This window comes from Hippopotamus amphibius, chromosome 13 (assembly GCF_030028045.1).
Source record: "Hippopotamus amphibius kiboko isolate mHipAmp2 chromosome 13, mHipAmp2.hap2, whole genome shotgun sequence".
Taxonomy (NCBI): domain Eukaryota; kingdom Metazoa; phylum Chordata; class Mammalia; order Artiodactyla; family Hippopotamidae; genus Hippopotamus; species Hippopotamus amphibius.
The window spans coordinates 70,140,796-70,212,884 of record NC_080198.1 but is presented as its reverse complement, the minus strand read 5'-3'; the positions used below and the strand labels follow the sequence as shown (position 1 = coordinate 70,212,884).

General features: G+C 38.7%; 1 protein-coding gene across 1 annotated transcript; it reads right to left on the bottom strand.

The window, feature by feature from the left end:
- Nucleotides 1–13,341: 13,341 nt before the first annotated feature.
- LOC130834486 (rho GTPase-activating protein 20-like) lies at nt 13,342–59,539 on the bottom strand. Its single transcript, XM_057704630.1, has 14 exons — nt 58,955–59,539; nt 41,373–41,428; nt 40,406–40,573; nt 35,910–36,059; nt 33,454–33,495; nt 32,738–32,822; nt 28,880–28,957; nt 26,382–26,448; nt 23,654–23,854; nt 20,807–20,982; nt 19,257–19,418; nt 15,653–15,762; nt 14,920–15,109; nt 13,342–13,697 (listed from the first exon to the last, which is right to left on the bottom strand). Exons 1-14 carry the CDS (start codon nt 59,537–59,539, stop codon nt 13,428–13,430), a joined length of 2,340 nt encoding a protein of 779 aa, XP_057560613.1. The 3' UTR covers nt 13,342–13,427.
- Nucleotides 59,540–72,089: the final 12,550 nt, after the last annotated feature.

The window sequence follows — 72,089 nt, the reverse complement described above, 5'->3', positions numbered from 1 at the left end:
ACCTACTTTTACATTGGGAAGTTTGGCTGTAGCCTCGAACCAATGAAACCAGCCATGGCTGGCATCAAAAGATGCGCCCTCTGATTCTTCGCCGTGTTTCTTCTTCGAGTCTTCATAAAGCCTTTTAGCTTTCTCTTGAATCAGCATTAAGCTGAGCTGGACTCGATGCTGATGCTGAACCTGCATCCACACAGTGAGAAGTGTCTCCATCTCCTCCATCACTTTTCCACACTTCTTTGGTATTATTGTCGACATCATCAGCACAGCAGACGTCACATGTTCCATGATCTTGTCTTTGTTCTTTGGAATTGTGCCGCTAGTCGAACGATTCATGTTATAAAAATGAGCGACGTCTACCATCTTTTCATCTCACTCCACTCAATTTTTTTCACTTTTGTTTCCATCGTTATGTATTGGTGCTTCTTAGCAGTACCAGCTACATCACCATCACTTTTACTCTTGCTTCTGGACATCCTGGGCTTGAAATAAAGATACTGTACTACTATATATAGTACTGTATGGTAAGGTACACAAAAGTACAACCACTTGTAGAGGATGCCCGCACCTGACAATGTACGCCAGACACATGAACTAACGTACGTGATTAGACGTGTGAACGCATGTTTGCATCTTTGAAAGTTCGCAGTTGAAGGTTTGTATGTAGGGGACTTACTGTACCTAGCCTTTGGAGGAATTGGGACAAGGGGATATTGGTCTGGAGTGTAAGAGCCCAATAAAGGAAGTCATTGGGGATTGTTTGGTTTACATTTGAAAGATGCATGCAAGGGAGAGGTTTTTTTTGGTTTTTGTTTTTGGTTTCCTAAGAATTGGCTAACACTGGGAGGGGCAGTTCTTTCAAGCTAGCAAGGTGTCAGATGTCAAAGCATCAGAATGCAAAAAATAAAGACGTGATTAATACAGTCATATAATGATGCACGTGTGCAGTCCAGGAGTTGTGACCACCTAGTCTATAGCTCTGATCTACTAACTAGAGACCAGAAAATCCTAAGTTGTTATAAATAAAGTAGGCCCAAAACACTGAAAAACTGCCTAGGGAACCATTTATAAGGCATGAAATAGACCTAGCCTTGAAGCACTGGGACTGACTCTGATATTCCCAATATTCGTGCTGGTGAAGCTCTGTGCTACTGATAGAAAAGTCTTTCTTTAGGCTGGTAGCTTCAGGGGGCTAGATAGGGGGCAGCTGAAGAACATGAAATGAGAATGACAAGGGCAGGAAAAGAGCTTTAAAAATGTTTATTCAAGGGGAGCCATCAAACTAAAAATATAGGAGATATGAAGACAGTAAAAAAATAACCATTCAGAAGATGAATTCATTCCAGATAAAAATGAAAAAAAATGAGCAGTCTTAAAACGACTTTGTCTGTTTAAAATGCTGTCTTAGTCTGCTCAGGCTGCCATAATGTAATACCAAAGACTGGGTGGCTTAAACAACAGAAATGTATTTTCTCACAGTTCTGGAGGCTGGGAAGTCCAAGATCAAGGTGCTCGCAGGGTCTGCTTCTGGTGAGGGCTCTCTTCCTAGCTTGCAGAGGGCTCCCTTCTCACTTTGTCCTCATATGTCGAGAGGGAGGGGGTGTGGAATCTGATGTCTCCTCTTTCATAGGGACACCAGTTCCAGTGTATCAGATTACCACCCTTCTGACTTCATTTAACCTTAATCATCTTCTTAAAGGCTCTATCTCTAATACAGTCACATAGGGGATTAGGGTTTCAACATATACAGTTGGGGAGGGGACACAATTCAGTTCAAATATGCCTCTAGCCACTCCAAATTCATGTCTTTATCATGTGCAAAATACGTTCATTCTGTCCCAACAACCCCCAAAGCCTTAACTCATTCTAGCATCAACTCTTAAGTCTAAAGTTCACAGTCTAATCTAAATATCATCTAAATGAGATATGGATGAGACTCAAGGTACAGTTTGTCCTGAAACAAAAATTCCTCTCCAGCTGTGAACCTGTGATACCAGACAGTTTATGTGCTTGTGAACTACAGTGGTGGGACAGGCATAGACATTCCCCACTCCAGAAGAAAGAAATGGGAAAGAAGGATGGGGTGACAGGTCCTGGGCAAGTCCAAAACCTAGTAGGCAAAGTCCACTAGATTTTAAGGCTTGGGAATAATCCTCTTTGGCTCCATGCCCCACCTTCTGGACCCACTGGGGTGGCAGTCCTGTGGCTCTCTGCTGGGTGGGGGTCTCATCTCCAAGCCTTCAGTTGGAGGTTGGCTGGCCTGTTGAAACCAAGGTGATGGCCCTACCCTTCGAAGCTGAAGAGGCAGCGCCAATGATCTCTGAATGGCCTTTGGAGTAATGCTTCCCTTTTCTTAAAGAATAGTGTACATTTGCACCCAAATAGCTCTGTGGTCCTGTCTTGTAGAATCTAAGGTTGACAGCCTTCTTTCATTTCATCCTGTCTCAGTCTCCTTAACTGGCAGTGTTTCTGCTAGTAGAATCCCATCTCTATCCCTTGTTTTTGCTGAGGTAGCTGAATAAATTTGTGATTCTAATCCCTGCTAATCTTCCTTTCAAATGATTGTTTAGCCATACCCTCCGTGTTTTCTTCAGTACAAGCTTTCTCATTTTTTATAAAATGGGTAGACTGAGAATTTTTTAAGTCTTCAAGTTATGGTTCCTTTTTGCTTAACAATTCTTTCTTTAGTTCATCTCCCTCTTCTTGCATTTGACTGTAAGCAGTCAGGAGGAACCACACTGCTCCTTTAATGTTTTTGCTGAGCAAACTCCTCAGCTAAATACCCATTTTTTGAAATTTTATTTTATTTAAAGAAATTATTTTTAATTTATGTTTTATTTTTGTGTTGGATCTTTGTTGCTGTGAAAGGACTTTCTCTACTTGTAGCAAGCAGGGGCTACTCTTCATTGTGGTGCTGGGGCTCCTCAGTGCAGTGGCTTCTCTTGTTGCAGAGTATGGGCTCTAGGCATGCAGGCTTCAGTAGCTGCAGCACATGGGCTCAGTAGTTGTGGTGCATGGGCTTAGTTGCTCCACAGCATGTGAGATCTTCCTGTCCCAGGGCTCGAACCCATGTCCCCTGCATTGGCAGGTGGATTCTTAACCACTGCAGCACCAGGGAAGTCCCTAAATTTTATTTTTTAATTGAAGCATAGTTGCTATATAATATTATAGAAGTTACAGGTATATGATTTAGTGATTCACAATTTGTAAAGATTATATTCCATTTATAATTATAAAATATTTACCATATTTCCCGTGTTGTACAATATATTCTTGTAGCTTATTTTATACCTAATAGCTTGTACCTATTAATTCCCTCATGTCCTGTCCCTACTTGTAACCACTAGTTTGTTCTCTGTATCTGTGAGTTTCTTTTTTGTTTTATTCACTAGTCTCTTGTATTTTTTTAGATTCCACATGTAAGTGATACCATGTAGTATTTGTCTTTGTTGACTTATTTCACTTAGCATAATGCCCCCCAAGTCCATCCATGTTGCTGCAAATGGCAAAATTTCATTCTTTTTTATGGCTGAGTAGTATTCCATTGTATATATGTACATTCCGTTCATCTGTTGATGGACACTTAAGGTGCTTGCATGTCTTGACAATTGTGATTTATGCTGCTATGGACATTGGGGTGCATGTATCTTTTCAAATTCGTTTTTGGTCTTTTCAGATATATACTCAGAAATGAAATTGTTGGGTCATGTGGTAGTTCTGTTTTTGGAGGTTTTGAGAAACTTCCATACTGTTTTCCACAGTATGAATGGATGCACAGAGTGAGAAGTTAGAAGTTTTTAGCAAAGAGAAAATATAAAGAACAACCAGCCAGAGAGGAAGAATACAATAACTGAAATGAAAAATACACTAGAAGAAATCAACAGTAGACTAAATGATACAGAGGAATGGATCAGTGATCTGGAAGACAGAGTAGTGGAAATCCTGCCACTGAACTAAATACTCATTTTTACTGCTTGCAAGTTCTGTCTTCCACAAAACACTAGAAGACCAGATCAGCCAAATTTTTTGCCCTTTATAACATGGTTATTTTTTTCTTACAGTTTCCAGTAACATGTTCATTTCCATCTGAGACGTCACCAGAATGACCTTTACCGTCTATGTTTCTACTAACATTCTGTTCATGATTATTTATGTATTCTTGAAGAAGATACAGACTGTCTCTAGATTCTAGCAAGGGTTCAGAAAGAAAAGAGGAGAGTTTGAGAATACATAAATAATCATGAACAGAATGTAGTAGAAATATGGATGTTAAAGATCTTTCTGGTGAGGTTCAGAAGGCAATACTGCTTTCACAGCAATTCAGGCTTTTCCTAATATGCATCTCAAAAACTCTAGCCTCTACTCACTACCCAGTTGCAAAGCCCCTTCCACATTTTTAGTTATTTACTACAGAAGCATCCTACTTCTTGGTACCAGGATCAGAGAGGAAAAGGAAGGAATGACCTCTGTTTAAAAAGATAAAATCATATATGTGAATAGGAAAAAGATCCAATTAGTAACCCCAGAAACTATATCAGCATTTAAAAAGTCATAAAACTGAAAGTATAAACTCTGGAATGAACAAAGTTAAAGACTTAATAAACTGGAAGAGAGAACTAAGAATTATACCCAGGATGCAGCATAAAGAAAAAAATTGAAAAAGTTGTTGAGATATGGTGTTCTTCAAGAATCCTTGTTTCGTAAAGTTTTACTGGGATTCTAGCAAAATAGAGGAATATTATAGCAGCATATTCAAAGAGATAATGCCTGAGAAATTTTAATGTGTATAAATAAAAATCAATAGGGAAAACACTAGTCTACAGTTTACCAATCCAAGAAAAGTTAGGAAAGGAGGAGAAATGAAGCCGTGAGAAATTGCTGATGAACGTAAACCATGGAATAAAATGGTGAGTGTAACTCCAAATACATTATAGTGACAGTAAATGTAAATGGAGTACATGATTCTGATTAAATTAAAAATCAAATTAGTAGCTTGCATATAAAAAGATCAGTTATATGCTCTTTATAGGAGACACTGACACACACATACACACATTGCCACACCCATGCATACCTACTACCCTAAAACAGAACATTTAAAAAGAAAAAAAGAAAAAGAGATATGCCAGGCTATATGGACCAAAAAAGAGCTGGTATAACAGTGTCGCTCAAAATACAAGATGAAGCAAAAGCATTAACATGAATAAAGAATATGTATGAAAAGAGTATAAAAATTATAAATTTATGTATACTTAACGTAGACAAGCTGTAAAACACACACACACACACACAAAACCTACAGAAACTCAGAATTACAAAATAAAGTTGACAAACTCATTATCATAATGGCAGAATTTAACACCTCTCTTAGAAACTACTTATTTGGAGAATATATAACAGAGGATTTGAATAACACATATAGCATGATTTTGAACGTATATGTCTCTGTATCCAAAAGAGAACCCAACAGAGAATGCATTCAACATTTTAAATGTATAAAATTTACTGTATACTTTCAGTCATAAAGAATCACAGTGATTCACATATCATCTGATCACTATGTAATTAAATTAGAAATGAAGTATTATAAATAGTAATGGAAACCCTGAAAAAATAAAAAGCCTAAACAATGAATGGATTAAAAAAATTCACAAAGAAATTATAAAATGTATTAACTGATGATTAAAAAAACTAAATTACTAAAAATAAAAATAAAAAATTTATGAGATGTAGCTAAAGCAGTACCTAGAAGTTATGAATAGTCTTAAATGTATTTATTATAAGTAAATGAGCTAGCATTTAATCTAAGAAGCTAGATGAAGAAATCAAAAGAAGAGTAAGAAGGTTGAAGCAATGAAATTATAAAAACACATTAATCTAGGAAAAACATTAATGGAGATAATTTTAAAAATCTATTCCTTTGAAAGCTAGTAAACTAGTCAAGGCTCTAGAAAGTTTGAGCAAGATAGATATATTGGGTTGGCCCAAAAGTAACATCTCATGGGAAAACCCGAATGAACTTTTTGGCCAGTCCAATACGTACGCAGATTAATGCGTGATTCTTATCATGGAATACTACTATACAGCAACTAGACTGAGTGAATCGGGCCTGCATGTATCAGTATACAGAAATCACAAAAACATATGTTAAGGAAAAGAATAAAGTTGCTGAATGATAAAAATTTCTGTTTTATTTATTCACTGGATAAAGTTTTATGTTATATATAAAAATGTATGTGTGTGTGTGTGTGTGTGTGTGTGTGTGTGTGCGCGCGCGCGCGCGCGTGCATTAGTGTGTTGCGGGTATTTATGTAACAAAATTACCTATTAACATTCTATTTCTTAAAAAAATGGAAACATACGGCAAAATGTTAGCATTTAAAAATCTTTTAAGCAATAAAATAATATACATATGCTTGAAGTCTCTTTTTCACCTTTCCTATATCCCATTCTCTTCCTTTCATCCACAGAGGTATCCGTTATCCTGAAGTCAGTATCGTTTTGTTTTATTTTACTTTTCCAACTCGTTTTATACCTCTGCATTTCGGAAAAACTCCCACTGTCACAAAGTAGTTTCTCTTTTCCCATTTTAGGAAACTATAACTCCTCCTTTGACAATTTTGTTTTCTAGTAGTTTCTTTTACATGACAAAGGAATGATTTCATTCTTTGGAAAGACTTAGCCAACCAAATGAATACTGACATTTAGACCCAAGGCCAAAAAGAAATCAGTGTCTTCCTAGCACCAGTTATGCTGTGGACATGTAAAGCATAAAAGTGGAAAATACAGTCACCATTCACTACAAATCTTTAGAGTACCTACTAGCTCATTTGGCTAGCATGGGAGGAATGATGGAGAAATATGAAAGGCATTGCCCAATCCTTTCTGAAAAAAGATGGCTTTTTGTACAAATATATACTCCATCCCCCCAATTCTTACATGTTGCTTTTGTGGAATAAAAGTTGAATATATGTATTATACATATTATATATATTTTTTCCATTCAATATATCATAGTAATTAATTACCATAAAGAAGATTAGTTTTCTCATAAAGGTAGCCTATGAATAGCTTTGTTTCTGAGATAAAATAAGATTTTCATCCTCAGTATCTTTGCTGTACTTTTGAAAATGTTTCATCTTAATTACATCATTAAATGCAGGTTGATTGATGATTATACAGATCTTACCAGCTGGTAAAGACCAATATCAGAAAGTCTTAATTGCCTTTTGTACATTCTGGATCAGACAACAGGGTCCTTTTATAGTTTATCAGTTCCTAAATTTTCTAAAATTTAATAAATTGACTTTCTCAATGATACATTATACTTGAGCATCCTGAGGGGGAAAAACATTTATTGACCATTTCCACATGGCAAGAATCTCCTCTATGAGTTACAATTGACAAATTAGTTATTTTCAGCTTTTCTTTACCTCCTATTATTTCTTCTTTTCAAATTTGAGGGACTTTTGTATATCTTTATTGGCTCAAAAACTCACAGTTGCACTGCCCAACTATGTTTTTTGCCCCTTTTATTATGGAATTGTTGCTATTTAAAAGAAATTTCACACAAGCATGTAATTATTCCCAAATACATCACACCAATATCCCATTTGTTGCAAGATGAATAAAACTAGTATATCCCAGAACCTGTGAATAGTAGACTGTGAAGATATGACTATATCTAAAACACTTTAGTCAAACTGATGTCTTATTGCCACCCACTGAAATTCCATTTGTGCTGTGTTCTACCTCTTCAGGTTTAAAATTTGCAGTCATTACCAATCTATGTAAAATTTCTATATTCTTAGAAAAGCTCACAAATTCAGACATTTTTTTAGTACACATTTAGCCAGGCGTTAAAAGTAATATAAAACTAACACAAGGTATAACCATTTACCACAGGAATTTGGATTTGTTGAGCTATGTATAAACATACCAGCATAATTCCTGATGTTGCAAAGCAGCATATGAGCCAATGTCTAATGAAATCAAATGCTCGTGCATTATTAAAAAAAAAACAATTAATTTGAGCTGGAATGGTCAAGGACAGCTTTGTGAAATTTCTAGGAGAGTAGAACCCAAGTGGCTACCTAGTTTGTGGATATGTAGAGACCAAGGGTAGTTGATAATTGTACGTAGAAACATGAGTGTATCTTGTTCGGGAAACAGTGGAGTGTCTGACCTAGCTAAAGAAAAGGTTCTACACTGGGAAATAGTGAAGAGAAAACTGATTACTGGAGCAGGTTGCATTGTGGAGGATCTTCTATGACCTAAGAAGATAAATGTAGAGCAAAGTTTATTAATATATTCATTTATTTATTCATTCATTAATAGGGTTCCTCCCAAAGGATCTCCCAGGTCAAATAAATGTGGAAAATACTGTGTTTTCTGTACTGTGGGTCTTCTCTAAGACATTAATATGTTAATGGGCATTTTGATTTCTGAAAAGAAAATACAGCATTTCCCAAACCTACGTGATCATGGAACCCCTTCTAGGAAAACAATGTGTGGATCAAGTATTCAACATGTATTGGTACTAATCTCAGTCTACAAACTGATGTATGTAAGATATGTACTGTTCTATACTTTGAAATAACTCATTTGATTTCTAGTTTAATCTTTTGTTCCCAGATTGGCAGAAATTCAAGATCTGTTTTCTCCATGAGTGTGTCCATGTGCTGGAGTCTTCTAGTGCCAAGGAGTTAGGAGGTTATGGAGCGGGGAGACGACATGTAACTTATCCTCTGTGTCATCTGTGTATGCTGGGCATCTGCTGAGATGTCCTAATTCCTATCTGGTCCCAGGGAATTGGTCTGTACAACTGTTGCTGAGACGTGTCATTCAATTCCAGTGGCTTTGTTCCTTCCATACCATTCTCAGATTGATGGGAATAACTTCACTGATGTGTTCCATGTTGAGGTACAAGAGATTCTGCATGAATGTACAACACCCCATCTTTCTTAGACATGTCATTTAGTTGTTCTGTGAGGGCTTCCTGATTCCTCTTGGTTTCTGTTCAGGAAATGGGTCACATGTTCCGTACATCGAATGGTTTTGGGCTTTTCCCATGAGGTTTCCACCTAAATCTTTACTCTGTGCCATGAATTGTTTTGTTTTGTTTGAAATAAATTTTCAAAACTGATAAGCAACAAAGAGCTCTTTTCCCCTCATATTCTTCTGTAACTTCTGTTCCCTGAGGAAATGTTCTAGCTGTCTCTTAAGACAGCTTAAGACGGGGAGAAGGGTAGAGGTAAGAAATATCTGAGGGAAAAAAATCAATTATTGTTTCAGAGATATTTTCTACCACACTTCCTAACACCCCTTGGGAAGTGCTGTTCTGAAGAACGGAGGGTGGAAAGTGGATGAATAAAGGGAGGTGTGTGGTAGTAATGCTGTCGAGTTATGATTTTCATGTCTGGTAGATTACAGGAATAGCCCTCAGTAAATAATGAATAACTCATTGTCTTTGTGGTCTTTTGTGGAGTCCTCTCCTACATTGACTCTTGAAAAGCCTCTCGTGCTGTTGGGAACTCTTCTTCCACCATGTGAAGAAGACTGGCTAGCTTGTTGAAGACAATGGGGGTCGACCCAGAGCCAACAGCAACCAGCAGACATGTAAGTCAGCTCCAGGTGAGCTGCCAGCTGACTGCAGGGTGCGTAAGTGATCTTAGTTGAGACCCAGACTGCCAGATGAGCCACCACCAGTGTTAATATGAATCATAAGCAAATAAAATGGTTGTCTAACCCACTTTTATTAATATAAAAATGTACAGTAAAATACAAAAAAAACATAATATGGCAGGAATAGAAGATAGAGGAGATATTTTGTGGGAAGATTTTCTCAAATATGCATCCATGGGATCAAGACAAAGAAAACTCAAATGGGATGAGCTGCGACCTTGTAAGGTCTTAACTTTCATTCAGTGATCTACAGTGTTTTCTTGGTTTAAGGTGCCTCATGTATATCCTTCTGCCAGGAAATTCATTTATTTCTGGACAGGATCTGAGGATTTAATCCAGACTGAACAAACTCATGCACATGTTTCGTGAAAAGAGTTCTCAAAGAGATATTTCTTTTAAGCTCTTTATTGGAATATACTTGCTTTACCTTGTTGTGCCAGTTTTTGCTGTACAACAAAGTGAATCAACTGTATTTATACACATGCTCCCATATCCCCTCCCTCCCGTGACTCCTTCCCAACCCTTCCTATCCCAGCCCTCTAAGTCGTCACCCATCATCCAGTTGATCTCCCTGTGCTATGCAGCAGCTTTCCCCTAGCTATCTATTTTACATTTGGTAGTGTATATATGTCAATGCTACTCTCTCACTTCGTCCCAACTTCCCCTTCACCCCCCACCCCGTGTCCTCAAATCCGTTCTCTACATCTGCATCTTTATTCTTTCCCGGTCACTGGGTTCATCAGTACCATTTTTTTAGATTCCATATATATGAGTTAGCACACAGTATTTGTTTTTCTCTTTCTGGCTTACTTCGCTCTGTATGACAGACTCTAGGTCCATCCACCTCACTACAAATAAATCAGTTTCATTCCTTTTTAGGGCTGAGTAATATTTCATTGTATATGTGTGCCACATCTTCTTTATCCATTCATCTGTTGGTGGGCATTTAGGTTGCTTCCATGTCCTGACTATTGTAAATAGTGCTGCAGTGAACACTGTGGTACATGTTTCTTTTTGGATTATGGTTTTCTCTGGGTATATGCCCAAGAGTGGGATTGCTGGCTCATATGGTAGTTCTATTTTTAGTTTTTTAAGGAACCTCCATACTGTTCTCCATAGTGGCTGTACCAACTTACATTCCCACCAACAGTGCAGGAGGGTTCCCTTTTCTCTGTATCCTCTCCATCATTTGCTGTTTTTAGATTTTGTGATGATGGCCATTCTGACCGGTGTGAGGTGATACCTCATTGTGGTTTTGACTTGCATCCCTCTGATGATGAGTGATGTTGAGCATCTTTTCATGTGTTCGTTAGCCATCTGCATGTCTTCTTTGGAGAAATATCTATTTAGGTTCCCTGCCCATTTTTGGATTGGGTTATTTGCTTTTTTTGATATTGAGCTGCATGAGCTGCTTGTATATTTTGGAGATTAATCCTTTGTCCGTTGCTTTGTTGGCAAATATTTTCTCCCATTCTGAGCGCTGTCTTCTTGTCTTGTGTTTGTTTTTAGTTTTTGTTTTTTTGGCGCATGGCCTTAGTTGCTCTGCAGCGTGTGGTATCTTCCTGGGGCAGGGATTGAACCCGTGTCCCCTGTGTTGGCAGGCGGATTCTTAACCACTGCGCCACCTAAGAAATCCCTTCTTGTCTTGTTTATGGTTTCTTTTGCTGTGCAAATGGTACCTAAGTTTCATTAGGTCCAATTTGTTTATTTTTTATTTTATTTCCATTATTCTAGGAGGTGGATCAAAAAGGATCTTGCTTTGATGTATGTCATAGAGTGTTCTGCCTGTGTTTTCCTCTAAGAGTTTTATAGTGTCTGGCCTTACATTTAGGTCGTTAATCCATTTTGAGTTTATTTTTGTGTATGGTGTTAGGAAGTGTTCTAATTTCATTCTTTTACATGTAGCTGTCCAATTTTCCCAGCTCCACTTATTGAAGAGGCTGTCTTTTCTCCATTGTATATTCTTGCCTCCTTTGGTGCTCATATGTGCGTGGGTTTATCTGTGGGCTCTCTATTCTGTTCATTGATCTATGTTTCTATTTTTGTGCCAGTACCATACTGTCTTGATCACTGTAGCCTTTAGTACCGTTTGAAGTCAGGGAGCCTGATTCCTCTGGCTCCATCTTTCCTTCTCAAGATTGCTTTGACTATTTGGGGCCAAGACTGAACCAGGAAGAAATAGAATATATGAACAGACCAATGACAAGCACTGAAATTGAGATGGTGATTAAAAATCTCCCAAGAAACAAAAGTCCAGGGCCAGATGGCTTCACAGGTGAATTCTATCAAACATTTAGAGAAGAGCTAACACCTATGCTTCTCAAACTCTTCCAGAGTATAGTAGAAGGAGGAACACTCCCAAACTCATTCTACGAGGCCACCATCGCCCTGATACCAACACCAGAAAAAGATGTCACCCAAAAAAGAAAATTTCAGGCCAATATCACTGATGAATATAGATGTAAAAATCCTCAAAAAAATACGAGCAAACAGAATCCAAGAGCACATTAAAAAGATCATATACCATGAATGCAAGTATTCCATGAATACCCTGGAATGCAAGGATTCTTCACGATACGCAAATCAATCAATGTGATACATATTGACAAGCTGAGGGATAAAAACCATATGATCATCTCAATAGATGCAGAAAAAGCCTTTAATAAAATTCAAAAGAGGTATTATAGGAAATACACAAAAAGGAAGGGTCAGGTGTGATTATGGGGAATTCTAATCTTCAGTAACTTTGCAAATTGTAGACAGGTCGCTAAAGAGAGGAAAAGGAAGGGTCAAGTGTGATTATGGAGATTATAACCTTCGGGGACTTAGAAAGTTGTAGACACGTCGCTGGGTGGACCCATGCTAGGCGGGGTCTTGGCATCATACTGCAGTTGCGCCTTTTTGTAAATCACTGTCTCTCTCACTGGCTTGGATTCAAGAGGTTGTTCTGTTGTCACTGATGAAATGAAAAACAAACAGTTATCTAAGTATAAGCATCTTCTCTGATATTAGGCTCATCTCAATGCCTGATTAAATGGCTTTTCCTAACGGTTTCCTCAAAGCAGTGAGGTAAATGTCATAAAACCAAGAAATGTGAAAAATATGAAGGAACGCATGACACATGTCCTCAGGTTCTGAATCTAAATGCTGCCGCATAAAATGGACTGCTATCCGTTAGCTGTGATTAGCTAGGCTCAGTTAGAACTAGCTCTGATCTCACGGAAACGTCTACTGGCCCCATTAATTGCTTTTTTACAAATTTATTTTACATCCATTGTTTCATTTAATCTTTTCAATAATCCTAAGATTTAGACATTATTTTTATTCACATTTTAGAGACGAAGAAACTGAAACTGAGCTAGAATAAGTGGCTGAAGTTAACGCAGCTGGTAAATAGAGGCACATGAGGTTATAGTCTGGAAAGGCTGTTTGACGTGAAGTCAAGTCCTTTTTCTCTCAGTGATGCTGGTTCTTTTCAACCTATTTCAAAGACACGGGGTACCTGTGGTACGTCAGGAACCACTGACCAGAAAAAGGAGAGAGAGGGGAATAAACCAAGCAGTGCTCTGGGCCTCTCACTCTGGTTTCAACCAGAGCACATGTGACACATATATCAGTCCCATTTAAAGTTTTGTTTGAAAAACCAAATGCTGCATTATACCGTGATGTCTCCTAATGCTGTGCTTGCAACTTCTTGCAGTTAGATCTGTCTCATCCTTTCTTTGCTCTCACAACAGTGTGAAACCTCACCTGACCTGGAGCACATGGAAATCGTTGCCCTTGGGATGTGCTTTAGGCTCCAGGACAGCACAGTCTAAGGATCTGCCGTGACCCCTGGCAGCCTTGCTGTCTTTCTCATCAAGGCCAGTTAAATTATTCACAGTACCTGCAGCCTTCTCACGGCTGTCAGTGATATCACTACTATCACAACTCATTGAGCTCTCTTCAAAGAGGGAAGTGATATCTTCTCCAAATATCTTGAGGCAGTTTTCAATGAGAAATTGTACAAAAGAAATCTGTTACACAAAAGGGCCAAAAACAAGGTATTATTTTACATATGGCATAGTGGTAAATCACACTTCATATATGAATCTTGGCTCTAACAAAAAAGCAAAATAATCCTGAGAGAAATTGACTTGATTAAAAAAAATATATATATATATATACACACACACATACATATTTATAAACCAGTTTTCTCTAAGAAATAACCAATACTTTCAAGAGGACTTTGGGCACAGATTTTAAAATTCCTTCAATCAGTGGGCTAAAGTTATAATTTGTGGGCTAGTTTAAATAGCGAACATTTTTGTAATGATGGTTACGTCTTTAATACTAGGATAATTTTCAAGTAACCCACATAGAATGTTTGGGGCCAAGGTGTATATTCTCTTATTAAATTTTATTTATTTTTATTTAAAAATTTTTCCAGTTTTATTGAGATATAATTTATATATAACATCTTATTAAAATTTATAAAGTATCCAATACAGAAAAACTTGTGTGGTTTACTTCAGTTAAGAAATATCTGAAATATGGGAAGCAGAGATTTCAGTGGTTTTTTGTGAAAGAAGGAAGCAGCTGGAGAGAAAACATGTCTGCTTGTCTAACTGCATTGCCTTGCCTCATGCTTGCTCTGGGTAAGCTTGGGGGAAGAGCTGTGATCCTATTAGGCATGTTGTGGCTCTGTTAGGATGTTCTGAAATCTTTTACTAGTTTCTTCATCCTGTAGTGGAGGTGAAATAGCAGCCAAGTATTTCTCTGAACGAGCCAGCGGGAGGCCAGCATGTGTGGAGCCACAGGTGCTCACGTTGCCCGAGCCACCTAGGATGTGCCAGCAGTGACCGGAGCCGCAAGGTGTTGGCATCACTATGTAATGATGAAACCATGGCTTGGAAACTTTGCCCAAGTTTACACATCCTTCAGTGATTAGGCTGAGAGTTGAACCTTGGCTCTCAGACTTCAAAGCCCAGATTCTTTTCTATCATATCATCCTACTCTCATCTTTCTATTGTTTGGGTCTCCTAGATGGAAAAGGAGAAGTGACTCAACTGCTCTCAGCTTCCCGCTTAATAGCCCACCTTCCCATATCCCACCAGAGAAGGACTCTGCCACTCCAGGGGAGTGTAATTAAAATGTGCACTTTAAAAAACTGGTCCATCAGAGTTAATACCACAAACTTCAGGTCGAAAGCGGGGACTCCTTCCCATAAGGCATAAAAATGAGAGATCTTATTACCTTTTTTCTGAAGTCGTTTTCTAATGCTGAGCTGCCAGAACGAGGTGGGCAAAGAATGCTTGGGGCTATACACACTGATAAATTGTGAGCTGTCATCTGATTGGATGAGGAATTCTGCTCAATGTTGCGTAACACTCCAAAAAGGTATTGCAAGAGAACTACATTAGCTCTTGGCAGCTGGCCTAAAAGACTAAAGGCAGAAGAATGCACTTCTAAATAAAACAAGTCATTTTGCTTAGGAAGTGGAAATACAAAGACAGAAAATAGAGGACTTCTTTGTATACTATGTACACATTCCACTCTCACAGAGTTGCAGGCGTGAATGCATACAAAAATGTTTCATTGAATTTAATTCCTGATCCAGATAAGAACTCCTCTGGTTACTTATGTGTTTGACAAAGTTAAAATCAAATACCCCTGGCAGATTGGTCCTTTAGCATCTCTTTTTAGACCAGTGGATTTCATCTCCAGCAGTTTCATGTATTTAGAAGGTATAAAAGGGTCAAGGATTCCATATTAATAAGATTAGGAGAAAAACACGAATTCAATATCAGCAGTAAGGCATGTGTCTATTTTTTATACTGGCTGCCATGGTTAGGATCAAGTGGAACCCTTTGACATTGGTCATTATTTTAGTGGACAAAGCTGTAAACTATAAGCTAAGATTTTCCTGAGAGTATGTTGGTTGCATTTTTGAGGTGTGAACAGGGTTGAGTAATTATTGCATCATTACCTCTGGGCTGCAGCTATTTTCTCCTCCTCGTTCCCCTGGTCAATAACACCAAGCCATTTATCATAGAGACTGGCCGAAAATATACTTCCTTGGATATTTCGAAGAAAATCCTTACGTGGATAAAAATATATATATATTAATCTTAAGTTAAATATGTTGGAGAAATTACAGAGAAAACATTTAGTTGCAAAATTGAGTTCAATGCCCATTTCCTTCACAACTACACAAACTGTGATCCACACAGAGCTTGGCTCTGATTCTCCATAGACTTGCACATCCAGAAGCATTGCTTGGATTTTCTGCAACTGAAATTAGAAGCATAAAAGTAGAGTCGGGGCTGTAGAGAGAGTGAAGCTAAAGCCCCTTCTAAGACCCTGGAACTTACTCTTTGTGTACACGTTAGCACAGTAGCACAAACTGACAAGGTCTGGTGATAGCTCATCCTAAATCGTATTAGTTTTTTGAAAAGAAATGCACATACCCATTTTGCTTGTTTACTTTAGACACAGTGCTTGCTCTTAATTCAAGCAAGAGAAGTTCTGAAACAAAAAAATAACCAAAAAACACACTCCCACATGCTCTTGCATCTTAAGAGAGAACTGGGCTTTCTGACTTGAGGTATGTGTGCTCCTTGGGAAAAAACTACTCTAATAATAGTTTCAGTCTTCCTTTTTTTTATAACTATATAAAAGTTTGTTCTGCAGACTTCTAAGCAGCAGGTGTTGAAATATATCCAAATCCCCAGTGGGTAACTACATGTTACCTCTTACACCTCCTTGAATGGAACACATCCTCCTAAAAAAAGGAAATTAAAAATTTAGATATATAGCAGCTTCAGGCCTCTGAGTATCAGGCTAGTGATATGCAAATGTAAGTTTGCCAAGTGGAGGCCTGGAAAATTTGACCCTTTAGAGGGCTGAGGAACAAGTCTTAATATCATAGAATTGGGCCCATTAAAATTTATGAAGTTGTAATCTTCTGTGCAAGACTGAGGGGAAATTATTGCATTGCCTTGCTAGTTTCAAAGGCACACCTTGCTTCCACTGATCTTAATATATAGCCCGGCTTCTCTTAGTAGTAGTTTGTCCAGGAAGTGCTTCTAGGCAACTATCATGATTATAATCCAGTAACTGTCCACTTGTTCTGATACTTATTGAGCTACTCTTTGTGCCAGACACTCTGCTGAGTACTGGGGATAGAGCAGTGAAGACAATGGACAAAGTCTCAGTTCTCTCAAACCTTCACTGTGTTATTGGTATACAATACCCACTCACGGTCTTTAAGTTCTTCACTGTTTCCTACGGAGTGACCCCAGTGTCTTTGGAGAGAAGCAGCACTCCAGCTTTGGCTGGTTCTGGGAGTCTGGGAGGGTGCAGCAGGGCCTTTGCCTCATGTGTACCAAACTGCATGCACTTGGAGTGTGTGTCTCCTCTCTTTCCTGGACCCTGTGCTGCAGAGTCCACTGGTGGGGCTGAGTGTCATTAAGCCAGAACATGACCCATGCAGAATATGCCAAGGGTATCTGCTGTTGGACCTCTGTTTACAGAAAGTTTAATGGCAAACTCGGTGCGGTACGCATGATACATTCATTTCTGATTGAGGCCAACTCTCTGGTTAGTTTGACACGTGGTATCATCAAGGTCAAGGCTGCAAAGTCTGATCCCACCAAGGTCCGTCAACTTTAGGAAGAGAAAACTTTGGGAATGTCTAAGAACCGTACCCATGAGTAGCCACCCTCTTGCTAGTCTGTGCTTATAACATGGAAATAGGTAAGAGCCTACTAACTCTTGCTAGAAAATCAAGTCAGTTCCATGTGTGTACCTTACAGAGGGCAACACTTAGCTTGCTGTTTGCCTACCTAGTGTGTATTATTATGGTGCGAGTGTAGTAGCAGTCAACTCTAAGTCATTTCTAAACTGTCGCACTTTATCATATAATTGAATTATGACCGAACAGTAATAGGGGACAGGGAAAGACCACATGTTACTGAGTTCCTAAGATAATTTTAATAACCTGTTTACTACATTAACATATTTTTGTTCAGAGCTACTAACAAGTAGAATGTAACTAGACACTTGTAATTCAGCTGTATCATTTCAAACTCAATCTATTTTTGTATGAATCTATTGAATTTTCAGAATTCCAAACTGATTTTGACTGCTGCACCCACTTTAAAAGTCAGATTTATAGGAAAAGGCACGTGGGTAGGAGCTGGTTACCATGTAACTATAACCGCAGGTGGTGGGTTAAACATAACAAGTATTAACAAAGGATGCCAAAGGTGGTACAAGGAGGAAAAAGGAGGAACTAAGGGTGGAGTCATCCCTACACTAACTTTAAAGTAAAAGGCATTGAGAGACAGGGGAAGGAAGATGAAATGGTCAGCGATTTCAGTGGCCTCACTGAGCATTTTTTGATTTATGGTAAGGCAAATGTTTACTTACTGTGGTAAACTTCTGTAACTGTTTCCAAAAGCTTAATATGAATTTTCTTTACTATGAACTTTGCCTTCATTAGTGGCGAGGAAGTCATTACAAGCAGGAAGCTTGTTTTGGTAAACACTCTGTGTGTATAAGTGTGTGTTTTGACATTTATTATTTTTATTCTTTTGCATAGAGTGTTCAGGAGTAAATGGGGGAGGGTGTTGTGTGATGAAAAAGGAAAGTATATCTAACATGTGGGGCTTTTAACACCCAAAGTAGCTTCCTCCAATTCTGACTTGGTGAAGTTTTCTTTTTTTTAAGAACTTTTATTGAGATATAGTTAACATACAATAAACTGCATATATTTAGAGTGTACAATTTGGTATTTTTTTTCTTAGTAATGTATATATGGCAATCCCAATCTCCCAGTTCATTCCCCCCAACCCTCCCCACTTGGTGTCCATATGTTTGTTCTCTACATCTGTGTCTCTATTTTTGCCTTGCAAACCGGTTGATTTCTACCATTTTTCTATATTCCGCATATATATGTTAATATACGATATTTGTTTTTCTCTTTCTGACTCATTTCAATCTGTGTACCACATCTTTTTTTTTTATATTCAAATTGTTGTTTTATTTTTTATTTATTTATTTTTTTATTATTTTTTTGGGCGTACACCAGGTTTAATCATCTGTTTTTATACACATATACCCGTATTCCCTCCCTTCCTTGACTCCCTGTACCACATCTTTTTTATCCATTCATCTGTTGATGGACATTTAGGTTGCTTCCATGTCCTGGCTATTGAAAATAGTGCTGCAGTGAACATTGGAGTGCATGTGTCTTTTTGAATTATGGTGCCCTCTGGGTATATGCCCAGTAGTGGGATTGCTGGGTCATATGGAACTCTAGTTTTAGTTTTCCAAGGAACCTCCCAACTGTTCTCCATAGTGGCTGTATCAATTTACATTCCCACCAACAGTTCAAGAGCATTCCCTTCTCTCCACACCCTCTCCACCATCTACTGTTTTTAGATTTTCTGATGATCCCCATTCTAACCGGTGAGGTGAGTGAAGTGTTTTTCTATTACGCCTGTTAGGGTTCTTGGGCAGTCATGATGCAGGACCAGTCATATAGCTTCAGAGTTACTCTGTGTGGATAATGCTAGAAATTTCCCTACCTTGAAGACGGATGCTGCCACAAGAACGGATTCCTCATCCAAGTTCACTTTGTCCCCAGAGTTTATCTTCTCCTTTAGGGCTCTGCATGATTTTATACCGCCTGGTTTACTGAAGATGCCTTCTGTGAGTGGCCCTTTTTGATTGATAAAGTAAAGTATATCCTATAGAGAAAAAAAAAAGAAAACTGTGCAGCATTTCATATCTACAAGCTCAGAGCACAAGCTTGCCCCCTTTTTGACAGAGCTGAGGTGTATGAGGGTACAGTGCTAGAGCTGCAAGGACTGGAGTCAATTTGAAATTTTTTTTCAGTGTCTCTAAATATATTTTCTACCCAACAATCCATTTTACATTCATACACTGAAACATTTGACACACTTGCTTAATCAGATTTTCCTTTTTAGTAAATTTACACTAAGTCAAACTTCTCTGCTTTGAGGCGTTAGTAGAATCATCCTCTCCTCCTCCACTGTTCCTTTCTCATTATTACCTAATATAGATGCTCCTTCCTAAGTGTAGAAATCTTTTTCCATACTCATTTCCCATTTGTTTTTTCTTTTTTCCGTGACTGTACACCCCATTTCTACTTCCGGTATTTCCTCCACTCTCTTAAAACAGGCTCAAAACCCTTCTCCTCCTTCTCTGATCACATTCCCTTCCCATCAGTCTTTCATTTCCTTTTGCTGTGTCTTCAGGTCCTGTACTTACAGGGTAGAGAGATAACAGATGTTGAAGTCAGGTAATCCAAGCACTCAACTCTGTTATGCTACTCATCTGCTGTGTGACTATGGGCACAGCACATACTTTATTGAGGCTTTTTTATTTTTCATTTATGAAGTGGGGATGGTAATTATCATAGTTAGCCCCAAATTTGCTGTGAAAGGTGCAAGGACTGGGGTAGGAGCTAGCATGTACCTATTAATAGCGTGATACATTTCTTCATAGATAGCGTAAGAATCCCTGCATCTAGGACAGTGCTTGGAGGGATAGTGGACCGTGAACAGATGTTAACACTGACAATTCAATACACTACTTTGAGATAACAGAGGCCAAACTCTGTGACTTTCATTGGACACATTCTGTCAGGATTAAATGATTCGTATTTGCCAGAGGATATCTTTATGCTTAAGCATGTGAATTACAAATGAAATCTCTGTGAGATGTTTTGAGTGGTAAGGTGGAGTAGACTCAGCTGAAGGAGACTTGAGACTTGTATGGAGTTCAAGGAAGGAGATGAGACTATGAGGATGAGGTGGGTTTTCAGAGATTCATATGCACAGAGCCCGTTACAGTTGATCTGACCAGGTGCAGGTGGGTCTTTGCTGAAACCAGTGGAATGGCCAAGAACATCTTTTCCATGTTGTATTTGCCTTATGACTCTGCGCTACCTAAATCAGATCCTATTCTTTGAAATAGTGTTAACAAAACTTCTCAGTCAGAGCCAGGGGCTGTCTAATGACGTCTCCATTTGAGGGTGGATTTGGATGAGAACACGTGATCTCTCAGAGCTCCCCTCCTCAGGAGGGCTGCAGAAGCCCAAAATGAGACCTACTCGGATTGGGGTGGGCAGGCTGCCATCATCGCACACATCCTCCAGAGAAACTCCGAAGAGCTGTTTTGGCTTTGTGGGTGGTGGGGCTGGGCCCTGGCTGTCCCGGCGAGTCCTGAAGCTCCGCCAGAAGGCCCAGTTTTTGGCAGAACTCTTCTTGACTGTCTTTTGGCCTGCATCTAAGGAAGAAGTGAGATTATTACGAATAGCAGTGTAGTTTATTTAACCTGATTTCCACGGTTTACATTTTACAGCATATTCATTGCAGTGGCCGGAAGAGAGAACAACTGAGTCATTTGTTGTACAGAATTTCCCACATTCTGAAATTGGCTACTTGCATCCTTGTGGTGTTCATGTGTTCTTCTTCAACGTATCCTGCAACCCAGTATTTAAACTTAGAGGCTTGATTAGACTCAGGACTGATTCTCCCAGTGACAGGATTCCCCAGACAGTGCTATCTACTGCCTCTTAACTGTGTCCTGAGGCACTTAACCTCTATTATACAAATTTCCTGATGTTAAGTGTTATCAGTGGATTCAGGTGTCAGATCTCATTTTAAAAGCTAAAAAGATTTGGTATTCAAATCAAGCAGAGTTTGGTAATCATTTACTGTTGTAGTAGGTTTCTTCCCACTCTTAGATTTCCTGTTTGGCTGAGTACCCAACCATGGTCAACTTTCTCCCGTCAAAAGGATCTGCCTGTCATGACACATCCTGCCTGACCCCACTTCTCAGCCAGCTTCTGGACCTCTCTTCTGGGTGGCCACAACCCTCTGGCAGCTCTATAGATGACTTTCTGAAGTCAGGGTCCTTGGGAAGTAGTCATTAAATGCTGGCTATATGGTAAGATGCCAGGTGGCCATCTTCCTGTAACACCCTACCCAGCTACCCAGGCCCCTGTCAAAGGAAAGCTGAAGACAGGCTTTTAAAGAAAAAGTGATCATCAATGAAAAGCTGAGTTCAACATTTCTACTGCCTAACTGTGAGTATTTTCTGGATATTTGCTTAAGTAACCTGTTTAACATTTACTTAAAAAACCTGCTGAAATAACCAACTAAAAAAGTCAACAGAGGTGCCAAGTTGTAGGAAAATAAACAGATGAGCAACATTTTACCAAATATCCTTAAACGCCCATCCACTTGGCTTTCCTGAGACATAGTGAGTGCATCACCATGTCCACTCATGTGGACGGAACACTTCTGGTTCTGGATGAGAGAACCAGAAGGCTCCTGTTCTGCCAGCTAGTTGGATAAGTTACTTTAAACTCTTTGAGCTTTGGTTTGCTCAAATTTAACATAAATGATGCTACCTACACTTCATTGAACTACATAATGTAATGTACTACTCAACACAAGACATGGCTCATAGCAGCCTTAGCAGAGGTAATTTCCCCCCCCTCAGAGAGCCTAAGGCAGCCTAGACATCAGTCTCCTCCCTGCAAAGCAGACCCCACCCCCATTCTTCAGTTGATTTTGCAGCCTGCAGATGTGCAGTCATGAACGAATGCCACCAGTCCACCTTAGGCTCTTCCTGCCCTGGCATGTATACCTCCATCATTTTAAAAGGAGAGAATGAAGAAAGCAAATACATTCTTAAATCCAGGAGGAGATTTTTCTACCTTAACATGTACAGAAGTTTAAGATACATGTTTAGATAGGTTGAGTTGTTTTATGCAACCTGGTTTCCCTATTCTTAACCTGACTGTATTATTTTTAAAGCTATCCAAATGTACTCATGTATTCCAACTGTATTCATTCACTGTTCAGCTTTAATAAGAATACTCCTAAGAAGAGTGCTCTATCCCTTGCTGTAAAGCTATATATCCAGCTACTCTATGAGCATAGACAGAAAGCAAAATAGACATTGAGTCCTATACTTTCTCAAAGATACTTTCAGGCTTAGTTGGACCTCTCATAATGTACATTAAAGTTCATGTTGCCTCTGTGACCAATCAAAATATATGCTATAGCCATGAAAAATATGGAGACTAGTAAACAAGCTAACCTTACAACCTCATCTTTCTTACACAGTCTTGGCAAGGTGTAGTTTAGTGTTTCCTGATGCTCAGATTAGGGTTTGAATATTAAAAAAAATATATAATTTTTGAAACTTTTTGCTTACAGAATAACAATCATAACAATAAAAATACTTTAAGTAGGAATTCTATTCTGGCCCCAGTACTTCCCAGATTAATTAAGAACATTTTATTCAGAGAAAGAAATATTAGTGAGACACTATTGGAATGGTAGGGGGAGAAAATTGCAAGAGGGAAGATTTTTAAAAACCCCAGCCATAAACGTTCAGTTCCAATCGCAACCTGGGTCTGAAGCAAACGTGGAAATGAGACTGCTGTGGGGGTAGAATTAAGAGTTCAATTCTAACCAGAACCCCCAGAGCCACTTCAGCCTAAGTCCAGAATAGATTTGAAGTCTTTTCTAAGCCATACAGTCATCTAACCACCTCCTGTGAAGGCACGAGATGCTAGACACAACATGGGGAACATGTGTTCCCAGGCCATAAGAAGCTCATACTCTAATAAGACACACAGATGCGTACAGATGTAATTATATGTAGGCAGTGCTCTGGGGATACAGAGAAGGGAGATGTGTACCTGGAGGAATTAAAAAACAAAACAAAACCAAAAAACCAAAAGCCAAAACCTTCCTGGAAGTGAGTTGGATCTTGATTTCAGACCTTTGGTGTTTCTCTGAGCTTGATTCTGTGGGTATTGGGGCCTGCCTATACGGTTCCCTTAACCCCACATGGAGAATCGGCTGTATGTCATGAGTTTGTTTACAGCAGGAGAGACAAGAGCCAAGGGAAGACACTTCCAGGAAAGGAAGGGGCTCACCTTTCCCCTGCTGATTCCTGGCTTGGTTCCTGGCTGTGTGCTTGGGTTTCAGGATAAACCGGCCTTGGATCTCTTGGGACTCCTGCTGCAGTGGGAAGGCCTCCTGGAGGGCAGAAGGAGAGGTGGAGTCCTCCGATCCCTGCTGCAGGAGCACAGTAGCTGGAAGATGGCTCATTTTAATTCCATATGGATATTCATGCCCTATGTGGAGAAAAATCTACATATAGATTCAGGCTGATATGATGGGTACAGTCAAACCTACCTTACCGTGAGCAAGTGCCCCACACTGGTGTGGCTGCTGTTCTTCTGGGGCTTCTGGGTAGAGAAGGCTGTACTTTCTGAGTAGGATGTGCACTGTCATGGGGGACACCCTGCAAAAAGCAGGTGCCCAAGCAAATGAGTTTAAATAGTAAAGAGAAGAATGTTTTGAGACACCTTGCTTGGTTTGGAATGTATATATCCATCCCTGCATTGCACAATGTTGACTTTTGTTGTGTTTCCATCTGAGAATATTGAAGGCCTTCTAGTTTCTGCCTTGACACTCACTAGATTGTACATCTCAGGCAAGCCTTACGTTCTTCCTTTGAAATGCTCACCCTCACATAGACTGATAAGGAGCAAAGTAAATATATGAATAAACATTGGTGCTTAATATTTTTAAAATGATTGGACTATATACGTTAAGAATTGCTCTGATCACTGTTCTCTCACACATGTCAGTTTAACACACAGATTTTTCATTTCCTTTTGTCAGTTCAACAGCCAGAGCTATTCCAGAGCAGCGGGGTGGTTTGCCCTTATGTTTCCCTCCCATTGCTGCCTTCCCTCCGTGGGGGGGGGTCCTGCGAGGCAGTGATCAGAGGCAAGGCTGCGCGGTGGTGGAAACCCGGAAGCAAAGTGCAAACCAGTGTTTACAGAGTGGAAAACCACACCAGAAATCCTCAGGAGTTGCCTGCCAAGGGATTTGTTTTGCTCTTTCATGCTTTACATTGCTTCCTCTCCATAGAATGCCCAAAGACCCTGTGTTGTGATGTGGATTTCATTTTTTAAGAATAGAAGGAAAGTTCCTTTTCTTTTGTTTCTGATTTATTATTGAATGTAACTTGGGGAGCTCTTGCTTTTGCTTTTCATCTAACATAAGTGCAATGTCAGCGTTCTGTTCAGAGCAAGAATCACAGTGACTTCCATCCTTTAAAGCAAAAGAAGCTTCCATGACAGCAATAAAATACAACCAAATCACCAGGATAACCAGGAGCTAATCCGTAACTGTGAGTTGAGAGCAGGTTAGGAAATGCATTCAGGGTGACTGCTGAGGTAGCATCACGAAGGCCAGGCTCTTAGGAGTCCTTAGAGCCAGCCACGGTGCGTGAAGCTGTTCTAAGCCTAAAGATTGTCATTTACATGGTTTTGTTTAAATGAATGCATTTCATTAAAATAAATATATTTAAGTATTCGATTTTTTTCACCTTATTGCTGGTGGACTTTTACAAAAATGTCAACATTAAACAAGCAAAACACATGAAATAGGTGAGGGGAGTTTGTCCTCAGCTTGGTGCTTGGTGACTCCATGTATTTCTGAGACTGGGAATATACATATCATAGAAAAAGCTCAGTTGATTAGATTTTCTAGATCACTTGAAAACGTTCTTCAGGTCACTTGAAAGAGTAAAAGCCTCACAGGATTATTGAAGAGATTAAAAAAAGAAAAAAGAGGGAATGCTCTAAGATTTCTAGCAGAAATCATTGTCACCGTTACTGTATTGCAAGTTCTGCTACAGGTTTTGTCCTTTCCTTTGTTTTATTCCCTCCTTTTTTCACTGACCACACTGAACAGACTTGCTGATCTAAGAAAAGCAAGTCTTTCCTAGCTTTAGAAAAGCTAGATTATTTTTAGCTATTATTATATTATTATTATTTCTAACTATTATATAATAACTATTGTAGGAAAGATGGAATCTATGTATCAAAAACCTCAAGAGCAATGCTGGTAAACAGCTTGAGAAACAGCAAAGTACAGGTGGTTTAGTCAGTGAAGACTTGAAGAATCTGACTGTGATTATCTCATTCTCTTTATGATGCTGAGAAAAGTTTTGGGCACAGAGCAGATTATTAAATAAATGTACTCGGGTACAGAGGCATGGCTGGATTTTAGAAGAGTCTCACAAAATAGAGACTGCTTAGTAGTTAGGAAATGGATCAGAGGACTTCAAGACTGGAATATGAAAAGTATAGGGAAGGTGGGAAGGAGTTGCAGGAGGGAGAGGCTATGGGGATATATGTATAACAGCTGATTCACTTTGTTGTACAGCAAAAACTGGCACAACAGTGTGAAGCAATTATATTCCAATAAAGAGCTTAAGAAAAGAAAAGTAATGTATGAGAAAAAGAAATTCCAGTTTGTGTTGCTTTCATACCTAAGTAAGTAAGTACGTAGGGAGGTAAATCAATGTTTTCAAGACAAGTCTGTTTGTCAAGTGAAAAAAGTAAAGAAGAAAAATTCCCATTTCTCTCCCCAGCTAGACCGTAAGTTGCTGAATGAAGAGATGTTATTAGTGCTCAGGATAGAGTAAGTGCTTGGAATTCGTTAATAAATGTATGAATAAATATTGCATGAGATTTTCATTTTTCAGGGTATTTAAGTTCAAGACTGATCAGCTATTACTTTGAGACTTTAGAGTTACAGTTTTGAACCCAATCAACCCCATCTTGGGTTTTCCCTGACACTTACCGATGAGTGGGTATGAGGCCTCTTTCTTACCAGAACTGGCCCACAGCTGGTAATCTTTCTCAGAGCCCTTGGAGACAAAAAGAACTGTGTGTCACAGCAAATCTTCCCAGTAGGTACTTGAAGAACCCATTTCCTTAGCACTTTTATACTTCCAAAGAGAAAGAATTTGGGCCAGTATAAATGCTATGTGGTGCATGGGGGTGGCTACAATTTTTGAGTTAACAATGCTGATTTCAGGATCTCCTGTCTCTTTTGCAGCCTCCAGTGGACCTTCTGAGATTCTTGTCCTTTTTGGTAAAGGGTGGGGATCTATGGGACCACAGTGCAATTAGCCCCTCACTTTGTGGGCGGCCCATGGCATAAAAAAAATCGCAGTAATGCCCCTTCGCTGTGGAGGAGAAGTCTAATCTCAGGAGTCCTGCTTTCTGCTGTCTCTAGATTCCTTGGAGAATGTTGGCTTTTGGCTTCGAATATCCCAGCCCAGACAAGCATGTTGTCCAGAGAGCCACACACTCTGCCATGACCATTCCTGAGCAAAGTACAACTTGAAAGGCATCATAAGCTCAGCAACCATGAGCAAAAGGAGACAGATGCCCAAGAGGCTTTGAGTAGATGGCAGAATCAAGTCAGCCCACTGGCTCTGATGCAGATGAGTGCCATTCAAGGGAGAGAAGGGACAAGGACTGTAGCCTAGAGAGTGTCAGATGCAGAAAACAATCACTGCCTAGGAATATTGGATATCCCATTTGAAACAAGCCTAAATTATAAAAAATGCTGAATTAAAGAGTCCTCCAGGAGAGGATAAAGCAAAAAAATGTTTGAAATAGAGTTGTTGGTGATAGGTACTATGCTTGCCCTTGACTTCTGATTAAAAACCATGGCCTTGCCATGAAGGAGGCAAGGTCCCAGGTAGTGGAAGCAGTCACACACACACACACACAGCTAAACCTGCTCAAAATTGTATTGCAAATAAGAAGTGAAAGCTAATAAAAAATCTTTTCTTTTAAGGTAAAGATTGAAAAAACTGTGTTGGAATCCCTTAAATCAGGCATACACATATAGGCAAATAACCCCAATTCTTCATTAAAATAGAAATTTTTTCTTGTCTAGTGAGATTGATCACTTTAAGCAAAGGAAAATTACAAAAATGAAATAAAATGAGCTCTAACATTAATCAGTCTCCCCAGCCTTATCCCTAAAACCACTCTCTTGTAAGATTTAATTCTTATTCAGGACATACGTATCAAATAGGTTAGAAATCAATGCAGAGGGGTACTTCACCCAGTGCATATAAATTCAATTTTATTTATAATGTATTATTAAATTCCATTTTTACAGAATCAACGCTTTCTTATATCACATTCTGGCTGCCCTGAGTTTTTAAGGGGCTTTATTATACCACTGAGTCAGACAAAACTTAAATACAAATATTTTAATTATGTCATTTCACAATAGCAAGACATTTTCGCATTTATGTATATATATATATATATATATAAATATATATTCATATTTGTATATATAAATTTTATATAAGGAGCCGTGCTTTACAAGTGCTTTTTTCAATTCTGTCCATCTGAATGTCCCTCTCCCTCTCTTTTCCCCTATGCACCCTCATCCCCATAGCCATCCCTTTCACCAAAAAATTCTTACAAGCCATAACAGTCCTATCAAAACATAAAGGAGAGGGAGTCGTGGGAGGGAGGGAATATGGGGATATGTGTATAAATACAGCTGGTTGACTTTGGTGTACCTCAAAAACTGGTACAAGAGTGTAAAGCAATTATATTCCAATAAAGAGCTTTAACAAATAAAATAATCAAAATATCAAAAAAAAAAAAAAAGGAACAGACACTTGAAAGCAAAACAAGATGAAAGTGATGTGTACACAGATGCCCCCAGATCCATGGTCTTACTCAGAACTTCTCTTCTTTACCAGTTCACAGGTGGCATTAGCCATCTAGTTCTCAGGACCTGCATCAAGGGGATGTAGTGTCTAGCCAGGTGGTCTTTATGTCAAATTTACAACAAAACATATCATTTAGGATTTCTGATGCTGAGATTGAGTCCTCAGGTGGCAATCAGGATAAACAGGGATGGGACTAGAGGAATCAGGAATGAAGATACAGAAAGAACAGTCCTAGAGAGGAGGAGATGTTTAGAATCTTATAAGATTTTATTGTCTATATATATAATATAGACAATAAAAAGCACGTTTTCATTAGCACTCTAAAATTATAGCCCGATTTCATTATGCTGTGACTTTCAACTCACACAAAATTTAAAATGAGAATACAAGAATAACATGCATAGGCTAATAATATAGCTTTGCTGCCTTCAACTTCTAAATTTAGGGGACAAAATATGACTTACATATCTGTAATAATCAGCTGTCTTATGATGGTAGGTACATTACACACACACACACACACACACATACACACGAATCTCAAAAATCAAAGTTGGTTTTTAACTAAAAATAACTTTCAGGTACTTACAGTTATTCCTAGCTTTGAAAGTGACATGTTGATAACATCATTCACTGTGTCTGAATTTGTTACTGTTATAGTTACAGACTGCAAGAAGCAAGAAAAATTGCTATAAATAAGTTTTAAACAGGTGAGTAAATAACTATTGTCAAATTATTTATCCATATTCTAAAGGCAAAGCTTGTTTTCAGGTAATGACAATGTAAAGCGCATGTAGAACACAAACCCCTAATTATAGTTGATTTCCATTTCTTTATATAACATGAAGCTAGCTAGGAGAAAGCATTTCAGTAAAACAGATATTTCTCTTAAAGGATTTGTGGCACACAAAATATAGAAGCTTAAGTAAGAAAGAGAAAGACAGAATTCTGAGAGGGCACATGGGCTGGTCTTCAGCACCTTAAGGCTGTGTCTATAATGGAGGAAGGATAGTTTAAAAAGAAGGATCTGGACCCTCTTCTCTCTTCCTGAGTTGTGTTTTTATAGTATGGTTTTATTGCTTTGCAATTACATAGTAAAGTAAATTAGTAAAATTAGAATAAGAGCTGGCTATAAAATATATTTCTAAAAAAACTACTATTTAGTGAGTACTTTCTCTGTGTCAGGTATCATGGTTACTAAGATTTTCATGATTGAAATCTGTTGAGGACTTCCCTGGTAGCACAGTGGTTAAGAATCCAACTGACAATGCAGGGGACGCAGGTTCGATCCCTGGTCAGGGAAGATCCCTCATTCCGAGGAGCAACCAAGCCCGTGTGCCACAACTACTGAGGCTGCGCTCTAGAGCCCGAGAGTGACAACTGCTCCGCCCGTGTGCCACAGCTACTGAAGCCTGCACGCCTAGAGCCTGTGCTCTGCAACAAGAGAAGCCACCGCAATGAGAAGCCCGCGCACTGCAATGAAGAGTAGTCGCCTCTCGCTGCAACTAGAGAAAGCCCTCGTGCACAGCAACAAAGACCCAATGCAGCCAAAAATAAATAAATAAATTAATTAATTAAAAAAAAGAAATCTGTTGAGTCAATTAAATAAAATCAATGAATCTAGGAAATGAGATTGTAAATTTTAAAGATTCCAGTTCCATTTCGAACTCTGCCCGTGAATAGGGTATTTATAATAGCTCTACCACACATCACATTAAGAAACTGCTCCAAAAAAATAGGAAGACACTTTATAGAAAATTAATATGAGGTAATAATGATTAAAATTTTGCAAACTTGGTGAAAGACATAAATTTACAAATTCAAGAAGTTCAGAAAATGCCAAACAGGCAGATTCGAAAAAGACCATGCTTTGAAACTTCATCGCCACGCTGCTAAAAACGAAAAATAAAGAAAAAATCTTGAAAGCAGCCAAAGAAAAATGACAAATCACATACAGGGGATTAATGTTTGAGCACAGAATACTCATCAGAAAACACAGAGACTAAAAGACAATGGAACATCTTTAAAGTGCTGAGAGGAAAACATTTGCAAACAAAATTCTATAGCCAGCAAAAATCGCCTTCAAGAGTTAAGGTGAGATAGACTTTTTAAAAAGTCTTTATTGACTTTATTACGATATTGCTTCTGTCTTATGTTTTTTGGTTTTTTTTGACCCTGAGGCACGTGGGATCTTATCTCCCTGACCAGGGACTGAACCTGCACCCCTTGCATTGGAAGGCAACGTCTTAACCACTTGGCTGCCAGGGAAGTCTCCCAAAGTAAAGACATTTTTAGATAAAAGAAACTAAGAAAATCTGTTAGCACCAGATCTGTACAAGAAAAGCTAAGGACAGTTTCCTCAGGATGAAATGAGGTAGTACCAGAGGGAAACTTGGATCTTCAGGAAAGAAAAACATCAGAAATGTTTATTTTGTGTAAATTATATATAAAGTTGATTTTTTAAAATTTCAAGGTGATTTTCTGTGAAAAATTCTGAGTGTATCCCGCTGCCACAAATCAAAGCTGGCAGAGATAAAGAGTGGGCTTTGCTACAGGAGAACTCTCTCGTCTCATCTCCCTCAACCATTGCATTTATCTGGTGCTCAGAAACAGATCAGAATATTTGCATGGCTTTTGCTGTTGGCCAGGAAATAACTGTCTTAAACTACCTCTTCTTCTGTCTGCAAATACTATTTTATGTGATCTAGAGCTACTGTAAACTAGAGCAGAACAGAATGTCATAAAAAGTACCCAGAATATCTTGTCACTGTAAATGTTTTGGCTACTGCAGTACACGTTCAGAAATTAAATGATATACAGATAACTGGGGCTAATGGTGTGACTTTTTTTTTTTCTCCAACAGCGGAAACAAAATCAGGTAGAAATATGCTGGTAATTTCAGAGTATCATCCCTTTCAGCTCAATTCGATCCTGACATTCTTCAGAATGAAAGACCTTTCAGAAGTCTTCTGCATTTGACATGACTAAAAGCAACACCATCCCCTTGATCCTGTACTGGAAAGGGGACAGCACTGAGGTCAGCTGACAAAATGGGAACATGAATGGTTGATTAAAGTATTACATCAATGTTAAATTTAGTAAAGGTCATAACTGTGTGGTGGTTATATGAGAGAAGATCCTCATTCTTAGGAGATACCTCAGTATTTAAGCATAAAGGGCCATGGTGTATGTATGACCCTCAAAAATAGTTAGACACATACACCTACAGAGAGAGAGAGAGAGAGGGAGGGAGAAATGATAAAGCAAATGGAACAAAGTGTTCATAAATAGATGAATCTAGGTCAAGGGTATATGGAGTATTCTTTGCACTGTTTTTATTTTTGTAGCTTTTCTGTAAGTTTGCAATTATTCCAAATAAAAACATCACAGGAAAGAAAGAAAACTGTGGAAACAATCCAAACCACAATGTATGTAAGTAGCAACAATTAGAAGAAAAAATGTTTAATTTCGATAGGAAATACCTGCTTATGAAAATTACTTTATTACAGTGAACCACTAAAGCCGTTATTAGAAGAATCCAGAGAAATATTATGGACACTTAACGGTCAGTATTCTTTCCATGCTTAAACAGTGTAGCTGTCGTGGATTCCTCTTGCTTCATATTGCCTAGGATTCACTTTTTATGAGGGAGAGTCAAAAATTATCCGCACTCCGGTTATATTAAAACTTCTGTTGGCTGTACTGTCTTATCAGCGCTTTCTGTTCAAGGCTACTGTCTCCCCAGTCACTGGTGTGGAGGTGTGAACGTGTTACATCAGTTCATTTGTAACTGCAGTGCAAGCAAAAATGGATGCCCCACTTGTGATCTGCACAAAAGAAGAGCAGCGTGCAGTGATTTGTTTTTTGTGCTCTGAGGGTGTACCCGGTGCCGATATTTATCGAAGACTTTGTGCGCAGTATGGAGAAAGTGTTTTGTTGTGACGAAGTGTGTATGAATGGATAGAGGAGTTCAAGGAAGGTCACACAAGTGTTAGCCATCAAGAAGGAGCCAGATTCACTTCTGATGAAGAAGTGAAGACAGCAGTGCATTTGAACATTTTTAATGAGGGAATATGAAAGCTTGTTGACAGATGGACAAAGTGTGTTGAAAAGCGAGGAGATTACATCGAAAAATGATGTATTTGTCTTCTCTGAAAGTTAAATTCTACAGCCAGAGTGCAGATAATTTCTGACTCACCCTTGTGTGTGTGTGTGTGTGTGTGTGTGTGTGTGTTTGTGAAGACACACATTTTTATAGGAAAATACATGTTCCCACATAGTACTTTCTAAATACTCCCTCTCTCTTTCCACTCTCTTTCATTCTCCCTCCCTCCCACCCATCCCATCTCTCTCTCTCTCTCTCTTTCTCTCTCCTGTATATCTCTATCAGTTTCATTTTGCTAAGTCAAGAACTTGGAATTTCATGTTTGATCTTAAAAACACTTACACAGGCACAGTTCTTGATGTCCTCAGTGAAGATTTTGAGGGGAATGCTTTTTGGCTGGTCCTTCTCTTTGGCTAACTTGATGTACCTAATAAAATTCAGTAATAACCCAAAACAGAGTAGACGAATTAGCTATTAGCTTATTTTCAAATCAATCTGTGTTGCTAATATTTTAAATAGTCTTTTTTATTCTCAAAGCATATAGATAGACTCAACAAAATCAAATTAGGGGTTGGAAGAAAATATGCAAAAATGTTTCAGGAAAATAAGATATGACCCAGAAAATAACAGGTCTCCTTTGTCATGTGAGATGTGGGCAGCGGATCCAGTCCTCAAAGCTTTCCTGCCTAGGTTGGCAGGCCCAGTGCCTTCCTGGGTTCAAGGGTAGGAAGTAGCAGTTGCTTTGAGAATCATTCAGTACAGTCAGTAACCTGCACTTATGGAAATTTAATATATGTTTTGAGAATAATGTTAGCTCCGGCCATAAGGATGGAGAAAAGGGAAAGATGAGAGTGATCATCAGAACTTCCTCAAAAATAAGCAGAACATACATGTAAATGAGAGAACAGTATTTGCAGTAGGAGCCATGATAAATCTACACAAGAGGGTAGTCTAACAATTCCTACCAAAGAGAGGGAGAAAAGTTTGGGGGCACTGCCTTGAAGAGATTTGTATTCTTCTATCATGGATTAAAGATTTAAGATACGTATACAAAATACCTTTGAAGGAAAGAGTGCCATTTTTCCTTTAGTTTGGAAGAACTGTAATATTAAAAAATGGGAGAAAAAATTACATGAAATACTTACACTAACATATTAAGACTTGTACTAACATATCAAGTGCCATTCCAGGTAAAAATATCAGCAGCCAGTTGGTAACCGATGTGTATGCATGTGTAAGTTGTACCTTCCTCATAACTGGGCTTTTGATGGATGGACTCTGCTCTTTTTCAAGCAGTATTACAGCGATCGCAAGTAGATCTTAAGAGAAATTGGTTTGGAATCTAAACACTTGATTGCAGCTGTGTGATGCAAGCTGTGTCATCACGGGCAAGTCGCTTAACCACTCTGAGCTTCAGTTTTCAGAACTGAAGAAGGGTTAATTATACCTCAGAGTGTTCTTGCAGCTGGAAGTGCGATTCAGGTATAAAGAACATTATTATTCAGATTACATCATACTTAGGAACTGGCATTTGGATGGAACTGTCTTGTCCCAGAAACAAGAGTATCTTTTTAGGGAAAAAACCCTACAGTATTTTATTCCTTTATGTGTATAGCGTATAGCAGATTGTAATACATTAAATTAGTTTCTAGAAAACACGTTTTTCAGTACTGTGATCCTCTGATCGAGATCAATCTACCTACTGCTAAGTTATTAAAGAGTAGTAGTTTGTCTGCTAAAGTTTGTGCAGCATTTACTATCCAAAGCTGAAAATGTTTTAAGTCTCATTCATGTGTGGACTTATCACTTACTAGCTTTTATTTATTGTAGTACATTTCACATAACATAAAATTGACCATGAGTGACCTTCAGTACATTAACAGTATCGTGCAACCCTCACCACTATCTGGTTCTGGAGCATTTTCGTCACCCAAAAGCAAACCCAGTGTCCATTAAGCAGTCACTCCCCATCCCCCCACCCTCAGGCCCTGTACCACATTTTGTTTATACATTCATCAGTTGATAAACACTTAGGCTTGTTTATTTGGCTATTGTGGATAATGCTTCTGTGAGCATGTGTGTATAGATTTTTGTGTGGATGTGTGTTTTCATTTCCTTTGGGTATATACCCAGAATATATATGTTCTCCAGGGGCTGCCACATTTTATCTTCCCGTCCGCAACGCTGCTCCTGCCCCCTCCATCACCATTTCAGGACGTGTTTTAATCAGGAAGTGGAAATGCCCACTTATCTCCGCAACCGACATATGTACATGACACAGCTTCTAATTACTCATGGCAGTCTGCGGGAGAGCAAAACAGCCAATGGCAAAAGCGCTAGGTGCCAGGCATTGTCATACATGCCGTATATGTTCTTACACAGATTTTTAGCCAGTATGACACGTGTGAACCTGCCTTTCGCATTCCCCCCTCACTAGAAAACAAGAATCTTGGACCCTCCCTTATCATAATCTTTGAATATTCCCAGTTGAAACTGCTTCCTTTCACTTGCAACATGGAAAAGATGTTAAGCCATAGGAGCTGATAATCTTTCGAGAAGTAAGTCATGGAAAGTAGACATGTAGAAAATGACACAAATCATGTTTCTTCCCAAAAAGCTTTGAAAACGTTCCTGAAGTCAACAGCTGCATTCTAGAATAGAGTATAAATTAACAACTTGGCAACATTTTCGTTGTCCTGTCTTTGTGATGGTGCCAGAGATTTTGGTGGAGTGGGGCGGGGGGGACAAGAAAGAGGAGTGTTGAGTGCCTGTGATGAACACTCAGTGTGCATAAGAATGAGACTTGAGGTGTGGTTGTTCCCAAAGGGCAGGCATAAGTGTTGCGTGACCCCTGGGAACCCAGCAGTGTCAACCTAGGATGTCCACATTCCCCATCCTCACTCCAGCCTAAGGATGCGTCTTGGAAAACTGACCTGTACTCCATGAAATCATACCTTTGTTTTAGACTGTCACCCCTCTGCAGACACCAAATAAGATAACCTGTACACAGCAATTTAGGCGACCTAGTATTTGATGAAATGATGAATGTTATGTGTCTAATTAAATCCTGTTTTTAAGGGAATTAATTTGGGAATATAAAGTCAGTTTTTCAAATGTAATTGTACTTGCTCAAGAAAGATATTCTAGTGATTTAAAGACACAGATACTCCCTTGAGATTAGGGGGCAGGAAGTTGGAGCGGGTTCCTAGGGTCTTGCTCTCATGCTCCTCCTTCCCGATACACGAACACCATGAACACATGAAGATGCAACTTCCCAAGCTCACATGGCCCATTGAAAAACCGCTGGTCAAAACCAAAGGAAGTTATTCCAGTAGTTCCCACTATTTATGATCAATATGCATGTATTTGCACATAAAAACCGTTTTTGGGGAAAGTACAAGGCATACAAGTGTCATGGGCTGTCAAAAGGTGATCACTGGCGTGATATACGATCAGATTTAAGTGTTTTCCTTTTTTAACCCTTACAAATACAGGACCAAGCTGTAGGTCTTACCTGAAGGTGGCCACAAAGTTCACCGTGGGCCAGCCTAGGACAAAGGACTTCCTGGCACCAGTGTTGGCTTCACCAACTTTGTCTGTACAGTTGGCAGTCCACATGGTGCTCAGTGGTATTTCATTTTTTACCTTCAAGTTCTTTTTATACCTGGAAAGAACCAAGCAACACTTCTGTTAGTCTGTTTCTTAAATGTAATGGGAGAAGCTGTGTTCATGCTAAGGATGCTAGTTCTCACTGCTCCAGGGCAAAGCATGTCTCCTTCATCTCTGTTACTCTGTGTGCACAGCATAGCGAGTAGTTTGATAGACCTTTTCAAAGTGTGTGCTGAGCAGAGGCTGGTCCAGGAAGGCCCTGAAAGCACTTCCTCGATGGCAGGAAATAGGCATTTTCTGAATGTTGAGTGTTGAGTATGGACCATCGTTTATATTTTAGAGCTTTTTTTAGAGAACCATTAACTCATTCTTATATTTGTTATTTATGACACTATATATTACATATGTATTTTTGTAATTATAATTTATTATACACTCACGTCTTGCCTACTTCCAAAAGTATTGAGGGGCTGAACAAAGATACATGGTACATGGTTTGTAAAAATAATTATACAGTCTTTTTCCTAGCAGAGACAGGCAAAATAAAAGCTGGGATTAGAGAGATTTAAAATACATTTTCAACCTTAATTTTTAAAAAGATTTTTTAGTATAGGTTATTTTAAGTTTCCTTTCTTAAGATGTTGTTCATACAATTTTCTCTTTGATTATAGCTAAAACTGAAAAACTGTTAGCATACAGGCTGAACCCCAACTGAAAAATCAGTCAGTCAGTCTCAGACCAGTGGCTAGGGTGTCTCATGTGTAAGTGATAGACATACTTCCCATTTATCTCTGGGGAGTCAGAAGGTGATTGTCACCAGTGCAACTGCTTTCTGACAGTTTCTGCTGATTCTCTTTTGACTTCTGATATGGAAACTACCATATCTTTTGGTTAATTCACAAATTGAACACTTAGGTGGGCCTAGGATTTAGATCTTTACAAGTCCTATGAAAGATGCCTAGGGGACTTGGGCACACTGCTCTGGAACTCCCCACTAGCCAGAACCACATGTAGAAACACTAAAGGTAGAATGAGATCAAAGACGCCTCACGTGCAGAAATCCCTGTGACTCTACTGATTCATGGAACAGTTAAAGCTACAACTCTTCAGTGGGATTTATGAAATGAAAATAATTTTGCAGGAAGCCCACTTGAAGGATAATCTAGATTCAGTGGGCACTATGAATATATATATATATATATATATATATATATATATATGGAAACATACCTTATAATTCAAGGTGGCTTTTTTCTACACTTAATTTCAACAGTTTTACCCTATGTCTGTGTATTTTAAGATTTCTATGAAACACAATTATCAGATAAAATTCTTTTTCTACATAGTAATTCTAAAGATATTATGAAGCAAAAAATATATGGCCAATGGGGAAGATAAACACATATCTGCTGGATTTTATAGATTTTTTTTTCTGATGTAGATATCCATGTGTATTGACACCCAAAGTACTGTGCAGAAACTTCCCAATACACTGACCTTGCAAAAGTCATTTCAGTAATTCTCTTCTTAGTGAAATGAAGTGCCAAAAGTATCCACTCCCTTGAAACCAAACCTAGGAGTTATCCAAAAGTCCAGAGCATGGTTTCCACTCTCCTATAACATTGAGCACTTAGCATATGCCAAGCACTATTGTAAATATTTTATAAACACTATTTCCTTTAATTGTCAAACAACCACACCAGGCAGTCTTTTTTAGCACCATTTTACAGAGGAGGAAACTCACAGAGAGGTTAGGTGAATTGCCAAAAGCAACAGAAACAGGGTTTGAACTCAGACAACCTGACTCATGAGCCTGTGCTCGTAACCACTTGGCCTCCATGGGTGTTGACCTGTAGGTCCCGGAAGAAGCCTCCTCCTCTTGCCTGTCCTCAGCCCCACCTCTTCCCACAGAGCCACCAGGCTTTCTGATGGGATTGTTCTTTTATTTGTGGAGTGAGATGATATATCTCATGATATTATACCAACAGAGCTAGATGCTAGCTTGGAAATGTTTAAACTGTATCACAACAAAGCTTTATACTACAGTGATTCTCCTAGGGTCTCATTGTGTTTCTTCACACTCAGTCACAACTCAGTGAGATTTTCTCAGTAGAGGTCAGAAAGAACAAAGCTAATGTAAACTAACTCGAGAAGAAGGGAGAGGAGGGCTGCAGTTTTCATTTCTATCGTGTGTCCCTTCCTATGGATACCCCTCTCCTTTCCTTTACCTCAACCTTTATACCAGGGAGTAAGCCCCAATGGTTTGTGGAATTTATAGGAGTCTAGGGAGATTTCTCTTTACACAGGGGTGTCCCCTTAGATGCTTAGGAGAAGGGATTGTGGTGTATTCTGTAAGTATCTGTCATTTCACTGGTAAATTAATAGTAATCGTCATCTTTTGACCTAAATAAAATTCATTTTTTCATTGTTTCTGTATTCTTCAATAACTAAACATGAGGATAGTGATGTCTAAAGACGGTGTGAGCTACGTACAGTCCCTTCCCATTTGTAAATTCTTCAGGGACCTCTACTAGTATTAATATCTTAGTATTTACAAAGCAGATCCTGTTCTAAACAACAGAGGTAATCATTTTATTTGAAAAATAACTTATTAAGCATTCTAATAAATATCAAAAGTGATATTGAAGGTTTCATCTGAGTTTAATTCTTGAGAACAGAATTTTCTAGTGTATGCAGTATGAAAAAGAAAGGACAAAAACCTCAAAACAATTTTCACTGAATATTAACATCCCACACAACTGGAGAAATATAATTTCTTTGTGAAGAAATAAACATTTTAATCCCCCTTATTATTACATACAAGCTAAAATTTACTTATTCTGACCAACTACATAGGTAGCAATCAGCTGTTTATTCCATTTGTGTTGATTTCTGTAGCATCAGTCTAAAGATGAGTGAGTTTTCACCTGAAGTCTGAAGGTGAGCTGAGGTAAAAGGAAACTTCATTCAGTCCCTCCACCCCTTCTTACGGCAAGTGGAAAAACTGGGTGCTAAACTCAGATTATTAATTGGAACAGACTGATTCAGGGCATAACACGGTCCTCCATCTAAAAAGATGAGGCACGACAGGGAAGAAGTACGTTTGTTATCACAGAAGGCTATTTCTTTTTTGTTGTTTCTTTCTGGAATAAAAAAAAACAATTTTTCTTTCATATTAATAATGATCATGACTATACCTAAATGTATTATGGGAATGATCTTGTAGGTCGTTTTCTAAAAATTGTGGAGAAAATGTGTGCAAGGTTGGTGGCACTCAGTCCTGCTAGTTATTGCAATGGAAGAATTGTGTTCCCCCCGCTCCCTGCCAACACCTTCACACCCTGACGCCCTCACTGCCAACACGACTATATTTGGAGATGGAGCTTTTAGGGTGTAATTAAGGCTTATGAGGTCATGAGGCTAAGATGCTAATCCAGTAGGATGGGTGGGCTTGTTAGAGGAGGGAGAGAGCTTTCTTCCACTCTCCCCACATCCATGCACTGAGGAAATGCCATGTGAACATACAGTGAGAGGACAGCCATCTGCAAGCCAGGAAGAGAGCTCTCATTAGAACTTCCCTACGCTGGTGCCTGATCTTGGACCTCCAGCCTCCAGAACTATCAGAAAATAAGTTTCTGTTGTTTACGCCACCAAGTCTATGGTATTCGTTGCATTTGTATTCAGGGTTGAGAGCAAAGTGCACCCAGTTGGTTCTGTCTCCAACATGTATTCCAGATCTGTCTGGCCTCATCTTTCATTTTCACTGTCAACCCCACGATGGAGCCTTTGTTCCTGTTCATCAGGACTGTTGCCTCCTCTAACTAGTCTCCCTGCTTCCACTCTTGCTTACCCAAAAATCCATCATCTTCCAATAGTTAGAACATTCTGCTAAAAATATACACTAGATATGGCTCCTATCCTAGTTAAACACCCTTCAGCAGAGTATTTCAACCCCTTCCAGGCCTGTGGAGACCCTCTGTGACCTGACTACCATATCACATCTAATGTCACGCCCCCTGCTTTAGGCTCCAGTCACACTGGCCTTCCCTGAACTCCTCCGTCCAGGGGACTGAGCCGCACCCACTTGGGCCTAGACGCCTAGGAGACTCATGCACCTTGGCTGGGGATGGTGGCTGCTGCTCACCCCGCAGGTCCAGTTTAGAGGCTGCCGCCTTGAGAGGTTCTCCTGCACAACCCCTCTCTAAGATGGTCCCATCTTCTACACGGTACCCTATCTCCCTTGTATCAGAAGCACTCATCACAATCTGTAATTTCCCCCTCTTATTTTTATCATCTGTCTGCAAGCCCCGGGCAAGAGAGACACTGTCATATTTTCCTACAATAAGGGTTAGCGAATGTGCAATTTTATGATCCTCGGGAGAGCATGTCATGTATACGCACTTGGTATTAGATATAAGCAACAAATCGCTGTATAAGAAGAGGTGCTGCTTCTGCCTCCTCCAGCCTCTTTTGAGTTCTACGGGGCTGTGGATCAGCAGGGTATGATTGGCTCCCTCAGAGGATGTAGTATTTTGGCTGTGGGTGTCCACCTCAACGGAAGGGCTTCTCCTGCAAAACACAAACACCATAGAACAGCTAGTCGCTGGTCAGATATGTGATGGAGTTTATGTTAAATGTCAAGCTCGACACATCTCTAAAAATTAGACTCAATCTCCCAAACAGGGCTTCATAGCTCAAACTCAGGAGTCAGTAAGTTATAGAAAGTTACTGAAAGAAATGAGGTCACCTAGGGAGTTGATATGGACAGAGAACAGTTTCAGGAACAAAACCCTGGGGCATGTGGACTCTTAAAGGTGGGGAAAAGAAGAAAGCAGCAAAGCTGCTCAGGAACTGTTAGCAAGAGGAGAACCAAGAGGCCAAAGGTAGAGAGTATGACAAGAAGGTAAAAACCACCACCACCAACAAACCAACAACAACCACCCAAAACAGGACAATTTGTGGCCTCATATAGATAAAATAAAAGGATATGGAGATTTGCAAAGAAGTAATTACAACAATTCAGTTTCACGTGAACATAAAAATTTAGATAACTGAGGATTCTGGAAGATTGACCCCAATCTTATCTAAGTATTCAAATTTGGGGGAAAATTCTCAAAGATCAGCAAATAATGCTGGAAACATCAAAAAGTTTCTAAGTATGGTAGTGCTTAGCTATTATTTGGTTGAGCTATGACTACGCTCTAACATAACTCTCAGGTCATGATAGGTAAAACAACTAAGTTGAACAGAAAATACTCTTTGATAAATAGAACAGACATTTTCATAGATCTACAGAAAGTTCTCCCCCGTGGAGCCAAAAAAGTGTCTCCTACTCCCCACTCCACCCCAGGAATGTAAAGCTGCTCACTTGTGTTCAGCAGCACTGAATCCTATGAACACCAGTAGCTTTTCATGAAACCAGTGCTGAAGTTAAAAATTAGTTCATATGTCTTTGAGGAAATAAAACAAAACACTTCCTGTGACCACCATCTGTTTTGATGATCAAAAATAGTATATTAAAAGACTACCTGAGGCGGCGAAACCTTGAATGACCACCAAAAAGCTCAAAGTGCTCTCTGATTGACGCAAACATCGTTTTTTCTCCAATTCTTGGCACTGAAACCAGAGTATGTCTACAGCACTTGGCAGAGTACTGTGGACAAATCCACGAAAGCTCAGGATTCCGTAGTAGTCAAGATCACTGGCCATTATGATGTCAGAGTTTTGAGGCTTATGCTATAACTGACAAACGCCATACTTGTTTCGCTGACTTTGCTTCCACCTTTTCATATTTTAAAATTACTCTTTTTATTTTGAAATAACTGTAGATTCCCATGTAGCTATAGGAAATAATACAGAGTCTATAACCTTTTCCTCAGTTTCTCCCAATGGTAACATGTCTCTAAGCTATAATACAATATCATAACTAGGATATTAACATTGAAACAGTCAAGATACAGCACATTTCCATCACCTCAGCAATCCTTTAAATTACCCTTCTACAGCTATGTAGACTTCCCTCCAACTTTTACCACCTCTTTAATCCCTGGCAACCACTAATCTTTCTCCATTTCTTTAATTTTTGCCATTTTCAAGAATGTTATACCAATGGGATCATACAGTATATCACATTTTGGGATTTGCTCTTGTCCACTCAGCATAATTGGAGATTCATCCAGATTGTTGCAGGTATAATAGTTCGTTTCTTTGTAACTCTTGGTAGTAGTCCAGGATAATGATGTATCACAGTTTGCTTAACCAACTGGGTAGTCTTCAGTTTTGGCCTGTTACAAATAAAGCCACAACAAAAACTTGTGTACACATTTTTGTGTCAACATAGGTTTCCCTTTCTCTAGGCTAAATGCCCAGGAGTGCAAATGTCTGGTTGTATGGTAGTTGTACCTTTTGTTTTTAAAGAAACGGTCAAATCATTTTCCAGAGTGGCTGTACCATTTCACATTCTCACCAGTACTGTATGTGTTTGTTTCCCCAAATCCACACAAACATTTGGTGGTGTCATTTTTTATTTTAGGCATTCTGATAGCTGGGTAGCTCCATCTCATTGTGGATTTAATTTGCATTTCCCTAATAGTTAATGACACTGAACATCTTTTCATGTGCTTATTTGCCATCTGTATATCTTCTTCAGTTTTACGAACCTATGGTAATCTGCTAAAAACATTTCCTGTAAAGACACCTTTCTCTTTCCACTAGAAAACTGACCATTGTGCAGTTGAGGAGGCTGCTGCACAGATAGTTTAGGTACCATGAACCCAAGCAGCCACAGTGTAACGGAAGGATTCAAATCCCGCTGACTCTGGAGGTCACACAGCCTCTGGGCAGTGAGGCCCCTAATCTTTTCTCACAGGGATGGTCTCTTTGCTCTGACAACAGTGAAGGACTGAAATTTGATTATGTAAGAAAGTTTGTGGTTTCCCTTGCAAGCTCCTGTAATAGTTATCTGAATACATATCTTTTATTCCCCACTAGACTCTAAGGACCTCAAGGAATGAGTCTATTTTTTGATGTATCATTAAATTCTCACAGGCATTGGCACATTGGAGGAATTCAACACATTTTATTGAGTAAATCAATGATATAGCTTTCTGCCCTGGATGAAGGAAAAAAAGAGAGAATCTAAAAGTCCCTCTTCCTTTTACTTCATTCATTTAACAGAGAGTATTTGAACCCGTACTGAAGGAAAGGCACTTGGTTAGGTCTGGGCAGCAGGGAGCAAAAGGGACTCTGGCCCAGCTCTCTCACAAAACCTAGATTTAAATGGGGGAGACAGAAATTAAACAGAATCCCACCAATAACTCTTATGTCAGACTCTGGTAGGTACTACAAAGAAAAATTAAAGAGTGAGATGAGCAATTACAAGACGGACCAGACACCTGACTTTGTGGAGAGGGCAGGCAAGGAAGGCTTCTTTGAACAGCTCCTGTGAAATGAGCTTTACAAGATAATTTGGGGGACCTCCCTGGTGGTCCAGTGGGTAAGACTCTGTGCTCCCAATGAAGAGGGCCCAGGTTCGATCCCTGGTCAGGGAACTATATCCCACATGCATACCACAACTAAGACTCCACATGCCACAACTAAAGATCCCACATGCCACAACTAAGACCCGGCATAGCCAAAATAAATAATAGATTTTTTAAAAAGATAATTTGGAATTAATTAGGAGGGTGGAGAGGAAAGGAGAGAGGTAAAGAGGGTTGGAGGGAAGGAGCGGAAAGAGAGAGAGGGAAAGAGGGAGAAGAAGAGAAGAGAAGAGAAAAATGTGTGTTGGGAGAGGATGTTTCATATTTCTTGCTGAAGGGATAGAATCTGAATATATGAAATTTCAGAGACGTGAAAGAGTTTGGTAGATTGGAGACACTAACAGAAGGTACAGGAAGGTGAAGTAAGTCAGGAAAGGTGGGTGGAGGCCAGAAGCACAGGTCTTTTTAGTCCTTTGTGACTTTGTTAAGGTCTTCACTCTTAAAATGAACTAGCATAGAAGCGGCATATAGACAGTGGCCTCCAGAGACTATTCAGCACTTTTAAAGGGACAGTGCTGGTCTGGACATGCTTGACTGTGATTAGAACCGTGGAGGCTCATTGGGCAACACTTTCTGGCCTCTCATCAAGCATTTGGCAGAATCTATTTAAGGCAAGAAATGTAGGCAGACATATGTCTGCACCTTCCCCAGTTCCCAAATTATCTCCATTCTCTGCCTCTCCCTTTTGGAGAGGTTAGGGGCCAGGAAGACGTCTCCCCTTCTAGAATCTAGTCACTGGTAATCAGTTCTGATATTCATCGAGGAGCTTTTTAGGCTGTCCTCTCCCAGATATGTTGAGTTACCAGATCCAGAAAACCTGTATTTATAAAAAGTGTTTTGCGTGATCCTTACATAGGACCAGGACTGTGATTGTTTTTTTAGGCATCAGTTGAGGAAGAAGTATTCTTACACCATCTTCCCTTTCTAGTGAAGCAAAAGAGAGAACACTTCTCAGAAAGATCAAGGAAGGGTTCCTTAGTCATATAATAGTAATCTTTAAATGTAATAGCTAAAGCTGAATTTCTTCCAAAATACCATTGTTAGTTCTTTTAATTTTATGAAAGAATTCTAAATGGAAAAACAGTGACGTGTGTTTTCTTTTTTTTTTTAACTTTATTTAATTTTTTTATTGGGGTATAGTTGCCTTACAATGTTGTATTAGTTTCTGCTGTACAATGAAGTGGATCAGCTATATGTATACATATATCCCCTCCCTCTTGGATCTCCCTACACCCCCACCCCCAATCCCACCCATCTAGGTCATTACAGAGCACCGAGCTGAGCTCCCTGTGCTATACAGCAGGTTCCCACCAGCTATCTATTTTACACATGGTAGTGTATATATGTCAATCATAATCTCCCAATTTGTCCCACCCTCTCCATCTCCCTCCGTGTCCACATGTCCATTCTCTGTGTCTGCGACAAGGCGCGTTTTCATTTATTTCATTGAACACTGAACTTTTGCCCTAAGTATCAAATAGAAGAGGTGATCCTATGACAATAGTACCAACATTTAAACACGTTGCAAAGACGAGACTATTCTGTTTTTTCCTTTAGATTTTTAACTCTTTGATTAAATGTCTGTATTGGAAAACAGATTGGGTATTGTCAAGAGCATGAGTTCTGGAATCCAGTTACCTAGTTTTGAATCCTTCCTTGTTCTTTACCATGTGGAAAGACTAGGAAAATCGGTGTGCAATGTCCTTATTTGTAAAATAGAGATGATGATAAAAGTACATCATGAAAATTAAGTGAGATTATACTTCAGAAAACTTACTGTGGTACCTAACACAGTAATCCCTCAGTTAATGTTAGTTATACTTTTAGGAGACTGAAACTTTGTATTCAAAGATAGCAAGCAGCATGGTGGATATTCTTCCAAGACAAAGACAGGGAGCTAGAACAGCTACCAATGTTGACTGACTGACTACAAGTTGCCAAGCTCTTTGCCATGCAGTTTATGTACATCATCTCATTTCTTTGCAGCAGATTTGTGAGGTGAGAATCATTATTTCTAGTTTTAGAGATGGAGAAACTGAGGCTCAGAAAGGTTAAGTAACTGAGAACCATATACCAAACAGTTTAGAGTCACGTTTGTCTCATTTCAAAGTCAAAATGTTTGCACAACTGAACAATGTTTCCCCTCTGGAGGAGGGAAGAAAATATATTTAAGCCACATCAGGTTTAGGTTGGCTCCCAAATTATTTAATTGGAATGTATCTAAGTGTTTTCATTAACTGTCAGCATTTGCATTTGGTGCCCATACCCTACTCTGTCCTCCTTAAAATGGCTGGTTGTGGAACCCTTGGCTGGCAGCATGGACTAGCTCTCAGACAGGAAGTTTATATCAGCTCCCAAGGTGGATCGTCGACTCCTGTTACTTTAAGGAGCCAGACCTTGGGCTTCGGGCAGGCTGGGAGTAGCAGTCAGGACTGTGAAAGTGCTCTGATGATTCACCTCCTGATGTCTGGTTGTCCACGTCTCTGTGACACAGACCAGGCTGTGAATGGTGGCTAAACCTTTCCCCTGCCTCCTCAGCCTACTCGCCATTCTGGGTCACTGTCTCTGTGAGTAATTTCTCTCCTGATTCTGGCACTCTGAACCGTCTACTACCTACTAATTGATTTTTACCTCCGCAGAAAGGGGAAAGAGAGGGATGCCCAGGCCTTGGCAGTGAGTACTTGTTCCACTACCCTTTTCTGCCCCCTGCTGACCATACCTGGGAATTATGTTTAACCCCCAGGCCCTTGGTCCAAGCCAGATTCCTAATAGAGTGAGTGAATCCTGGCACACACAAAAAAACTAAGTAAATAAAATAAGTGATATTTTCATGCATTATTTTTAAAAGGCAAATTTCAAAAAAATACTTTAAAATATATTTCAAATTTCAAAAAAAATACATGATGAACAAAATATCTCAATGTATCCTTAAAGAATACAGTCATCCCTCAGTATCTGTGGGGGATTAGTTCCCGGATTCCTTGTGGATACTACAATCCACGGATGTTTGAGTCTGTTATGTAAAATGGCATAGTATTTGCATATAACCTATGCACATCCTTCTGTATGCTTTACATCATCTACAGAGTACTTATAATAGCTAATACAATGTAAATTCTAGGTACACAGTTGCCAGTGTGCAGCAAATTTAAGTATCGCTTTCTGGAAATTTCTGGAATTTTTTTGGAATATTTTGGACCTTAAGTTGGTTGAATCCGTGGAACTTATGGATGCATAGGGCTGACTGTACCATCTTATATGTACATAGACCCTACCATCCATCTTTTCACTCAAGGGACAGGTCTGATAGCAGAGTTGAAAATCATGCTAACAGTATTGATCAGTCTTTTTCATCATGCATGTGTATGAGAAAAAAACCCCAGAAAGTGTAGTAGAAACCAGCAGCAAAAATGATAGGGTCCAAGTGGAACCGATATAACAGTTGACTCCTGAAGAAAACAGTTAATTAAGAGAACTGAAGAAAAAATTGATAAAAAAAAAAACCACCCCAAACCCTAACATCTTCAGAGTCAAGAAGCCAAAGAATAGGTGGCTGGGAAATGAGAATAATCAAAGAAGAAAGATTTCTTGGAAATTAAAGGTATCCTTGGCTAAATGAATAATTTAGTAGGAAGTCTTGAAGATTGGGTTTAAGGAATCCCATTTGAGCTTGACACTTGGAACATTCATCTTTCCATTTTAATGATATAGATTACCTTTTTTTCCTCAATAGGTAGAGCTATTCAGTCTTTCAACAAGGAGTAATTTAATAATCGGAATAATGTAAATGCTATTTCAGTTTGTAGAATCAACATATAAACAAAACTTGGAAGACAATAGTAGCTATAAAAGAGAATCTAATATTAATAACATTGATAATGTATAAAAATGGAAGTCTGACTTTTAAGGCAGCAGAGAGATGTGGAAGGTAATATCAGACAGATTTTTCTCACGTTATCTAGTAATGAATCAGATATACTATCTAAAATTGATGTAACGAAATATGGGGTTTAAGCATATTCTTTAAAATTATAGATAACCACCAGAAGAACCAAAGCACTATAACTGGAAAAACTTAGTAATGGATAAGGAAATATGAACTAAGTTTATTGTCTTTCAATAGATACTATCTAAAGTTGATGAATGAGAAGTGGAGGAATTAGCATAAGTTTCAGAGGTATGGTAATAACCAGCAACAGAATAAAAGATGTTTAAAAATAGGGAGTAAGGGGTGGTGGGATGAATTGGGACTTTGGGATTGACATATATACACTACTAAGTATAAAATAGATAACTAATGAAAACCTACTGTATAGTATAGGGAACTCTACTCAGTGCTCTGTGGTGACCTAAGTGGAAAGGAAATCCAAAAAGGAGGCGATATGTGTATACATATAGCTGATTCACTTGGCTCTACAGCAGAAACTAACACAACATTGTAAAGCAACTATACTCCAATAAAAATTAATTAAAAAAGTAGGAAGCTGGGTTAGAAATGGGCCGTGGCAGAACGAGGTCAGGTAGAGAACTTACATTTTTTAGTACCACTCTGTACTGTTTTATTTTTTTTAACTTGTGCATGTATTAATTTTACAGGTTAAAGTAAAAAGTGAAAACACACACACACACACACACAAAACAACCAAAAAAAATTCTGCAGCTGCAGCTCTTGGCACCATTTTCCTCCACAGCTGCAGTCTCTCTCCTTACACTGATGGTCAGATCCTACTGAGACAGGAATGCGTAAGAACAGAAAAGTTTCTACCCTGAAGTTTAGGTTTAAGTATTTTTTGTTTGTCTGTGCTTGTGCTCTGTCTTTTCAGTGGCCCAACCTTTTGGAATACTAACTTTTGACTACTTACATCTGTGATATCTAGAATCTCCTTAAAAGTTTTGCTAAACTTTGGTATCCTCCTGTTACTTTTTCTTCCTTTTTTTGTTTTTTCAATCAAGGTAAAATTGGTATATAACATTTATACAAATTTCAGGTATGCAACGTTATAAATCAATATTTGTATACACTACAAAATAATCAGCACTGTACGTCTAGCTACCATCCATCACCATACAATTGCTCTCCTTCACTCACTTCACCCTTCCTCCAGCCCTCTTCCTTCTGGTAAACACCAATCTGTTCTCTGAATCTGTGAGTTTGCTTTCGTTTTGTTTGTTTTGGTTTTTATATTGCACATAAAAGAGAAATTATATGGTATTTGTCTTTCTTCTTCTGACTTATTTCACTTAGCATAATGCCCTCAAGGTCCATCCATGTTGTCGCAAATGGCAAGATTTCCTTCTTTTATGGCTACACGGTATTCTGTTGTGTCTATATACATTGCATCTTCTTTATCCATTCACCCATCCTTGGACGTTTGGGTTGTTTCCATATCTTGGCTGTTGTAATAATGCTGCAGTAAACATAGGGGTGCATATATCTTTTCAAATTAGTGTTTTTGTTTTCTTCAGGTAAATACCCAGAAGTAGAACTGCTGGGTCATTTAGAAGTTCTAGTAAATTTTTGAGGCGTTTCCATACTGTTTTCCACAGTGGCTGAACCAGTTTACATTCCTACCAACAGTGCACAAGAGTAATCCTGACTCACTGGCCTCTCTTGTGATCCTGGTGTTTTTTTGTTTGTTTCTGTTTTTTGTTCTTTAATACTTATTTGGGCTGCTCCAGGTCATAGGTGCAGCATGCGAACGTAGTTATGGCATGCAGACGTCTTAGCTGCAGCACGCAAGTGGGACCAAGTTCCCCCGTCAGGCACTGAACCCCAGCCCCCTGCATTGGGAGTGCAGAGTCGTACCCACTGGACCACCAGGGAAGTCCTGATCCTAGTGTTTTATTTTTTTTTTTTTTAATTTTGACTCTAGTTACCTACGGCCCACCTGGGTCCAACTCAGCCTGCCTAGGTAGGAAGGAAACGTTTATGGAAAAGTGACGACAATGACTAGTATCAGAGTAAATAAAACAGTGTACATTATTAAGTTAAAACATAGTGCGAAGGAAGTAGGGTGATGGTCTCTACTCCATTCCTCACGTTTTCATGGAGAATAGTGTACTTCACCCCTACAGAGAACACACTTGGAAGGATCTGGGAGTAGAGGTTTTCTCTAGACCACAGTCTTGCATGAGACAATAGACAGGAGGAAATGAAGAAACCAGAATATCTAAATAAGAAGGCAATAATGTCTCGCATGTCACTCTCTGAGAGAAAGTAGGCAACACATACGGGGGGAATCCCCACAAGCATCTCCCAAACAAAACAAAACAAGAAGAAACACAGAAATACATATATTATACATGTAGAAATACAACTGTTGGGCAGTTTCTGGTCAGTACACACAGATGCCCAGGCTGTGGACTCAACACTGGTGCAGCTGGCTGGCCTGCCATGGGACTGAAACCAGGTGTTCTCAGGTTCTCACTGTCTCCCACACAGCTACCACTAAGAGTTACCTGCCATGCTCTTTGGCTGAGAATAGCAACATCGAACGACATTCCACCATTCATTTAATTTGGGGATCATAATTTTGTTTGTGATAACTTCTGCAGTGGAGCTGCAGTTTCCTTTGTGGCTACTGACCCCTTGGAGAGTAAAATTAACCAGAGATTTGAATTTAAAGAGGCTGAAGAAGCTACATACCTATGAAAGACAGCTTGGGACACAGCTGCAGATGTGGGAACCCAGACAAGTAAGTAAGACCCTCTGGCTGAGACGGAGCCAGTCGTATAAAATTGGGAATGAAGGCATTTGGACTTTAATTTCTGTGGGCTTTTATTTGCAAGGGGATTTCGTTTTGAGGACGTTGAATAATAAGAGTTTCCTATTGTTCAAATTTGGGACATGTTTCTGTTGTTGATCCAGTCTTTGTATTCATTTCATAAAATCTGGTGGATCTATTCTGGACAACATGACAGGAGATAATTACTGATAAGAATAGAATAGGGAGTGAATTTTGAGCTTAGGGTGCCGCATGGAATCCTGGCTGACTCATGATGCTAGAGTCTTTTGTGGGCAAAAGGTGAAATGCCCATCAGCAGTTCCAGAGGGGAACGTTGTGTAGAAAGGAGCAGAGTGTACGATGGTGAGAGCACAGCAGCACTGTGAGCAGCTGCCTGCCCTGCTGAGAGGACAGCAGCCCTGGCTGACTTCTAACTCGCTTAAGAACAATGCCTTATGACATCGTTTCCCAGCCTGCCTTCATATACCCGCTGCTTTGGGATTTTTATTTATTTGCGCATCACCCATGCTAATACTGATACATTTTTAAAATATTGTGTGTACTTTAAAATTCTTGAGCTCATGATATGTTAAAATATTTTTTTCTGAATACAGATTAAAATGCATAATTACTAAAATTAAAAAAAATGCCTGTCACCATCACCCTGCTACCTGAAATCAACTGACATAATGCCAGTGGGACACACACTGTAATATGCTACAAGATGAGAAACCTGGCAGAGAAGGGGAGGGATGCGTGTTGCTTCACTCTTCAGGTTTCTGTTCTAATCCTGATGATGGAAAGTGGTACTGGATAAATATTTGGGGCCCCTCTCTACACCTTCTCTCTTGCACCTTCCCAGGCAACAAAGAAGAACTCAGTTTCTAAGACTTGCAGGAGCTCAGGTACAGCGTTTTCTAATTCTGCCCTTGGCGTTCAGGGAGCAGTACTTCTTACTCCCACGCTGGAGCTGGGCTTGAGTGAGGAAGACTGAAGTTCATTTGTGGAGAACTGGAGCAAACCTATTTCTGCTTTAGGCCTAAGCCTCATCTCCTACTCAGCTTTACTAGGGAACCCCATAATTTAGATGATAAGACATACATTTCAATCTCTGCTTCCTGGGTCTATTTCTCAACCTGGCTAAAGTCCATAAAGCAGAAGCCCAAATTCCAACACAGCATTTAGTTACAAAAACAAGTGAAAGAAATGAGAGAAGAAAATGTTGACTGAAGAAAACGAATGCTCCTGTTACACAACAAAATGTTTTGTGTTAATAAACATTTAGTGATAGCTTATTATGCAAAAGAGTTTTTTAAAAAGTTAATGTTCCTTGACACTCAAATATTGTGGCTGTGAGTTTTCACTTCTCCAGCTTGGGGTTAGAGTCGTGTGGTATTGTAGTCTCCTTGGCTGAGTCTGCACAGGGAAACAGGGGAACCCTTCTTTGTTCCCCAGTCTCTGAGAAGCAATGAGATACAGTAGAAAGAATATGGGCTTTGGAGTCGGGTCTGGGGATGTATTCTGGATGTTTCAAGTTGGGCAAATTACTTAACCTTCCTGAATCTCACTGTTTACAGGTATAAAATGGGGATAGTAACTCTCACTGGGTTGTTGTGAGGACTGAGATAATGCATGTGTAATGTACTAACTTGATGCCGGATCCCCTCCCTGCCCACAAATTGAGCTAAAGATACTCTAGGAAGGATTCTTTCTCCCTACTCAGTGTTCCTTCACGGTTATCCTCTGGGACTTACTGGGGATCAGCAGTTATACAACCTTCATTCTGGATCCAGTCCTTCTCTTTCCACACTCTTCTCCCCTCACAGACCTGAAGTTTTGGAGCTATTCCTTACTCTGGAGGACTTGTCATTTGGAACTCAGACTTCATCATTTTCTTTGCTTCGTGGCTCTGCCTATGTCCCATCACCAGTTTCCAAGACCACAGGCTGTAGCCCAAGTCTCCCACTTCCCCACCTAGAAGGAACCAGGCTGAACAGGTGTAAAGCACCGAATTGGTATTTGGCACGCAGTAGATGCTCATTACCTATAAATTTCTTTTCTTAGATCTGGAAGCTTTGAACTGTTTTCTACAGAGCTGTATTGACTATTATGATTGAGTACAGTGATCCAAGAACTGTATTTTAGAAATGAAGTATTTTGGATATCACTGACTCAATCTTTAAAACCACTAACTTCTGCACTTAGTGAGACTGCCATTCAAATAGAAATCATACCCATGTCTAGGCATCCACTCAATATGTCCATATCTAGATAGTTTTTAAAGACATTTTGAGATCTTTCCCTTGCATAGAAAGAGTATGGTTTGCCTCCTTATGCTCAGCGGCCTTTTCCAGCACAGATAAAATTCCAAGATAATAAAGATTTTGATCTCATGCAAGTTCCTTGGTGCAAACAGGCTTGCATAGCAAAATGATGCAGATAAACGTGGATGAAAACGGACTTTACACAAATAAATGAAACTATATTATGTTTCTCTAGTATAAAAATAGATCAAATGGCAGGAGGACAAAAATAGGTGAAGTGGTAACATAAACTGACTTGTGAAAAAAAGCAGTCAATAGAAAATGACCTCAAGATAATTCAGAGGTTGGAATTAACAAACAGGGACTTTAAAGCAGCTATTATAAGTGTGTTTAAGGACTGAATAGAAAATATGGTAATAATGAACAGATGGACATCTCTGTAGAAAGAAAGAAGTATTTTAAAAAAGCCAAATGGAAATTCTAGAACTGAAAAATAACAAAAGTTCATTGATGGATTTAACAACAGACTGGAAACAACAGAAGGGTCAGTGAACTTGAAGATAGATCAACAGAAAATATCTAGTCAAAAGGACTGAGAGGACAAAAAAAAATCTATAAAAAAGTTAACAGAGCCTCAGTGTTCTCTGAGTCCAACATCAAATGGTCTAACATATATACAATTGGCGTTCAAAGAGAAGTGAATGGGGCAGAAAAAATATTTAAACACATGACCAAAAATTTCCCAACATTAGTGAAAACCTTAAACATACACACATAGTGTGAAAATGACATATATTGTGAAACTCATAAGGTGAAAAATGAAGGCTGGCTGACTTCTCATAAGAAAAATTAAAACCAGAAAAACGTGGGAGAACATTTTAAGTGTTGAAAGGAAACTACTATTAACTAAGAATTGTCCAGGCAGTGAAAATATCTTTTAGGATTACAGTCAAAATAAAGGCATTTTCAGATAAACGAAATCAGAGAATTGGTCACCACCACACAGGTACTAAAGAAGAGTTAATGAAAGCTCTTCAGCTTGAAGAGAAAGATAAGAGATTCTACAGAGAGGAGTAAAGAGCTTGGGACATGGCTTGAGCACATGCACACATATATAAAGAATAAGGAAATGAATCCAGAAAGATATTGCTAGGATTTATGTTAAGGAGTTTTATAGTGTTTTCTGTTTTCCTCTAGGAGTTTTATAGTGTCTGGTCTTACATTTAGGTCTTTAATCCATTTTGAGTTTATTTTTGTGTATGGTGTTAGAGAATGTTCTAATTTCATTCTTTTACATGTGGCTGTTCAGTTTTCCCAGCGCCATTTACTGAAGAGACTGTCTTTTATCCATTGTATATTCTTGCCCCGTTTGTCAGAGATTTGGGTTATGACGGCATCTGTGTGCTGGGATGGTGATGCACTGCCCCTCCTCCCACTCAAGAGGGCATGGAAGTTTTGTGTCCCCCACCTCGTTCCTTGCCCTATGCATCTCTTCTGTTTGGCTATTTCTGAATTGTATCCTTTATAATAAAACTGTAGTGTTAATTATAGTGCTTTCCTGAGTTCTGAGTCATTTTAAGAAATCATTAAATCTGAGCAGGGAACTCCTGAATCTGTAGCTAGCCAGACATGGATGTGGGGATCCTATTTATGGCTGGCATCTGAAGCGGGGACAATACTGTGGCACTGAGTCCTTAACCTGTGGGGTCTGCACTAACTCCAGGTAGCTAGTGTCTGAATTGAGCTGGAATGTAGCTCAAAGCGGGTGCAGGAGAAGTGAAGAACTGACTGTTGTTTGTAAAACCAAACAAGGTCTCAAGGTCAACATCTGTGGTATTCCTGCCAAAAGTGCCTAACTTGTATCTATTCAAGGAAAACATTCTACAAGCTAACTGCCCTGTATTCTTCCAAAATACATGTTAAGAAAGATAAACACTGAGAAACTATTCCAGATTTAATGGAGACTAAAGAGATAGAACAAGTATATGCAATATGCAGTCCTGAATTAGAGCCTTGATCAGAGGGAAAAAACAACTATAAAGGACATCATGGAACAACTGACCAAATTTGACTATAGAATGTCAGATAAGAGTACTGTATCATAAAATTTCCAGATTTTGATTAATGTATCACAATTGTGTAAGAGAATATTCTTGTTAGAAAATATATACTCATAAAAAAGTCTCCAAATGATTCAAAAAAAATAATATGCATATATTACTTACATGCATTATATATAGAAAAAGAAAATAATAAAGCAATGGCACAAAATATAAACAATTGGAGAATCTGCGTAAAGGGTATACACAAGTTTGTGATGCTGGTCTTGCAACCTTTCTGTAAGGTTGAAATAATATAAAAATAAAAGATAAAAGAAAACGAAAACGGAAATAACACAGTAGACTTGCCAAATTATATGTCGGTTTTCTTCCGCAAAGTGGAATACCTAAAGATTATTAGAACATTGAACAAAGATAGAACAGTTCCCGAACTGTGTTTCCTGGAGTACAATTATGCCATGACAAATTTATCAAATTTATCAAAATTAATAATTTTGATAAATTAAAGACTTATCAAAATTAAAACAGTTGCTGTTGTTCTTTCTTTCCTCTGAAAATTCATTTTAGAAATAATTTCATTCATCAGAAATTCACTTGAGTAGCAAGTGAGACCTGTAGGATGAGAGCTGGTGAAGATTTGTTTATCTGGAGAAGGACTGAAAAGGGAGGAATAAAGTAGGGGTGGGTGAAGGCCACATGAGTGGCAATGTGACCCTTCCCTAAGACCTTCCAAGTTTCCTCCCTAGAAATCATGGTATCCATGGAGAGGCTGTCTCCAGGAAACAAGAGAAGAGTACAAGTTTTGCATTCCAGTTGACTTAGGAAAAAGGGTTGTTTAGACAATGTAAATCCTTTGACATAGGAAATCTTGGGGAGGCTTATGGCTTCCACAGGTCATGGAACCAGGGGTTCAAAGCAATTTGTGATGGTTAATTTTCTGTGTCACCTTGACTAGGCGAAGGGATACCCAAGTGGCTGATAAAATGTAATTTCTAGGTGTGTCTATGAGGACGTCTCCAGAAGAGATGAGCATTTGAATCAGGAGAATGAGTAAAGAAGATCTTCATCAACGCAGTGGGCATCACCCAATCCCTTGAGTACCTGAACAGAACAAAAAGGGAGAGGGAGGACGAATTTGCTTTCGGAGCTAAGACATCCATCTTCTCTTGCCCTCCTGCTGTCCATCAGAGCTCTTGGAACTAAAGCTTTTGGACTCAAACCAGAGTTACACAATTGACCCCTCCCTGATTCTTAGGCCTTCAGTTGATTATACCATCAATTTATCTGGTTCTCCAGATTGTGCAGATGGTGGGCAGATTGTGGAACTTCTAGGCCTCCATATCCAAGTGAGCTAATCCCTACAATAAATCACTTATTTATCTCTGGATATCCTACTGGTTCTGTTTCTCTGAAGAACACTGACTAATACACAATTCAATCTAGATATTGGATGATATCTAGTTTTCACATATGAGGATAATGCCAACACATTTATATAGTTGTTCTGATTATTATGTGTTAATATCTTATTATTAATAAATACTGTGCCACATTCAAGAAATTTGCACGAATGATGGGGCTGATGAAGGAGGAGATGATGTGTGACTGAACACCATTGGTATTTGTGGTCTAATTGAAACTCACTGGTCTAAACTGTGGACCTTGTCTTCTATTTTAAACATATGAATGTGTTATGTTATTAATAATATAATAGTTGAATCCCTACATTTATATCATTCTGTTACAAAGTTTTAAAAAGCGAATCAAAAGTTGACCATTTCTTACAATTAATCTATCTAGCAGACTATTTTTTTACTCTTAGCTTCAATCTGAGCACTACTTTGTTTCACGGCCACTTCTTGGTTTTCTACTGCTACATTATTAATTTTTAAGTGTTCTGTGGTCTCATAAGCTGAAGAAATGTGTCATTTTCAGAGACACGTATTTAAAGCAGTAGGACTCAGAAAACATAGAACGTACTTTCATATTCTGACGATTTTCATAAACGGCTATGAGACTGTATTTTGACTATTCAAATTATGAGTGGGCTAAGTGATGAATTACCCACTAGCCAACTGATTTCCACTGTTAATACCAATGTAAATTATGGCCCAGATCAATCCCACAACTTCTAATGAAATTCCTGGGATGGGAATAACTTCTGCAAGGCCTCTATAAACACAGATCAAAGGTGTCAAGGGTGAAGCAGCAACATGAGAAATCCACAGACTAAGAGGCTTCAGTCTGGGGTCACTGCAAATCAAGGACACTGAGCCTATTTTAGATGGCAGTACAAGCATTAAATCATTACTAACTGCAAAACAAAGATTACACCATCAAAACTCTAAAGATGGTAAACAGATTAAATAACGTGCATATAAGTGAAGAAATTCTCAGGGCTGGAGAAATTTAGGACCATGCAAACAGATGAAGGCTTTCTCAGCAAAGCTGTAGCATATTTATGGTCCTACTGTACTTGGGACTATAGTGCCACTGAAAAGCGGAAACCCAGCTGTCACCTAAGACAGGACGGGAATTCTGCAAATTTGGCAGCCATCCTTCAGCTGTGTCCTTAATACCCCTCTTGGAGTCTGCTATGCTGTGACATTACTTAACAGAGCTCAAAGAGGTCATGGAGATAGCTCCGTGAAGAATCAAAATTGAAAAGACTGCTGGTATAGAGTGGATTCTGAAAGCTATCTCAGGATTTAGCCAATCTGAACTATCACATCTTCCCCCAGATACCTGCCCTCAGTATTTCTCACCAGTTACTATTACTTATTCACCCAACTTCAAAACCTGAGTCTTCTCCAACTCCTCTTTTCTCCTCACTTCCACCTCCTGTTAGCTGCCAAGACTAGCAGATTCAGCTTCTTCATCTTTAATCCATTCCCTCCTTTTGGTCTCAAAGGCCAGTGCTCTGGTTCAGGTGCTTACTCCCTCAGACTATTTAACCTGTCCTCCCAGTTTCCAGTATTTTTCCCTCTAATTCATTTTATGGCCACCATAATATTCATCTTTCTAAAGCACAGTCTGAATCATGCCAGTCCCCCTTTCAAACCATCTTTAATTAGTCCTCATGGCTCTGAATCAAATAAATACTCCTCAGCTTGGCATTTAAGACCCCAGTAATCTCTAGTAGCTCCTCAACGTCTATACTATCACCCACACATTTCCTTACAAGCACCCCATGGTCCAACTTCCTGTTTCTTCCTCAAACTTCTTTTTGCAACTGGATCTCAATATGCACACGACTCAATCTACTGAAATCTTATCCATCTTCCAGGGTCCATATCAATCATTGCTTCCTCAAAGAAACCTCTCTCCATCTCCCCAATTATATGTGATCTCCTGCTTCCCTGAACCTAACACATTTTCCCTGGATCAATTATGACCTGCTATCTAGTCTACTTATTTATCTCATCTACTATAATTTTCTCCCAATCAATATTTATTAACACTTATCTATGTTCCAGGCACTGTATTAGGCATCAGGAGTACAGGAGTGAATAAAACATCTATGACCCCTCAAATGACACAGAGGAGCCTCAAGCTGGTATTATTATGGAATCTTCAAAGTGTACCACATGATAAGTAACTAGCATAATTGTTCTAGCATGATGCCAGAACATAATTCATAAACATACTAAGTGTCATTCAATTAAGATGATTTGTTTAAAACCTCTAATTCAATTAATAAAAGAATCATTTTAAATGGGAAATCTGAAAAATCATACAGTGTAAACTTTAAGTCCATAATAAAGATCTGTTCATAATGGAAGCAAAAGTGGAAGAAATATCAAATCTTTCCATTGAAATATTGTAGGGCAAAAATGTCCATTTTCTAGAGCTATCCACACATTTATTTGTTTAATGAAACGAAAGAGTGGAAAGAAAGAAACTCAGACTTTGGTGTCAAAGGGACTTCAAATGAATGAATATGATGAATTGAATGAATGAATTTAAAAAGACTGGGGGTTTGGTTTTCTGACACTTTTTGGACCTATCATTTTAGAATCTTAGTAAAGTCCCCAGAAGTTCACGTGGAGATAACATAGATAGGGGATATGTATAGTGATCAGGTAAAAAGATGAAAGAATACAACTGTGAGATGAGCTATGTTAAATTATCATTAAGCAGGAAAACAAGACAATATTTCCCTCAGGCCTCTATGCTTGATTCAGCCCCCAGTGAAGAAACTCTGGCATTTAAAAGATGGGGAGGTCCTTACCAGACAGTCCCATTTTTAACAAGTATGCACATTTTTACATCTCAGTTTCAAATATCCCCACAATTCACAGTAGTTGTCCAAGGCCCCACCCACGCTCCACCTCCCACCCCGCCTCTGTTTCTTATTTACCTCATATGCATCTTTGATGTTCAAGGGCTCACCAAGAGCAGCCACATGTCCCACGATGCCTTTGTTCCACTCTAAGCGGATACAGTTATTTGAAGCTTCTTCCAGTGTTGAACCTTCTGCAACATCAAAGAGGTGGCTGATAAGAAACTTGTCGTTGGAGTTGTCCTCACAGACAAGGAACAGGGAATAGCGGTCAGTGGAGATGAGTCCATGGATGTGCAAGAAAATTTTGTGACATAAGGCTGTGACATCCAAGTGACTAGAAATATCTTTCACTAATTCCAAGAGTCTTGAGCACTGGTCCCCTTCATCATTATCAAACCTTGGGGGGGTTAGAGGCATCTGTTCCTTCTTTTCTGAGTCAGAGAGGAAGCTCACAGTTCCCTCAGAATCCTTGACGACAATGGGTCTAAGAGGCCGATCAAATTCGGAGGCGGAGATTTTCCTGGTTGGTGTTCCAGGGACGCTGCTCTCTGCACAGAGACTCTGCCGCGAGGGGCAAGAGCAAGCTTCCGTGTGGCCTCTGACGCCTTCCTTGCACACAGGGATGGTGTGAACTCTCTCAGCAAACCATGCATTGACCATTTCTCTGCAGAAAACAACATGTAGACACAGTAAATGTTTGAGGAATACCCCTTCTTAAATATTGCTACCCCCGAAAGCTTCTAAAAAGCCGCTCATGGTAAACTGATGTGGTAATGATTGATTTGTCACAGAAAATAAAAACAAGGTGGTTTATTTAACACGGTTTTATTTTGAAAAACTCTAGAGGACAATTGCTTCAGTGAACATTTTAATAAAGCCTGACTCCTATAACGTGTATTTTCAGATATCTGATTTATAACACATTGTCAAGTCTGCTCCTCTCAAATCAGTTTGTGTTAAAGTAAAAGACACTAAATTTGACAAGAGTCTTAGGAAAATATAAATATGGAAATGTATCTGCTATTTAAAACATACAACTTTTTCTGAAGTTAAATATTTAAAAATTTTTAAAAATTTATATAAAATTGGCTAGCTAATATGCTTAATTGTAGATAGTTGTTTTAATCTATATCGCTACATATAGATTAGATTTAGAAAGGGAAGTGGAAAATATAAACCATTTGATCTGGTATGTGGTAGAAAGATTATAGATTTCCATTAAAATCATCCTAATAAGATTTGTTCAATTAATGGTAAAGATGATCTCTTCTTCTAGAGTATCTACTCCTTGTATAAAGGAGAAAACAAAAAAGGTAGGTAATAACTAATATAGAAAATTCAGTCCAAGAAAACTTAAGTTATTTATGTTATTAATGTGCCATCCCATGAAAAAAACCCATTTGGGCTAAAGCCTTCACAGTGGGTGATTTTTTTTAAACAAATATGCCAGATCATACACATCCAAATGATTGTTGTTCAGGTCAAATAATTCCTCTTGGGAAGCTGCATTCTCATGCCAACGGATGGTGCCATTACTTTAGACATTTTTGGAACTCTTCTTTTGAAACTAACTTCTAAAAATTTTCAAGAGCCACATAAGAATATTAGTTTTTTAAATTAATTTTTTTTGGAGTACAGTTGATTTACAATGTTGTGTGAGTTTCCGCTGTACAGCAAAGTGAATCAGTTATACATATATCCACTCTTTTTTTGATTCTTTTCCCATGTAAGCCATTACAGAGTATTGAGTAGAAAGAATATTTGTTTTATCTTAAAGTTAGATCTTGTTTTTCACTAAGCCTTCCTCTCAAAACAAGCAAGTAAAACCACAAAAACCTAGAGTAAAAGCTAACTTAATGTATATCTTATGCATTAGACTTTTTCTGAAACTCAAATTCCCTTTCAAGAGACAGAAACTTGCTACCACTGAGGATACTTAAAAGAACTGGCCTATAAAAGCAATGCAATCTCCACTTGACAATGACTTACTGATTATCTTCACCAAGGAGCCAGGATAAAAAAGTTTGACAGTGTATCATTTTGGAGAGTGCAGGGAAACAGGCACTCTCTAATCCTTCTGAATGCAATAGAAATTGATAACACCTCTTCAGAGGGCAAGTAGGCAATAGCTAACAAGTTTTAAAATGCATTTATCCTTTGTTCCACAGATTTTACGCATGTGGGAAAAGAAGTACCAGGGTATTTATTTACTGTGGTACTTTTCGTTATAGCGAAGATAAGAAGCAACCTAATACCACAAACAGAAGCCTGGCAAAAACACATCATGGCGGACTTCCTAGGTGGCGCAGTGGTTAAGAATCCGCCTGACAATGCAGAGGTCACGGGTTCGATCCCAGCTCCAGGAAAATCCCACATGCCACGGAGCAACTAAGCCCGTGTGCCAAAAAAAAAAAAAAAAAAAAAAAAAAACACATCATGGCACATTTATAAAGGGAACACTAGGCAGACATTTAAAAATGGTCATAGGTACTGATGTGAATAGTTATCACAATTTATTAAGTGAAAAAAGAAGATCCAGAAGGGAGAAAGAAGAGTTAGCCTTTTTTCTGAGTCTCTACTAAGTCTTTCACTTATAGAATGTTCCCTTAATTATTTTATTTTGAACAGCAACTATTGTTTGGTAAATACTGTACTACCCTGAAATGACACCAGTCTAGAATGAAATGGGTCAAAAAAAAGATAACACAGATATGATTAGGATTACCCCATAATTCCAAGTGTTAGATACAGGTATAAATTTTAAAGTTCTCTTTAAAAAGCAATGTAGGGACTTCCCCCGTGGTCCAGCGGTTAAGACTGCCTGCCCTCAGTGCAGGGCGCACAGGTTTTGATCCCTGATAGGGGAACTAAGATCCTGCATGTGACGCAGCATGGGCCAAAATAGTAATAATAATAATAATAATAATTAGTTTTTAAAAAAGCAATGTAGGGCTTCCTGGTGGTGCAGTGGTTAAGAATCTGCCCGCCATTGCACAGCGAAAGAAACCATAAACAGGACTAGAAGACAACCCTCAGAATGGGAGAAAATATTTGCCAATGAAGCAACGGACAAAGGATTAACCTCCAAAATATACAAGCAGCTCATGCAGCTTCATACCAAAAAAGCAAATAACCCAATCCACAAATGGGCAGAAGACCTAAATAGACATTTCTCCAAAGAAAACCTGCAGATGGCCAACAAACACATGAAAAGATGCTGAACATCACTACTCATTAGAGAAATGCAAGTCAAAGCCACAATGAGGTATCACCTCACACCAATCAGAATGGTCATCATCAAAACAACTAAAAACAATAAATGCTGGAGAGGGTGTGGAGAAAAGGGAACTCTCCTGCACTGCTGGTGGGAATGTAAGTTGGGGTACAGCCACTATGGAAAACAGTTTGGAGGTTCCTTAAAAAACTAAAAATGGAACTAACATATGACCCAGCAATTCCAATACTAAGCATATACCCAAAGCAAACCATAATCCCAAAAGAAACATGTACCATAATGTTCATTGCAGCACTGCTTACAACAGCCAGGACGTGGAAGCAACCTAAATGCCCATCAACAGATGAATAAAGGAGTTGTGGCACATATATACAATGGAATATTACTCAGCCATAAAAAAGAATGAAATTGAGTTATTTGTAATGAGGTGGATAGACCTAGAGTCGGTCATGCAGAGCAAAGTAAGCCAGAAAGAGAAAAACAAATACTGTATGCTAACTCATACATATGGAATCTAAAAAAAAAAAAAAAAAATGGTACTGATGAACCCAGTGACAGGGCAAGAATAAAGATGCAGATGTAGAGAATGGACTTGAGCACACAGGGTTGGGGGAGGGGGAAGGAATGGGGAAGCTGGAACGAAGTGAGAGAGTAGCTTTGACATATATACACAACCAAATGTAAAATATATAGCTCATGAGAAGTTCCTGCACAACGTAAGGAGACAAACTCGATGATGGGTGATGACTTAGAGAGCCGGGATAGGGAGGGTTGGAGGGAGTCACAGGAGGGTGGGGATATGTGTATAAATACAGCTGATTCATTTTCGTGTACCTTAAAAGTTGGCACAGCACTGTAAAGCAATTATATTCCAAAAAAGAGCTTAAATTTAAAAAAATGACACAAAGATAACTAAAAAATTAAAAAAAAAAAAAAAAAAAAAGAATCCGCCCGCTAGTGCAGGGAACACAGATGGGTTCAATTCCTGGTCTGGGAAGATCCCACATGCCACGGAGCAACTAAGCCTGTGCACCACAACTACTGAAGCCCATACACCTAGAGCCCATGCTCTGCAACAAGAGAAGCCACTGTACTGAAAAGCCCATGCACCACAACGAAGAGTAGCCTCTGCTTTCCGCAACTAGAGAAAGCCCGCACGTAGCAATGAAGACCTAACGCAGCCAATAAATAAATAAAAAATAAATAAATAAATAAATAAAATTATTTTTAGAAAAGCAATGTAGTAAGTATACTGTACAGATCCCCGGTGTATACCTACAGCACAGAATCTTTTAAAATATAATTGCCTAATGTTTTATAAATTCATGACAAGGCTTGGGACAAAATTTCCAGCGATGAGAACATACGCTGATAATAAAATAATGCTGTGTCTCAAAAACTTCGACAGAAATGAGGGGGACATACTTTGGGAAATGCTTGCATTACCTCCAGAATCACAGCAGTAGTGCCAAAGACACTGATGTCAGACATGTATGAGAAAAATGCACAGGAAGCATTTGAATAAGCTGTTTCATAAAATGTAAGACAGAAAAAAGAATACATTTAACTTAACGTCTCGTCTTGTGATTTAAAAGTGTGTACATGTAACTTAAATTCTCAAATGTATACAAAAAATAGGCATTTTAACTATTTCAGCTACAAACCTGAAACACAGCCTCAACTTTTCTTAACCTCTCATTGAAAAATGGTGATCAACTTTTAAATTTTTTAATCAAACCACCTACTTGACAACTCCATGTGAACATCTAAACAGACACCTTAAAATCGTGAAATCAGAATTCCTAATGGCCCATCCTTCGTCTTGCTTCAACCTCACTCCTTGACAGTTTTCTTCATATTAATAAGTAGCACCATGATCTCCCTAGCTACTCAAACATCTAGGAGTTACTCTGAATTTCTGTTTCTTTCAACTCACATGTCCAATCCAGCAGCCAAGTCTTGTCTACGTGACTTTCAAAACCCTATATTCTAGTCTGTTCATTTCTATCTCCTGTACTACCTCCCTGATCCAAGCCCACCACCTCTCACCTGGGACTATGGCCACAGCCCCTTAACTGGTCTCTCTGATATTATACTAGCCTCCCTTCAATCCATTCTCCACACAGCAGCCAGAGTCATCTTTGAACAAAGAAAACCTTAACATCTTAACTACCCTACTTGGCTTCTCACTGAATTGAGACTAAAACTCAAACTCTTTCTATCCCCTACCATAGCCCCTCTCGCCCATGCCGGCCCCTTGATACTCCTCATCACATCAAACTCTAACTGCCCCCAGTCTGGACCACTCTACTCACCTGCACCCGGCTGATCGCAGCTCCTCAGCCCCTGCGCAGACAGGTCTTCCCTGATCACTCCACCTCAAGTGGCCTCGACACACTATGTTCTCCCCCCACGCTATCTGAATTCTTACTATCGTCTATTTTTCTTGTTTATCAATCTGTTGGTTTATTGTCTGCCTCCTCCAAGGAGATGTAAATGTCATACTTGTCTGTCTGTCTTGTTCACGGCTGCATGTCTGTACTTAGAAAATGCCTTGCACATACTAAGTCCTTGATAACTATTTGTGTGAATGAATAAATAAATGAAGCCTCCTAAATTAACTGCATTAAAAGGGACAATAGTCCTTTGAAAATCTGAATGCTGGTATATTTGTTACAGAAAATCAACATTGTGTTTTAGCTATTAATGTTCATCTTCCTTTGGATGTGAGTCTCATAACTGACCATGGCTAATTTACCCTATAGGATATCCTATAGGGCCTAATATATGTCTTAAACTAAGCCAGTGTCCAAAAATTCTTTGTTAGGTGTTTTGTATTATATTTAATTGTGTCACAAGTGTTTTACTTCTAGATATTTTCTTGGAGAGATGAACTCAGTATTAAATGACACAGGAAAAATAGATCTGGTATATTCAGTGACTCAATCAACAATTTTTATTAACTACCAGTCATGGAGGGAAGGGTTTTCTCACGACCACATTATTGATTATCTGAGTCCCTGTAGATACGTCCCTGCGTAGGAAAACATATGTTATCATAACATCAAAACAATCACTTATAAACCAAGCATAAATGAAATTAAATCCTCTCTCACACCTCTCTCCCTTTAGGCATCCCTTGAGGTTTTGCAGTGCATGACCTATGTGGCTGTATGAAGTGAGCCTTCCTTCCTAAGACTAATATCTATCATCTCCTGTGGATTGTTTTTTAATACTTTAATCTCTGCAAATACAAATCACCTGCAGACTGCAATTTTACACTCTTATGTAAGATATAGAATTTCTAGAAGGAAACCAAGGTGATATTGGAGAACTATTCTAATATTACATAAAGCCACTGATAATTAAGGGTTAAGTCCAATTAAAAAACAGCTAACAACTGGAAAAAAATCAACAAGGATCATGATATAACAAACACGTGAAAAGAGAATTCTATTCAAAGAACTGCATTCTAGATTAAGAAAGGCTGCTGGAAAAACGTCAAATATTAATTTTGAAAAACTATATTTGAGGAAAAAAGACTCTCTTTAGGATCCTGCTGCGAATGCCAAATAAGAAGTAAAGATACTTGTGTTTACGATACAGCCTTGCCAGAAAATTGTTTATTTTAATAGCTTGGAGTTTTCATTATAATCTAAATCTTCTTAAATCTAAAATAAGGTAAATTTACTCTTATAACCCGCGGTTCCATTTTTCAAGATAAAGTTCCAATCAAAGCCTTTTCACTGATATTTTTCCGTTTTAATTGGATTCACTTTTGTGTCCTTTTTTTCCTAGAATAAATTATTCTCATGAAGGTCCTTGAGTGTGTCAGGCACTAGGGATACAGGAGTGAGCAAGCCCAGACCTCTCCTCCCCAACTGAAGCTTATATTGTGTCCAGCAGCTAATTTACACACACACTGAATTTGCTGTCATATGAAGTTATATGTAACTGCATATGAATGAAAAAAGATGGAAAGATGAACATGTCAAATATGAGGGTAATATACCAGATGGGATTCAAGAAACCTGGCTGGTAGCTCTGATGGGGCAAATCACTTCTTTGGCCTGAGACAGGATCTCTGTTTTCCCTTCTTTCTCTTCCTTGAGTCTCTGAGATTTTGAAAAGTATTTACATTAGTGATATTGGAAGGGAAAAAAAAGCACCATTTTATTTAAACCTCGTGAAGCAGGCATGCACAATCCCAGTTTCTAAATTATGAAGCTAAATTAAATGGCTGAACCAAACACATTCTGCAAGCTGGTAACAAAGCCTGGAATCAAATCTGGGTCTCCTAATCCAAGTCTTACGGCCTACAAGAACCTAAAAGTTCCCAGAACATCAATGTTTGTCACGAAGACACTTCATAATGTCTAGCTGCATCTGAAAGAGTCAAAGATCAAATTTAAACACACAAGGCATAGAGAAAATAAAATCACCTATAATACACTTCCTCTAACTAAATTCTTTCCATCCAGATCATAAAAGGACAGCACACTTAACCACTGAGGTAAAAACACTGCCTCAAGGGATTCAGAGAACAAAGATTCTTAAGGATAGTGTCCTGAAAAAAAATCTAACTGAATCCCATGCCTATGTTTCTCTGAAAGCATAAAATGTTTTACAAACCGAAAATGATTCACTGAAAAGAATATATAATAAATGTGTTCAAGAGAAGAATAATTCTCAGGGCTGCTAGATTTAGCAAATAAAAATCCTGGATATCCAGTTAAAACTCAGTTTCAGGTAAACAATGAATAATTTTTTAATATCAGCAGTATCTAAAATTCAAATTTTACTGGGTGTCCTATATTTTAGCTGGCCACACTAGTCACTCGATATTCTATTTTTTCCAAGTGAAACTGTTGGCAGGTAGACAACAAAGAAAAAAGCAGGTTCTATGCAGCATGCTAATGAGCTCCAGGCTATCAAATCACTAATACTAATTTTATCATTGAAAGAGCACAAAGGATCCTGTGTAAGATAACTGAACCTTTTGAAAGCTCTTGGATTAATAATTTGTGGCATAAAAGTCTTCCTTAAATCAAGCTTTTTCATTTTACTGTCCAAACTATACCATATATTTAGTAGAGAAAAAACAAACTGCAATCTACTTATAAAAGGGAGGCTGACTACGTGCTAAAAACTCTTGGGACTTACAACCACACCCCGAGAAGCTGTGTTTTTCAGCCATAAATCCTAAATTCCAATCTGTATCTTAGCTTTTGCTACCAATGGGATTTGTGACCAGTGGCAAACAATTTTCTTCTTCTGAGTTTCGATTTCATCCTCTGTATAATAGGGGAAATACTGCCTATTCTAACTTCTTCATGAAGCGCAAGGTGCTGACTTTCTTCAGCAGAGTATGAAGTCAAGAATACCAAACTGGCCATCAGGAGAGAACTCTAGTTCCAACTATAAGAATACACAGATGTGAGGCTGAACCAATCACAACTTCTCTGGAGTTCATTTTCTCCAGAGTACAAGTTCTTCATTGTACACACGGTCAGCCATATGAACAGGTCATGAAGCCTGCTTACATGATGAACAGGCCAGTAGGTGATGAGGATTAGGTTGGTCAACTCTTGTCATCTCCTTTTGCCCCTTAGCTTCCTCATTTTTAAACAGGCAAAAGACGTCTTCCTCCTTCACTCACCGCACAGGGTTGGTGTGCGAGTCAAGTTAGAAAACGCACGTGGAAGCATTTCAAAATCTCTTCCATATATTGAAGATGTTGCTATCTCCTAGACCCTTAGGATTCATTCCAGTGGAGACGTAGGGCTGGGGTAAGGAGCCATGGCTGTTCACTCCCTCCTAAAGTCCAGCCAAGAGAATCAGAGAAAGTGAGGGAGAAAAAGGTTGTATTCCTGGTGGTACAGGCCCACAGGCTGAGTGGGCCTCAGAGGGTTTGGAAACAGGCTGACTACCTGCACCCTGAGCATCCAGAGTACTTGTCCAAAGCAGATACTGCAGATTGTCACTCATTATAGAATCCCACTGAGTTCTCCCTCTAAAAAGAAGAGTTACATCATAACTCTACATAAGTTACATCCTAGCCATTTGAACGAAAAGAACAAAATGGATGCACGTTCCACAAAGGTATTCTACCCTCTCCTACAAGCACTGATAACTTAGTGACTCTGCTTTCAGGTATCAGCAAGTCCTTGCTAACTGCCCTGCAATCGAAAGCAGAACAGACCTCTTGAAGTCTTTGAGTTGATTTAACTTTTACAAGGCTGTTAATGAGAGACAACAGGCCCTGATTAATGAAGGACAACAGGCCCTGGACCCTTGAAAAAAACCCACAGCCAAGGGAAATGCAATAAAAATTAACGCCAAGAATTTATAATCGATGACAAGATCCCGATGTTTAACACCCCGTCTAAGTCATTCCTTCTCTCCTCACCGAAATCTGTTTTCTTATTCTCCAGTCAGTTATTTCCTTCCACATTTTATTACACACAAAATTTCTCACCTCATAAATGAGTTGCATTATACACCTTTTTAAAATGGGTAAATTCGACGTAGTTTTGTTTTTAAACTTCTACAATATGTCTTAAAATAACTGGAGAAACCCTGGAGGGTGCCAAAATCAATGTTGGGAGTTACTTCACTCAGGTAACATGAATGTGAATACCATCTGTGCTTTCAAACGTACAGGTACCAGAGATGCTGCTCAGGGCTCACGAAGGGATCCTTTCCCTTCCTGAGCAAGTAAAGAACCCAAAAGATTGAAATTAATTAGAGAGCCGGAAATACAGCCACTGGAAGCTGATCAAAACGTGCCATGAGTTATTATAAATGTGACTTGGATTTTAAACCCCGAATCTCTTAAAACAATGAATCCAATCAGAAGTCTACTATCTTAGTATTCTACTTTACTGAAGACGCTTGCAGCTCAAGAGTCCCACCCGTGCAATGATGATTTAATACAAAAATCAGTGTCATGAGGAATAACGTTTAACATATTTGGATTTCAGGAGGCTTCTGTAAAGCCCTAACGGCACTGCATCCTTCAAGACAATGTTCATTGTGGCTGGAGCACCCTACAAAACTAAATGAGTTCATGCACTCAAAAGGCCAGGCGGCCAGGTTCTAGCAGCTGCTGCAGGAAAAGGCTGAGCTTGACATTTCCAGTGTCGGGCATTTGGGATCTTTGGTAATACACAGAGAAATGGAAAGAATACATTCATTCGTGAATGATAAGAAAAAAGCATCGAAGAAATTCTGGGGGGTAGAAAGCCTAGGAGGTGAATTGTCATTTTTTACAACGGTTGTAACAAAGAGTTATCTCATCAAAATTACACACATGGTAGAAACAAAGTGCTACATGTTTCATTCCTACACATCCTGTGTGCTCATATTTTTAAAGAAGATGAAAAGTGTATCATTCTTAAAATGATAGATTCAATTAAGTTAATGATTAAATTTAATGGTACCAAGCTAAGAATATCTTTTTACGGGATATTTAAATAGGTTTAAGTTTTATATATGAGCTATGCTTCATCTCATATTCTACAAAAATTTTATACACTGATTAGTAATATCCATTGAAAAAAATGGAATGTCACCAGATGATGGCACATACTCTGTTACGAATGACAACTTTCCCCCTTTTGCAATTTCTAATTTTCACTCAATATTATTACCTATCTCAGGGAGGAAAACTACAGTTTATAATTTGTGTTCTAGAAATTTCCCACTAATCTAAACAAGTCATAGCTTCTTCCAAATGCTTACTATCTAGAAGTATTAAATAGAATATGCAAAACTTACTGCATAGTGGGATGCAAATTCTCACATACCATTTCAAAGACTGTTAGCAAAAGGGAGACACACACACACACACAAACACACATGCACTCGCAACTGTGTACAAAGGGGCTCCACGAAGCAATAGCGTTTACTGTGCTCACTCATCTTAAAAAGACAGAAATACCTTAAAGTACATATTCAGTATTCCAGATGCCTTGAAAGGGAAAAATAATTTAAATACTTTGTCTAGGTTTTATAGACTATTTCCTGGCATCTAGAAAAGTAAGGAAAAGAAAAATTTACAAAGCAGTGTAAAATTCTGATGTAAACATAATTCTCACGGGTTAAAAATATAATTAGATGAAATCTACTTGTAGAGCAACTAGTTTAATGTGTTTCGTACTCTTGCCTAAAATAATGTATCAGAGGATAAAAATTCTTTGAAAATATACTGTACTTAGGGTATTTGTGTTCTAATACTAAAAATACAATGGTAACAGTCTAGAACCCAAGTTTTCAGCCATTCTATTTTAAAATGTCATTGGCGAGGTCCCACTTTTCATACTCTAAAATTATATATGGAAACGAAACCCACTTGGGCAAAGTCTTTAGGCACCTCATTTAGTAACGTGCTTGCACATTAAGAGGCCCTAGGAGAAACTTTAGCCTCTTCCTGAGTTAAATTCCTCACGACATTAAATCTATGAGTCTTTGCTTTGCTTCCGTTAATATTGAATATTGAACTTCAGTAGAGATTGGTGGGTAAGGGCTCTTGGTGGGACAGACTGAGGCTTCAACCCCAGAGCTGCTTCTGAGATAAGACCTCAGGCGCATTATTCACTCTCTATAAAATAGAGATAATGGCATTAACCCTCATAGCGTTCTTCAGAAAATTAAGGGAAATGATGCCTATAAAGTAATAGCATAGAGTCTAGTACACAGTGTTTAATATGTGGTCATTACTGTTTTTAAGTTAACTGAATTTTTTGTTTCTGGCCACGCCATGCAGCCTGTGGGATCTTAGTTCCCTGACCAAGGATCGAACCCGGGCCATTGGCACTGAAAGCACTGAGTCCTAAACACTGGACCACCAGGAAATTCCCAAGTTAATCGAACATTAACTGAAATATATTTTCAAAATTTATTTTGTAAAAATAAAAATAATGTATTCATGGGTTTCTACAGAATAATGAGATGTTACTCATTTGTTTCTTTTTAAGCTCCTAGTTAAAAGCACTAATTTCTCTATAGAAACACTTGTGCAAAAAAAAAAAATTGTTTCAATGTTGGTATTTTCTCAAATTAGAACTGAAAAAACATAGACTCCCTAGACCAATAACTACACTTACATATGACATAATTTTCTGAATAATGCACAAAGATTAAGAGCTGCACAGTGTTGTGTTTTGTTTCTTGAGAAAAATCACTGTCTTTCTATTACTACTCAGAATTTAATTTTTAAAAATAAGTTATAGAATTTCGGTGATGAGTTTTTCAAAACATCACAGATATAATAAAACTGTTTGACAACAAATGTGATAAAATATACAACTAATTACTTATGATAAAAACCATAGCAATATTTCATAACAACCATACCTCTAAACTGGAGAATGGTTTTAAATATCAACACTTGATAAAAACAATGCTTTAACACTCTGCTACAGGAGATCTGGGGATTAAAATTGGTCCACTTTAGTTCCCACCCAAGGGGGCTTACTTGGGGGAATTCTATAGGTAGGCTGATATCTGGGCCTCAAGGATGTTACCCTTGAGTAACATTACAGAGATCTGCAGGGTGCCTCAAACAAAACAAAGGAAAAAGTCACAGGCCCTGAATGATCCACAAACACAGTGCACAATCATGTTTTTAAGTCTACTATTAAAACATGACCCCTTTCTCTTTCTCTCCAGTGTCTTTCTCCATCACTGATGGGAATTAACCAGTTAAAACCAGAATTACAAAGAGTACACTAATTTCCTGTCTAAAAAGGGATGGTTGATAACATAGGGAAATGTGATAAAATGATCTGTAGGAAAAACGTAAAAATAACTCACATAAAATATAATGTTAGATATTTCTTCTGCTCTTGGATCCTAATTTTACACAGTTCTAGTTGTGTTGTTTGCATAATTGACCTAAATCCACCACTCATACTTGGAAAATACTTAAAGAAGGAAACTATTCAATCTGAGAAGCTGATATTCTGCTCTCCT

What these genes read in the sequence shown, in the direction of transcription:
- LOC130834486 (XM_057704630.1), bottom strand. Translation starts at nt 59,539, where the DNA reads ATGGTCAATGCATGGTTTGCTGAGAGAGTTCACACCATCCCTGTGTGC. An exon ending in CAGGAATCAGCAGGGGAAAG is followed by an intron (nt 20,983 to 23,653) that starts GTGAGCCCCTTC and finishes CTTCTTCCTTAG; the next exon opens with ATGCAGGCCAAAAGACAGTC. An exon ending in AAAATAGCTGCAGCCCAGAG is followed by an intron (nt 15,110 to 15,652) that starts GTAATGATGCAA and finishes TTCTGCCTTTAG; the next exon opens with TCTTTTAGGCCAGCTGCCAA.